This window comes from Rhipicephalus sanguineus, chromosome 9 (genome assembly GCF_013339695.2).
Source record: "Rhipicephalus sanguineus isolate Rsan-2018 chromosome 9, BIME_Rsan_1.4, whole genome shotgun sequence".
NCBI lineage: Eukaryota > Metazoa > Arthropoda > Arachnida > Ixodida > Ixodidae > Rhipicephalus > Rhipicephalus sanguineus.
In genome coordinates this window covers 53,082,804-53,143,751 of record NC_051184.2, presented here as the reverse complement: position 1 = coordinate 53,143,751, position 60,948 = coordinate 53,082,804, and the positions used below count along the sequence as shown (strand labels likewise).

General features: G+C 47.9%; 1 protein-coding gene and 1 long non-coding RNA gene across 2 annotated transcripts; one reads left to right on the top strand and one right to left on the bottom strand.

Moving 5' to 3' along the window:
• Window positions 1-711: 711 nt before the first annotated feature.
• On the bottom strand, window positions 712-40,711 carry LOC119405143 (mucin-17). The gene is made up of 19 exons (XM_049419218.1): window positions 39,782-40,711; window positions 34,302-34,350; window positions 33,272-33,326; window positions 29,510-30,013; window positions 25,916-26,230; window positions 24,730-25,077; window positions 22,063-22,332; window positions 21,081-21,320; window positions 19,567-20,424; window positions 16,046-16,273; window positions 14,648-14,866; window positions 12,736-13,815; window positions 11,031-11,279; window positions 7,113-7,232; window positions 6,683-6,762; window positions 4,676-4,824; window positions 4,485-4,579; window positions 3,206-3,308; window positions 712-2,709 (listed from the first exon to the last, which is right to left on the bottom strand). The coding sequence occupies exons 1-19, from the start codon at window positions 39,786-39,788 to the stop codon at window positions 1,919-1,921; spliced, it is 5,760 nt and encodes a 1,919-aa protein (XP_049275175.1). The 5' UTR covers window positions 39,789-40,711; the 3' UTR covers window positions 712-1,918.
• Window positions 40,712-49,411: 8,700 nt separating this feature from the next.
• Window positions 49,412-52,490, top strand: LOC125759827 (uncharacterized). The gene is made up of 4 exons (XR_007417528.1): window positions 49,412-49,654; window positions 49,721-49,792; window positions 51,873-51,937; window positions 52,307-52,490. It is a non-coding gene; the product is annotated as an uncharacterized LOC125759827 (long non-coding RNA).
• The last annotated feature ends 8,458 nt before the right edge of the window (window positions 52,491-60,948 follow it).

Below are 60,948 nucleotides of genomic sequence, written 5' to 3'. Positions count from 1 at the left end.
ATAAGAGCATTCCCGTGTTTCGTTCGCATGTGCTAAGGGCAAGCCTTATTCCTCAAAGTGGGTGGTCAGTGGCACGCTGCTATATGCTATACGACAGCGCTTCGCTCCTATGGTCAAAATGTGCACGAGCTCGTATGTTGCATTCTCATAAGAGAACTGAAAATTGCTCGAATGTGAAGCACAGACGCGCCTCAACATGCTTAACGTGCCTCAAGCTTTACGACACCAAGGAAATGCATTTACTTGAGGACTTTGCTACGTAAAGGTAAACTTTCTAATGCTGAGGCGGCATTCAGGGCACAGGAAAGCTAGGGTTTTAAAAGAGACGAGGAAAGCATTGGTCGCAAGTACAGTGCAGTGAGAACCGACAAGAACCGAGGCAAGTACGAGACCAGACAAGTACACTGCACTCTGTCCCATTCTTTCCTCTTTCATCATCGGTTCCCACTGCAGGTTCTTTAAATGGCCCCGCAAAGTGCATTGGCTAGAGTTGTCTTCGTCCAATTTCCTTGTTTGTTGGCCCATTTTCAGTACAAAGTCTAGAGGGGTCGATTGTCAGCTAGCCTGTTCCCGAAAGCTCGTGCCGACGTTGAGGCCTACAGTTCTGCACCGCCTACGCGGCGTCCAGTTTTGCTGTTCGCCTGCAGCAGCGCCGTCTTCTTCTTCTGCAGGCGCCCACCCACCACACGGTCGGGTTACAGAACACAGTCGTCGCTGTTTCACATCAAATGTATTTCGTCGTCATGTCGTTTGAGCAGCAGTAAAGTCTAGGTTTCGTTCCATTCGTCGTGGATGTGCTTGTGTATAAATATGTGCGACTGTCGTATTTACACCTATACATGAGAGACAAAAAAAAAAAAGATGTTGTTTCGCTGGCCTGCTTTCTCGTCTTTACAACACTGGCAGCAAACAAAATGGGGGACGACACACACATTGCTCGCTCTTACATGAGGCACTGAAAAAAACTCGCTCGTCTTCTTCCTTTTCCCCCCCCTAGAGTCTGCTTTTTGTCATCACTGTGTGAGGGCTCCCTTTTCACTTAAGTAGGAGATCGGAGGCTGCAAAGTCGAAAACGTAAAAGAAAAAAAAAATGAAGAGGACCTCCAAGTTGCATGTTTGGCTAGACGCGCCAAAGTTTGCATATTCGTGCCTAGTATGGAAAAAGAAAAAAAGAAGACTGCACAACAGTACAAAAACGATGGCAAAGAGAGGGGCACTGACGACTGTGTCGACTTCAGAACATATACACACAAGGCCCCCCGAGTTTTGAAAAAGCAGGTCTATAGCACAGGACAAAAAGTAAATAAAGAAAGAAAAGTTAAAAGGGACAAAAAGAAACACCGACAAAATGGGAAAGTGAAACGACTGCACAACACCATGGGCACGCAAAGATTGGGGATCGAGGGCACCGGTTGCCCGCCTATGCACAGAAGACCGGATTCACCACAAGTTTTGCAAGATGGTCGGCACACTGCCTATTCAAGGCGGAGTGGCCTGTCTTTGAGAGTCTTTTTTTTTTTCTCGGCAGATGTTGTGACATGGCGGCAGGAGTCTGAAAGGACGTGAAACTGGACCGTAAGGACAGAATGTGGAGCTGTTGCCTAGTCAGGGCTCACCACTTCCTGTAACATGCAGGTCACTGAAAAAAAAAGAAGCTATATACAACAACAACACGGAGGAACTGAGGACGGGAGTAACATGGACACGACAAAAGAAAGGCAAGGATGGGAGATGACGAAGAGGGGGGGGGGGGCAGCAAATATCACCGTAATTATTCGCCTCGGCGCGAACCACGTGCACGCATCCACACGCACACGTGCGCGTGGCTCGAAAAAAAAAACAACAAAAAACACAAAACGAGACAGTCGGCACTGGTTTCGCGAAACGTGTAGGAGTAGCGGCAACAACACTGCCGAGGTCACAACAATATGCTCCTGACGGCTTCGTCCAAAACAGAGTCCGTGGCCTGCGCGTCTCCTGTCGCGTCATCGTAGTCCATCGGCTCCGGACCACTCCGTGCCACCGCTCCTCTAGAGTCCACACTGAGGCCGTCGTCCGCACCGGCTCGCCGGAAGTCCAGGATGCTGTTGATGGCACTCTGGACTTGGTCGTGAAGCTCGACAGAATCCTTGTCCTCCTCCTCATCGTCGTCACCAAAGTAGTGAGTCCGACCCAACGGGTCCACTCCGCTGCTGTCGTCGTCCAAGCCCTCGATGCCTGACAAGTCCAGCTCGGGCGCGCGCGGCTCGGCATCTGCACTCTTAACACCACAGGTCCAGTCTGGCACCATCACGGGAGGCACGATGCCGCCGCCGTTGCCGAACTGCTGCTTGAGGTCGGCCGACGATGGGAAGCGAGCCATGGGCGGCTCAAAGTCGGCCAGGTCACGGGCAAACTCGTCCGTTTCCGGCGGAGACATGTCGAGCTCCTTGCGCATGCTCAGCACTAGGTCAACGTGCTCCGGTGTCACCGACACCCGCGGAAGAGGCAGTGGATCGACTTCCGCGGGGGCCATCACGGTCTCGTGCTCTTCTTCCTTGATTGAGCGCCTCTTCGGCGCTGGCTCCAGGTCGGACCGGTCGTCGTCGTCGAGCCAGGAGTCCGGCGGCTCCTTCTTCACCGGTCGTGGCAAGGGCAACGATGGGCTCGACTCGAATGACCACGCACCCTCTGGCATTGGCGGGAGCGTTGGCGGCTCGAGGTTCGAGTCTGGAAGTGAATGAGAATTGCGCACTGAGGCAGAGTAGAGTGCGTCAGCAGCGACGCTAACACCATACGGTAAGTATGGAAATGCCGTACAGTCATGGTCGGCACGCAGCTTTTTTATAACTCTTTAGCTGCGAAACTCTTTGCGAGCGAAATCCCAGCTTGAAATTGACTCACGAATGTTCAACATACCGTAACTTTTGTTCCAATGGGTTTAGAACGTGCATTTTTGTTGCACAGCACGCAGTTGATTCCAAATTATGGCGATATGCTGATTTACTTTGCAACTCTCTCAGTTTAGAAACTGAGAGAGTTGTACCAAAAAGGCACATGAAATATTTTGTATTTTAAAAACTACACATTGTGCTAGAAAAATAATTGCATATTTGAAACCAGCACACAAACGTGCATACAACTCGCGTCAAAAATCGATCCAGAAAAGAATTGAGAGCAGTGTGCCCCCTTAAAGGAAAGTCGAAGAAGGCAAACGACCACTTACAATGACCCTCCTCCGCTGCCCGCTTTTCGGCAACCAAGGCGTCGGTTTCATGTTCAACGAAGAGCTTTTCGACCATGATCTTTTCGGAAGTTGGATACTCTCTCTGAAACAAAGAGGTGGACAAAAAACACGTTTAGATCGGGGCCACGGCGTTCTTGACTTCACATATATATTGTAGCAATAGGGATCCCACGTGGTGGGATCTTAAGCGAATTTTCAGCACATGCAGAATGTTGTTCACTGTCTCCTCTAGCCCCAAGCAAAACCTGCGTGAGAATGCGGCATCCTTACAAAAAGCAACAGATGTGTTAAAGAAAAAAATAGTGGAAGAAGAGAGAAATAAACTTTAAAGTAGGAAGACTTGTTATACACGTGTATAACGAATTAATTTTGGCATAAATATGATGAGTAGACTAATGCTACTTAAATATTTGTTCTACAGGTCCAAGTTTTTTCTCTCTTTCTGAAAAGTTAGCACAGGTAGCACAATGTCGCCATTCGTAGCCAGAGGGAATAAAGATTTTTTTAACAGCCTCACTCAGTCTGCTGCATCAGGATTCGATTGTACATACAAAATTTTAACAAAGTTATAATCTGGGCTTTTAAGTGCAAAGACCACAATATGATTATATAAGGCTTGCCATAGAGGGTGGATTAATTTCTACAGACTAGGTTTTGTTAAAGAGCGCCTGAATGTAAAGTACAGAGGTGCCTTCACATTTCGCCCTAATCAAAATGCGGCCAACTTTACTGAGAATCGAACCCACACCCTCTTGCATGGCAGCACAAAATCTGAGCCACTGAGCTACCACGCAGGTTATAAGTAATCGAAATGCAAAGGATCGATAACGTTGTATGTTTTAAGGCAAAAGGCTTATATGGCTCATCAAATGCAACAATTGACTGCCGGTGTCGTCAACATGAGTGATGCAAAAAAGTTATCACCATGTGATGTCATCATGGCGCCACTATGACGTCACATGATGACACCATCGCATGACATCGCCACAAGGTCAAAGGTGGACCGATCGCAGAGGCAGTGCAGAACCAGGTGAGGTGCATAGAGCTCGCAATGCCTCTGATCGTGGAGGCATGCAAAACCACATTAGGTGCAGAAAGCTTTCGGAGGGAATTGGGGGGAAGTCAGTACGTTGACTGAAGAGAAAAGGATGGAGTTGTCTCAGGCGATTACATAAGGGATCCTGCGACTTCTTAGCACGCTCTCATCAGCATCGGAGAAGGTCTGAATCGTTCCAGCAAATGCTTCAGCTCAACCCACCATTCCTTCCTTCAGCATGAGGTAGTGGAACTTTTGATACAGCTTTCGACTCTCCCCCAGCAGGCGCTCCGAGACCTCGGCAAATGCCTCATCCGCTGGAAGAAAATAAGAAAAATAGATTAGAGTGTGAACAGTTAGCGGCGAAAAAGAGCCTGCCTAAAAAAAAAAAAAACAAGTCGTCGAAAACGTACTTTTGTGCAGATCCTCTTCCCTGGGTAACTCCGAGTCGTAAACGTGATACCGCAATAACCGCTCACAGGCGTCCTGCCGCGAACTGAAAGGGTTCTTCGTATCTGGGGTGACCGCGCTGTTCTGGTCTTCCATTAGTCGTTGATGAAACCTGCCACACAGAATAAAGAAAGGATTGAAAAAGGAGGGAAAAAAAAAGAAGCAATAAGTGAATTGCAAAAGTCCCTTACACCAAACTTACACCGACAATGGCAATGCATCTTTTCAGCTGGTGCAACAGGGTCGGTTATTAATGAGGCAAAATAATGCTCTCTTCATTATCAATTAACCATTTAAACAGACCTGAATACATGCTGTCAAAATACCATGTGTTTATACAATGACTTCAAGTAATGCCTAAAAATAGGGTTTCCAAAAAAGAAAATTTAAAGGGACACTAAAGGCAAATAACAATTTCTGTCAGAGTGAAAGTCCAATGCATGACAACTTCTAAAATGGCAATTATATCAACAGCAGTGCCCTACTTACCGAGAAATTAAGCTAAATGTATCACATGATGAGCGCCACGAGTGGGACATTTTCGAAGTGATCCCGATGACGTATGGAAGTCGGCCTACAATAAATCACTAGTAATCAAACTAGCAGCAGTAAAAAAAGAACCTTCCGAGCATCAAAAGACGTAATAAAATGCTGTTTGTTCGTTTCCGCTTGATTCATGAAAAAAAAAAAAAAAAAACATCCGTGGCGTTGCCATGGGGAACGGCGCGCGTGGTTCAAAGGTTCCGTTTTTGCCGAACTGTGCCTCGCCCGTCTCGGTGGTAGTTTTGCTGGTTTCCTCGCTGCTTTCGGGCTCGTGCTCGGGAGAGTCGCTGCCGAGGCTGCTATCGTAGTACGCAATGACGCCGGCACTACGAGCCCTCAGCAGCATACTGCGTTCATCGGGGCTCAAGTCGCTGAATTGGAGCCCAGTGTCGCGAGCCAATGTCTCGTTGTCAAGTTCTCCGTCCACATCCATTGCGGCAAGCTTCGATGGCTTCGATGGCCGTTGTTGCTACTGTGGGTACCGCTACTTCCGCTCTGGTGCTACTAGTGTCGGCGGCCGCGCAGTAAAAGCGGGCAACGTTGGGCACGGCAGCAGTGACGTATAAGAGTCGTATTTTCAGGAGGGAGATTTGAAGCGTGCTAACGCGATGCGGACCACTAAAAACGTGATTTTATTTCAAAATAAGCACTTCCTTGGCACAAAAGCAGCACTACGAGGTTTCTGGACTGCTATTTCAACAATCAACGTCGACTTAATATTTGCCTTTAGTGTCCCTTTAACGGAAAGTAAACTACTAGAGGTGGTGTACGTCCATGAAAGCTAATGGTGTGAATGACTAGCTCATTAATTAAAATTCAGTCATTAACTTTGTAATTAATTTACAGCAAATGTTGCAATTGATCAATTGTCGCCAACGAGTTTGCAAGGTGCGTCTACTTTTAATGAATCTTTATGGTGACAGTAGCTTTGAGGAAGTTATTTTGTGAATCTTGACTAACTGTCAATTAGTGCGATTTGAACACTTTGAAAGACGGCCACACCGGCAGTTTACTTTCGAAGAAACTTGCTTTTTTTTTTCATCGGAAACCGCATTTTTAAACACTGCTTAAGGTCTGCTTTGAAACACCTGGAATTTTGACACCGTTCCGCGTCCAGTGTTCATGCTGTTAAAAAAATCTAATGTTTGGCAAGGGCTATGGACCAGCCCAAATGAACACGGTGCTAACGCCTGTTTGATCACTGCGGTAAAATAAAAAGCATTCATTGATTATCAAATGAAAAGACTGTACTCATTGTGTCATTTGCTTAAACGAAATTTCGTACGAATAGAACTCTTTCTTCTTTGTCCTCTTGAGTTTCATTTGTTTTGTCCTTGGTAAGCTAGGCAACCTATACTGCAACAAACTGAGGGCAACGCATGCAGTTCAAGTACGCATCTGGTCCAGCATCGCAGTAACACACTTACGCATGAATCTTCTGGACACGATCAGGAACTTTAGGCTTGACAACTACCGGCTTCGGCGGCGGAGGAGGGGGAGCTGGTGGCTGCAACAGAAACGGCACAACATGTTGAATGAGTTTAATTTTTAGTTGAGTTAAAGTTTAGTTTAGTTTTGTCTACCTGCTCCAGCTACACAACAGCAGTGCTACAACTTTGCTAGTAGTAAGCTGTGATGCCTTATGCCTTATGTTATGCCTTATGTATATGAAATTAGCATCATCATTGAGCAAGATCAGCAAGGCAAGATACCAGTAGAGTATTTTAGCTGAAGCCTGCTTTGTACAATTTCATGCTTGAAATGTGTACATAAATATATCAGAAGAAAAAGAAAAAAGGTGCCATTTTTATTATCGTTGGCATTTTCACGCGGAAACGAAGTACTAGTGCTGCTCACTTGTTCGGGTGGCGGCAGGGGGGTCTTGGGAAGAATGGCAGGTTCCACTTTGCTCGGCAACAGGGGAACAGAAGACTTTGTGGAACTGCTGTTACCACTGCCAGAACTTTTGCTTGGAGGCTGAAAAATAAGATACATCTGGCTAGGAGCACGCACAACCAACAGCTTGCGCTTTAAAGTCGGCACACCTTGCACAACGATTTGGAATGGTTTCGCGTTGATAACCTACTCGTGCATGTAGACTATCTTGCGGACGGGTTTTGGTGCCGCCATACTGGGCTGTTTTAACCTTGCCGTTTTGTAGCTTTAACAAATAAACTAACAGTGCTACGGTTGACGTATACGCATGATAACGATTGGGTTGGTGCCATCGACGTTTCTTGACTTTATCAACCGACGTCGCGAAACGTAAAAAGAAGAAAACGTTCGTTTAACAGATCAAGGTGGCAGCGCCCACATGTCTTACGTAATATGGTCTATACTAGACGCCTGAAGCTAACAGTCTGCAAGGAGACAAGGAAGAAATCTTACATGTAATCTCCAATGATAACCTTTACAAGAACAAGCATGTGTAACTGCTGGTTCGTGAGGAATCTCTATAAACACTCACTCTTCTGTGTTAATTCTTCCCAACCACTTCCTCCACATGCTGAAATTTTAAGGGGGTATGATAGGGTAAACGTGTCGTCTTTGTTTGAGCCTTATATCTAAGCAACTGTCCCATATTTTATTGTAAAATCTTGCCTGCTGATTAAGAATGCTTTTGGCCATCGCACAGTGTATTTTTCTTCCTGTAGCCTTTCCTTTTTCTTTCATTTTTTATTTGAGAACCAAATTTTAGCCTGGGGTATAAAATTTGATGCAGATTTTCTTGGAAACAGAAAACAGCACGACCGTGAATTTTCACACACTAATTCCAAATCATACTGGCTTTAATCCCTATTTTTATCTCATCAGAAAAAAAAAAATATTGCCCTCATTTATGGATATGAGCTCGCATGGCTCTCTCAAAGAGGTGAAGGATGGCACGATGATTTTTTGGACAGAGCTTAAATATGTCTCAAGGTGGGACATGGCACTCGAAAGCAGTTTTTTTATTTCTTGATCGATTCCAGCTCGAACTTGACTCACTCGCAAATGTTCAACATACCACAACTTTTGTTCAAATGGGTTTAGAACATCCATGTTTGTGGCACTGCACACAGTTCCGATTGCAGATTATTGTGATATGCTGATTTACTTTGTAACGCACTCAGTTTAGAAATAATCTTGCTCCCCAAAAGGCACATGAAATATTTAGCATTTTAAAAACTACACATCATACTAGGAAAGTAATTGCATATTTGAAATCGGCACACAAATATACACAAAAGTCGCCAAGTTTCATCAAAATCGATCAAGAAATAACGAAAAATTTTGAAGAGCAGTGTGTCCCCCCTTAAGGGGGGAGGTGGCGATCGAAAAAAACTTTTTTGTTTGTTAACCTAGAGTAATGAAATTTGGCAGGCATACTGAAGAGTACCTCGAATAGCTATATATAAAGTTTCATTGTGATATCTCGAGTAGTTTTCAAATTACACTATGTTACATGATCTGATGACATAGTCTGCTGGTGAAAAGCCTAGCATTGTAACAAAACATGCCAGGAAGGTCCAAGTGGTTTTGATCATTACTCAAAAGAGCTCTACACAGGATGACATTATTAAAAATTGTCTATTGCTTTTAGTTTTTTTACAAATAACATCCCCATCAGCTTCATGTATTGCATCAGAACTTCTCATCCACTAATTATCACTTACAAAAAAAACTAGGCCCTAAGCAAGGTAAAGAATAATGTCATCCTGTCAACAAGACTTCAAGGATTGAAAAAGAAAAAAAACGGAATCAAAATCTGTGTAGTAGTTGCCAAGATATCTGCTCCACAAGCTGAGCAAGATGTCAAAAAAACAGTATTGAGAAAACGGCGTTTAAAGTTTGGCCTTCTCTAAAACACCTAAAGATTGTGATCTTTGGTTTTTTTTTGTGATGTTTCAATTCTTGGACATGTGGCCTTTCTGCAGTGTGCCTTTGTTCTTTTTTCATAACCTTCTTTTTTTTTATTAAAAAAAAAACAGTATGGATTTCAAACCAAGTTCTCTGTATGAAGGAGTGGTGTGACAGACATGACAGAAAAGAAAATATTGCAATATAATAAGGCCATATACTGAAATAATTACACATATTTTTTTGTATTTATGCTGTCATTAGCATAATTAAGTCTTGCTTATTGATTACAATTAATCATAGAATAATTTTTATAAAGAGAAAGGTTTGTTGTGACAGAAAATGGCTCACACCATGATAGCCGATGCCTTCGTTCCAAATAGCAAACAGTTATGGCCAAGACATTAGTGGCACAGGGATTTTTGAGCAGTTTATTCAATGACGCGAGTCGGGCAGATAAAAATTCGTCCCCCTGCTTCCTACACGGTCTTTTGCCACTCTCGCGTATGAAACGTATTATCATTCGGCCGACCGCGGCAACGCTAGTCTACGAGGCTTTCATTGTTTCAGAACATCCATAAACGCCTGCAGCGATACCAAGCACGTCTCCAAGCACGTCTAAATTACATCACTAGTGCTTATTGATAGCACTCTGACCGCGAAGTGCTCGGCCGCGGGGTCCGTGGAGCCGGCGCGTGATGCGCTTGGTGACGGCGTTCGGTGGCGATGCGCGAATGCAAAGCTACGATGACGAAAAATCTGCGCGCACTATACTTTGTATCCCATTTTCGGGTGCCGACGCGCGAAATTGCTACCGCTGCTCCGAGCAGCCCGTGGCCGTGGGGTCTGACGATCGAGCTTGGCTGTCGAGTTCACTGCCGATGCGTAAAATGCCCATCCGCGGTTCCGAAGTGCCGGCGAGCGATGTGCTTCTTCGCTTGCGAAGAAGCACATAGCCGCGAGCACGCTAGCGCGTTGTAGTTGCCCGCAAAGTTCGAGGTTCGTCTCGCCAAACGGCGCCGTGAGCGGAGTTAGGCCTAGTGACGACTCCGAGCAGTAGGTGCGCAGGCCGCGGTGCCCGTTGCTTCATAGTGCGTAATGCGTGGTCGTGAGTACAAAGAGTCGTCCCGCGATCGCCTTCGTCACGATGTCAGAAGTGCTGATAAACAGAACATCTAACCGCGAATCCGACGCTGAAGTCAACGCTAGAGTCGGTCCGAGACGCACGTTTGCGATGTTCGCTAGGAGCGCGGCGCACCATCGTAATCAGATCGAACTTCCTCTTGCAGCTCCAAACTAAAGCGTAATTATATTTTAAGTGATCGTCGAGCCGTGAACACAGAACTATTGCGAACGTGTCACGAAGTAGCGCGATTCTCGACAGCCGTGAACTCGCGACGCGCAGACGACGATCTCCCGGAGCGAGCATCGGACCAATGGCGAGGCGAGCTGGGGCAACATGGCGGACGCGGCCAATCGGAGGCCTCGGAACGACTCTCAAGTGTTTGCTTTTTGTGCGCTTCTTTCTGAATGGAGGAGCCCGCTGAAGCGGGGAATTTGAACACGGAGAAATGCCCTTTCCGACAAGCCCAAAAAGTTGGTTCGCGGTCGCGTCATCGCGGAGCTACAATTTTTTGAAAATCGCTGTTTTTTTGCAATTTCCACAATAATTTGCGCCACCTCGGAGGGCAAAACAAAGTTTTCGAAGCACTTCTGGGTGGTTTTCAGTTTAGATATTTTGGAATCAGATAGAAAAAGGGTTCCAGAAACTGAAAATTTGATTTTCAGAAAATCGATTTTTTTGCCATTTTTCGCAATACGAAAGCCGCGTCCCCCCTTAAACCCACTGTAGCACCACGTTTCTTTGCACCACATTTCAACGAAAGCGAGACAGTGTAGTAGCAACACTGGTGTAGGAATGGCTGATGCACGTACCGGCTTGTTCACAACGGAGGGCACCTGCACCAGGATCTGCTTGGTCGTGCTGGGCGGTGCGATGATGTGGTTGGTTGGGTGCTGCAGCCGCACCAGCTTCGCCTGGGGCGGCGATCGCTGGTTCACCGGCGACATGCTGCTCCCCACCGGCGACGGCTGGTGGTGGTGGTGGTGATGTTGATGTAGATGGTGGTGGTGCACGCCGTGGTGCAGCAGCGGCATGAGCTTGGCCGAGGCCGGGTTAGGAACCTGCAATGTCGAAGCCGCCGGCACTGCCAACTGAGCCGGGCCGTTTTTCTTTGGGGGGGGGGGGGCACAAACTTCTACAGTAACATGCCGACACAGGCATACACTTAGCACCGTGCGTCGTCTTCACCCTTTTGACATTGCTACACAGGCGCCTTGTGCTGCACATAAACGATGTTCTTGGAACACGAACAAAACAGTCTGTGCATTGCATGCAACAAAAAGCAATCTTTTGACTTTCGTGGAGACTCTACAGCCGGGTACAACAGAAAGGCAGTGGCACGCCTGCACCAATGAGTGCACATTCACTGAACATTCCTCTCCCTTTCTCATTTTTTTCTCCCTTTCTTGTCGATTCACTCTGCACACGTGTTACAGTACGTGCAAATGTGTATCACCTTTACTTTGCCTTCTAACACTTTGGAGAGGCGTAACATTCACCCTTAGCGTGCAAAAACATCAGTGTGCTACGGCGGCTTTGCCAAAGAACAAACCAATGCCCGTAAAAGTGGCAGCTTGCACAGCTTCGGAAGACTAATATTCTGCCAACAACTAAAAGGAGAATGCTTGCATTTTGTCAGTCACCTAGTACTAATGCAAGGTTTAATGAGATAAAGAAAATGTGATAGCACCACATATGTTGAATTTTCCAATCGCCAGTAGGCACCATTAAACTATACTTTGAAGTTAACTCAGTATTCTCTTTCATTTTTTTGTTTTCACACGTCTCGGACTTCAATTAGCACTATATACTATTGCAGGCCAACTTCGCCTGGTCTTCGGACTGCAGCATACTTAGGTAAGAAAAATTATGTGGTATTACGTGTGAAACTGATCGAATTATGAGGCACACCAAAATGGGGGGGGGGGGTCTCTAGATTAATTTTGTACCATGAGCAGCTGTACATCATGCACGTGAGGATTTCTGCGATTTCACCCCCATCTAAACATGGCCATTGTGGCCAAGATTGGACCTGCAACCTCAACCTTAATAGCATAATGCCGTAGACTACTGCAGCAGATGATGTGCTTTGGTCAAGTAAGCAAATACAGGTCTTCTTTATAAACAAACAGCCTAAGTGTAAGTGGCCTGTGAAATGGACCTGTCCATTATGAACTGTTCGTAACTTGTGGACTGCTCCAGTTTCCTAGCCCCTCTAGGCACTCTTTGTTGTGGCCTTCGAGCCTACACAGCTATATCTGACAAAATATTGCAAGCCACTCACCTTGGAAGACATTGTAAATTACGCGCTTGCAGTGAGGTGCATGCAAAAAACGTGCGATCCCGTCATAGCGCTTCCTTCAAGGTGCATGACCATTTCATAACAACTTGAAGAAATGACACAAGAAGCAATTCTTGCACATGCTTTGTTAATGCAAAAAAAAGAAAAGAGCAGGTATGCTGCAACAAAAAGCAACCATCGCCGTTTCTGTGCTTCAGACCAGAACGAAAACTTACACGTAGATGGGAAGAAGCCCCAGGGTGAGAGGCCATTGATGGCACTGCCATGTCGGTTGTGCTTGGCGCAGTAAGTGAAGCCGTCGACATTACTGGTGCACTGGACACTAGAGATGGATACGTCACCGAAGGCGCAGTCGATGTCATAGGTGTTGTCGACATCAGTGGTGCCGATGACACTGCTGGTGCTATCGACACCAGTGGTGCAGATGACATCAGTGGTGCGCACGATGTCAATGGTGATGGACTTGACATTAGTGCCGCTGTCGACACCAACAGCATACCAGATGTGTGCGGTGCACTAGACACCGATAGTGCAGTCGACATTGGCGGAACGCTTGAAATTAATGCTGACGTGGATGCTGGAGGTAAGCATGACACCAATGGTTTGCTTGACACCAGAGGCGCAGTAGGGACTGACGGAGCGCATGACACCACTATCGCTTTCGACATCACAGGTGTCATGTGTGCTGATAGAACGCAAGACGACACCACCGGCATGTGTGACATCAGAGGAGCAGTATAATGTGACGATGGGGCGCACGACACCACCAGAGTGTCTGACACCATAGACGGAGTAGTAGGTGCCGATGAAACGCATGATACCACCGGCATGCTTGCCAGGGGTGCAGTAGGTGTCGGCGGAATGCGTGGCATCGCTGGCATGTTTGACGGCAGAGGTGCAACAGGTGCCGATGGTGCGCAAGACACCACTGGCATATTTGGCACCAGAGACGGTGCAGTCGACGCCGGCGGTACGCTCGACACTAATGGTGCATTAGGTGCCACGGGCAAGCTGGGCACCAGAGGGGCACTTGACACGGGTGTCATGCTTGATGATGCCAATGTTGAAGTTGACAACAGCGACCCGCTAGATGCCAGGGGCGCAGCAGAGACCAGTGGCGCGTTCGACACAAGTGATGCAGATGACACGGAGACCACACTTGGCGACGACAGCATCGGAGCGGCCGATGCCAGCGGCACGCTCAACGCTGACGAGCAAGGAGCGGAGGAACAGGTAGAGGAGGCACAAGCAGCGCTCGTGGTGGTCGGCGCAGCGGCTATTATTCGCACTGGTCCCTGCAGCAACCAGCGAGCCAGCAAAGGGGTGGGGCAGAGAGGAAGAGGGAGGGGGCAGAGAGCAAAAGAAGCGAGAGCCAAAGGTTAGAAGCAGCCAATGGCTTCCCCTGCCAGGTGGCGGCAATGAATGCCCAGAAGGCAGGGGTCACCACTGTTGAACAGTAGCAGTAGCAGCAGCAGCAGCAGTTATTCGCTTAGTAACAGAGACCGCCAGCGAAAAAAGCTCCAAGCTTTGATTTCTGAGCAATTGGACACAGGTATGCAGCACTTGAAAGAGGTTCGAGGCCACAATTATGTTGCATCATTGTACATCCTTGCCTCTGTGCAAGAGGGTAGTACCAAAATGGCACCAATTTCACCATTATATATAAGTATTCTTGCACTGCCATTACTATGGCCAATTGTGTACTTGGTCGATGTCTTATATAACAGTTGAGTGAAAAAAAGAAGTTTGATCTCCGTCCTACTACTACCAGCTTCCAGCAAAGCGAGCCTAAGACTGGCTACATTGGCGCAATTAGCTCGCTATGGTGAGCACCGCTATAAACATTGGCACACCTGAACACTCCAGCGAGACATTGTTGCTGCTCCAAAATTTTAGTCAACTACACACTGTTCAGCATTTGCTGAGGAGGCACGGGGTTAAACAGTAACAAGACAAAACTACAAGCTTCTGAACTGCCAAGGACAAAAAAAAAAGGATGTACTGACAACTATCAATGCCTTCCTTCAGTCCAGAGGCTTTCATGCGAAACAAGTGACTCACACAGATGACATGCAACCTACGCAAAGCCCTTCACTCAGCAATGACAAAGATTTTAAAAATGCTTACGGGATGGGAGGTGACTGCCTTTTGCGTGGAGATTATGGACGCTGCATTCCCGGCGTGGAGAATGGAAGCCTTGGGCTTGACATCGGCGTGGTTGACTTTATGGTGCGTGGTCCGGCTGGTAGTCCTCGTTGTCGTGGTAACGGCGATTGTGGGCACTTGGACCGTGGTGACAGCAGATGGCTTTGCCGTTATTATGGTGGCCGCAGCAGGCATCGGGTGCTGCTCGGCGGAAAGAGAATTGCAAATGTCAGCGTAGGGAAGGACGCCAAGCTATGCATTTGTGCGAATGGGAAATCGTGGAGGCAACTGTGCCGCACTTGTGTGAGAGATGCACAACATGCATATACCACGTACTACCAAAGGAAGCACTGCCTGAACTTTGTGCGAGATGGCCAACGTTGGGCAACACTTACCACTATTTAGCGGACATCAGTGCAAAACATCACTGTGCCGCGCCTCTTGCATAGCATGTGTAGCAAAGCTCGAATCATGAGCCACACAGAGAATGTACTCCGGCTCTTGGCTAGGCTGGTCATAGCAGCCACTCTGCTTGCTTTTGGTCCTCCACGAATAAATGTAGGGACAACAGCAGTCATCTTCACGTCTCATTACAGCTGTGACCTATAGCAGCCTACTGCTGTGAAGTTTCCGCGATCACTACCGCCAGTTCGACAGTTCTGGCCGGGCCAAAACGGTGAGTTTCTGCAGCTCGACACCATCCCGGAGATTAATGGCGTCATGGTGATGGCACTTAAGCATGCCATTTCGCTTGACGTCCTGGCCAAACTGCATCGCCCCTCTACCATGCCGTCGTCTAGCTTACGTCCCTACGATGACCTGTGCACTACTGTGGTGGTCCACTGCAGGGAACCCTCACATATTTGCCACACACTTTTCATTTGGATTTATTATCTCTGCAAGGGTAGTAGTAATATGCAACGTCATTGCTGCTGCTATGTATCAATCACCTGCTGCCCCTGCACCGCGAGCCTCTTGCATAGTTCGTGTAGTGTGGCTCAAATCACGATCCACGCACAGAACACACGCTGACTCTTGGTTGGGCTGGCTGCTGCAGCCCGGCCAAGAACGAGAGTGTGTTCATAATTCCATAACAAATCCACTTGCTTTTGGTCTTCTCGCAACATATGTAGGGATGACGGCACTGCTTGTTGGCCGCTGTTATGACTCGCTACTTCAGCCATAAAAAGCAGACATTGAGGTGCCAGTAGCATGTGGGTAAATACACTACTAGGCAAGGTTACTTCCAACCAACCCCGTTCACCATTCAAAAGACGCGGGGAGGGGTGGAGCGGGTTCAAGGTTGGGGTTGGGGTGTGGTGGGGTCGGGTTGAGGTGTAGTGGGAGGGTGCTGTGCTGTCGCATGTAAAAGCGGCTCACCGAAACGACGGTTGGCTTGACTTCGTGCCGTTGCATGCAGTGTGCGTGTGATGTGGGCACTGCGGTAATTAATGCGAGGTTGCGGGCTTGCGAGCTCCGTAGTGGCTTGGACGAATCCCGCAGCTTCTCCTCGATGGCGAGCATTTGATGGAGCAGGAGCTTCTGCTGCATTGTGGGCTTCTTCAGGGAGTTTAGGTAGGTGATCTGTGACTGCAGCTGCTCGTAGAGCTAGAAAAGCCACCAGCAACACCACACCACGTGAGAAATGGTGGTGCGGCATGAACACACTCTCCAACAAGAGCACTTAATGTTCATACAGGAAAAAAACGCCGGATGCAACTGCAGCCATTATCGCTGGGCTGTAGTCTCACATTGAAGAAATTTTCTTCTTTTTTCTTTTTTTTTTTTACAGAGGAGCTGAATAAGCTTTTTCTTCTGCCTTTTTGTGACCAGAAAACCAAGCTGCGCCTAGTGCATGCAACATAATGACGTTGCCAGCGTGTGCTCTCTTCGTCCTCTTCACCTTAGGATTGACTATGAATAAGGACAGTTTGCTCTTGGCAACGTACATTCAAGAAATGAGGATAGTTGTATAATTTTTCTGTATCGCCTAGTAATTTGGTGAATAATATAGCCTGTGGCCAGCACACCCACTGAGGTTCCTTCTGAAGAAAACAAAAGAGAAGCGCAGAACAAATAGAAAAGAAACAGGGGACATTTTGATTAAACATCAAAATTCTTTGCCTGGTGATGTTTGTGAGTTGGCATTATGTGATGTTTTTTGTCTGTAGTCGATAAATCGTATTCCAACTTCTACAATAGCCCATGAAGAGCTGAGGTGTGTAAAAATAATGTAAATAAACTAAGGGAGTGTCTAGTGTTACGTCTAGATGTAACGGTACGAGCCGTTGCAGTTACGTCTGGACGTAAGAATAACGAGTCTTAAAAGTTACGTCCAGCGTGGCAATACAAATACAGCCCGTTAGACCCACCGAACCGATTGGCCTCAGTGGCACAGCGGCTAGCGTGTCGTGCTCGGAACTGCGAGGACGTTGGTTCGAACCTCGCTGCTGGTGCAATTTTTTTTCTTTTAAACTTTTTTTTTTTGTCTCAGGTGTTGCTGAAGTCTGTTGCCAGAGAAGCGCGACGCGGCTCTTGGGTTACGTGCGCCTCCGCCTGCCCCGAAGGGGCAGGCGCGCGGGCTAAACAGCGCGTGGCCGCGACAGCGGCCAGTAGCGCGTGACCGTGACCCTGTTAACCGGCCATTGAGCGTTAGCGAAATGGCCGCACTCGCGAAGCGAGGGCGAAGCCACGATTAGGTTGCCGCGCCCGAAGGGCGCAGAGGGCCTTCACTGAGCAACAGGAAATAATGTACTCACGTTTGTGGAAAGCCACATGACTAGAGTCCCTAGATTTTCCCTGCTCTTCAACAGGGAAGAATCTAGGGACTTTAGTCTGGACGTAACGATAGCGGTGACTACAGTTACGTCTGGACGTAACCCTAGCAACAGCCATAAACTAAAAGGGACACTTACTCAGTTTAGGCCGATATTCTTTTTAAACTACTTATGTTAATTCCCTAGCAAGAGTAGCCAGATTACTAGGGAAGAAAATGAAGGCCAGGTAGATCCATCTTTTTAATTCTACGCAGGGGCGCTGGTACGCCAGCGTGCCGTCCCACATTTCAAAAGCGCCTCGTCCAATTTCGGTCATTGGGTCCCCGGAAAAGTTTGAACTTGCAAAGTTTTGTCTGCAGCATTTAAAATACAGCAGTAAAAATTTCAATTCGGGGGTTCTACTTGCCAAAACCAGGATATGATTATGACATGCGTAGTGAGGGAAATTTTGACCATTTAGGGTTCTTTAAAATGCACCTAAACCTAACTGCATGGGTGTCTTCACGTTTTGCATCATCGAAATGTGGCTGCCCATTGGCCGGATATTGAACCCGCATTCTCAAGGGTTGTAGGTGTTTTGCTGTTGTAGGTATGATGGCTAAGCTTCCACAGTCAGTAGAATACAGTACGCTCAACCTCTGCTGATAACGATTTAAGCAGACACCTTAATTAAGCAGGCTCTTTTCAAAGCTACAATTAGGGAGCAAAGCCGTGTTAATGAAAACTAAAAGTTGTCAGCATCCATCTTTGAATTTTTTTTTGTGATTTTTGCAGTTTACCAATACTCTTGTATCACAATACAAATCAGCTTTTGCTGTCATATTTTCAGTCCTTTTCTACATTTTAGAAAGGTAATTTCCTAATACAACTCAATTTATATTTTCTTTGTGATGTTCCTTCTAAGACACTAGCAGTGCAAGGTTAATCTAGTAAGTGGGAGCACCTATACTCTAGCTTAAATTAGGAGAAAGGCAAGAATTTGTGGCATCCCATGTTACGCACACAGCTGGTCCTTACAAGCATAACAGGATGGGTATGGAAAAACAAGGAAGCGCTGCAGAGGACAGCAAATAGTTATAGACAACCGTCCTAGTGAAGCATAACAAAATGTCAGCTAACACAGGACACAGTGAATATTCGAGATTTCCCAAGAGCGTCCTCTTTTTTTTGCAATGTATGTGTTTAGGGAGTCACAAATGATATTGAAAAGTACCCCTAACCTTCATATGGCACACCAAGAAAAAAATATCTCAAATAACCTCAGTAAGGCCTGGAGGAGTTCCTGGAAACTTTTGTACAAACTAAGAAACTTCCCTAGAATCTAAAGAAGTATACTGATGGAATCTGTGCTGGCAACATCAAAATAAAAGTTGCTAAATTTAGGCAGTTTTCAGCCACTTTGTTGTAAACAATGCATTTTCCAAGCCTCACCGATTTTGTTCTTTAAGCAACATAGATCGCAGTAAATATTCCCAGTGAAAAAATTCCCAGAAGGAACTTTGGTAACTTCAAAAAGCCCAACTCACATTTTATGTCAGCGGGAACTACGTATACACAGCTGCGGTTGTCACTAGTTCTAACATATTGAAAAGCACATTAGCAAGCCACGTGGGTGCTTCAACCTCGACATCAGACACTGTGAGCACATAAGGGTCTTCCCTTCTCTTGATGGCCTGCCACTACAAGAGCTATTTTAAAGCTTACTGTTACGACACAGATATCTTGGAACAACTGAAACATAAAGCAGATTTTAGAATATGTTATCATCATGACTCGGCACCTTTGCACCAAGAATGTGGCATTTTGGGTTGAGACTTGGTGGCTTTGTTTTTTAAAAAAAAATTATTACTAGGACTAGTTTGCATGCACGCATTAAGTAGGTGCGCGTTGCCCGTGGCTGCATCCAAACTAAACTAATTAAATAAGTGCCACGTCCGAACTGAAAATGTCACCAATGCACTAATCGACAAAAGTGGTTGCGGATGACCAAGTTTCAGAACTGTTCTCCACGGCAAAAGGACAAGCAGCCAGCACAGCACGGCAAGCAAAGCGACATGCATCTGATACGAGACAAAAACATTTTTCGCGTAAAGGCCAGCAAGGCATGATCTAGGTTTTCCCCACCTGTTGGTTTTGAGAGTTCATGGGTGCCGTACATTTCCCACTCCCGTGCGCCGTGGCACTACTGTTCGACGTCGTCACAACCACTGTGGGCGTCACGGTCACGGACGTCACGGTGGGGCACGTGGCCATAGTCACCACCGTGTGCGCCATGGAAGTCGGCACTGCCGTTGCTGTCCTACCCACCACTGCCTGCGACGATGCCATCACCGCTGTAGTCGTGGTCGTCGGCACCACGGCACTGGGCGCCGAGCTCACCACGGCGTGACACGTGTGGTGCACGGCGTGCTGATGGTGGTGATGCTGCTGCTGTTGCCCTAGGGACGGCGACGGGCTGACCACGATGTGGTTGATGCGCGCATTGTTCGCACCGTGGCACAGCATGTTGGCTACCGCCGTGCCGTGCAGGGTCACAAAAGACTGGGGCTGCCCGAGCTGCTGCGCCGGCACCAGTCCATTGTTGACGGTGTGCAGAGTGAGCTGGTGAGGGTGCGTGGTGGCGGTCATCATGGATGGTGTCACCACCGAGGGTGCAACGAGCGATGGCGACGCCACCACGGTCGGCGTGCTGACGGAGACTCGCGGCGCGGTCAGGGAGGCCAGGTCAGGCACGCTGACGGGCGGCGCTGCGGAGAGACGCTCCAGGAGGGCCGAGTGGGTCCGCGAGAGAGCAGTCGCACCGGGCGCGCTCGTCGGCGTGGGTGTGACCGTCGTGGCCACCAGTCCCGGGGAGGGTGCCGGCGCAGGCATGGAGGACAGGGTGCTGCCTGGAGGGTGCACTAAGACGCTGCCATCGTGCGCCAGCGAAAGCTGTATGCGGGGAGACACTGCCGCAGTCTGCGGGGCCTTGCTCACCATGACCTGCAAGGGATCATCAGCAGCAAGATCACTTCTCAGCCACTGAAGTTCCCAAAGCGACTCATCACTAAAGAGCCTAGAGTTACAGTAACCTTTCATTCATGCTATGCTACTGTTATTACCAGCACTTTTAGAAAAGAGGAGGATGAAACGGGAAGCTGTTACACAAGCCCTGCTGACCTGATGCCATAACCAGTAGGCCATGCACATTGGGACATTTAGCAGAAAATAAACATTTGAAATGCTTCACAATGTTGATACTTCTGTTAGACATGCTCTGACCAGTGCGAAATAGTAAATCTAAAGGCTGTCACTGCTGGCTGAACTATGAGCTCACTTAGGGCCAAAATAAAATGGAAGGCCTAGTGGTGAAAAGGTTTGAATGACTGCCTACGGAGGGGACATATGTACTTGATGCCATCTAATGGATTTAACGCAGTACAGCCGAACCCCTTCACAAGAGACACGGATGTCAACACCAGTGGGCCTACATTGAAATAGGGGTTGATCAGAAAATGAGAACGTTGTAGCCTGCTTATAAGAGACACCTCATTATAAGGGACCAGAACTGCTCCCTGGTATGATCTCTTATGAATGGGTTCAACTGTATTTGTTCTCGCATCAATCATGCCGCACAGTTACACCAACATAGTACTGACCTGCACGCTCTCCGTGACTGGTGCGGGAGCAATGGGAACCTCGACTGATATGGTGTTTTCTTGATTGGACGTAGGGGAGGGCGGAGGCGTAGAGTCCGGCACGATTCCATGCTCCTTCAGCAACGCGGCCAGGTTTAGGGAGGGCACTTTCGTGGGCTTCTCCGCAGCTGGTGGCGCCGTTGTAGTAGGCGCCTGTGGCTGGTGGTGTATCGTCGCCGACGTCATGGGCGCCGAGACAGACTGCGACAAGCAAGGGAAAAAAAGAAAAAGATGGTTACAGGTGGCTCTTTAGACACCCATCTGGCTCGGCAGAGCAATGCAAAAGCGGTGTAGCGGTCCAATGAAGCACTCTTCATCAGCGTTCACTTTTGTGGTGGTGGGAGACCATATAGGATGACCAGTCCGGCGTTAAAGCCACAGCTTCACAATATTGCGAAAAAAAAAAAATTAAAAATCAGGAGCCCTTGCTCCATCAGAAAAAATGAGATCAAGCGAACCTTGGCATGTGCATGCCCGACGTACGACTATCTTTATTTCTATCGCATTGCGCAATGCTCCCTCCCGACTGTTTCCTTCCTCCACGCTGGGAATTGGACAGTCATCCACATGTCTAGCTGTGCAACGCTTCAGTTACTACAGGTCACAATGAAATGTGGCAACCTGAAACGACAAGTCACCTCGATAACTTCGACAACAGATCAAATTGCTGTATCAGAAACAGTTGATCGCCGACAAGCCCATGATCGAGAGAGCATCAATTATTGTAAAATGGCGCATATATAAATATGCATGTGACCGGCGCACCTTCGAGAACCGTACTTCCTTGCACTCGCGTGCATTGGGTATTTTTGCAGGCACACCCACAACACCGACGACAAATGTGAGGCAATACGAGCTTCGCTTGAAAGAAGTGTGGCCCTCAATCGACTCTACGCGGTACCAGAAGGTAACAACGCGAAGTTGAGGCGAAGTGAGGGCTCACCACGGGGAGATGTTGCGGCGGCGCTGGATGCAGCACCGTCGTGGTGGTCATGACGGGATGGTGGGTGACGATGTTGGCAGTGGGCGCAGAGGACACCATACTGCCGCCCGTCGAGATGAGGGGCGCCGACAGGGTGCCATGATGGTGGTGGTGGTGGTGATGGTGGTGGTCCTGCGCCAGTATCTGCGGCTGGGTGAACGTTGGTATCTGCACCAGGGACTGGTGCTGGTCTGTCTGGAACGCACCCAGCGTGGGCTGGGCCAGCATGGTCTGCACGCAACACGTACACCGTTTCACACATCAGGTGCAACGCTGCCGAAGCTACGCAAGAAGTTTGATCGGCAAAACTGTCGCCGGGAGTGTATTTTGTTGTGTCGTTGTCCTACAGTCGAACACGGATATATCAAAGGGGATTGCGAATTAGTTCGATATATGCAAAATTCGATATAAAAAAATACAGGCCATGAGACCTTACCAGTGGCGAACGATCACCTACAATCGGCGTATTCAAGAATGACAACTAATTCCACACACACGATGCAACAGAATGTTTTATTTGCACAAGAAAAAAAAAATAAAGGTTATCTTGGCCTGCTTCTTTGGCTTCGAAATGAAGTTGAAGACGCTGGCCTCGATCTTATCGAGGCTGTCCAGGTGCGGCAGCCCGGTTCACTCCATGTCGCCGCAAAATCGGCGAATCGAGCCGAACGCTGCCGCCACATCAGCGGTGGAGTACGCGCGTGTAGCCGCCGCCTCGTCCAGACAACCTTCGTCGCCACTTGAGCTGTCGGCCTGGGCATCTTGGGTCCCTGCGATCACAGCTACAATGTCCTCGTCAGCGAGGTTCTCAACAGCCTGAACATTGCAGTCCGCTTCCTCAAAATCGTCCGCAGACACTTCGGGTGGAACGGCAGCCGGGAAGAGGGACGACAACTCGTGAAATGCGTCGTCTATGCACTTGTCGTCGCAGTCTTCACTGGTTTCCGCAAGTTCCGCCATCACGAAGCCTGCCTTCCGGAAGCAGTTGGCCACAGTGTCCGTGTTCACGTCTTGCCAGGCGCCTGTCACCATTTGAATGGCACCAAGCAGGTCAACCTTCAGCCCACCTTGAAGGACTTGATGATGCCCTGGTCGAGTAGTTGCAGCTTCGCTGTCGTGTTGGCCAGCAGAAACTTCAGCTCGATGATCTTGAGCTTGCAGAGGAGCACGCACACAAAAGAGGAATGCGGTGGTATGCAACAACTCACGGAAGTGAACTCCACCAACAAAGCGCTCGCGATCAGTCACGATCAGTCATGGCTAACCGGGCGCCTGGGCTACGTGCGAGGGCAGCAGCGATGTACGAAAGGCGCGAGCTGTGGTTTGCTGAGCAAATACGAAAGGGGCGGACTGTGGTTGGCTGATCAAAACTCACAGAACAGTAACTAAAAAAAAAAAAAAAGCGAAAGGAGGAGGCCGCCGGGTCGTTCGCTCCTGAAAAGCCGTTCCACAAGTTGGAAAACGCGCCCAGCAGGAGTACAGTCCGAGCCCTCTTGCCCTCACATTTTTCGAGCGTTTCGGGTGTCGGTTGAGGCGCGGTGCCGCGAAGGTCGTGGGGCTCAGCGAGTGCCGAAGCGCCCCTTCCAGCTCGTGCGGCGTTTGATATATCCGATGGCGGGTAAAAATACGGTTCGATATAGACGTGCGAATTTCTATACTTTTACAAAGGATTTTCAAGGGGATAATTTAGGAGTTCGATATAGCCGAAAATTCGATATATCCGTGTTCGACTGTATTTACACTGCAACGACGCCAACAGTAGGCTGATCATCTGTGCAAAATGCAGTCTGCATCTTGTCGTGCTCCCAGCCTCCCGTCGGCCAATTCTCTTGTCACACAGAAAGCGCGTGCAGCGACACTGACCAAACTTGCGCGAAAAAATTGAAGCAGGGGACCACCTGCTCCGCTCGTTTCCTCATTTCAGCCGTCCTCCCTCCTCTATCGCTGTCCCTCTCAGCGTAATCAGCGCCACCCCCTGCTGCGTCGCAAAGCGTGGTGCGGATAAACAAAGCAGAAGCGAAACAAGGACATCAGAGGGGTGCGCAAGGTGCCCATTGTCAAATGTCCGAGGGCCTCGAGGGGGCCTTTGTTATCTCCCCCAGGATCTCCCCTTCGAGCTTCGAAGCATCGCACATATCGTTTGGGCAAGGGATGTTTTCGCTTGGCCACCAATGTCCCGAAGACTTCTTGACGACACATCAGCCGATGCGTTTTGCTGGTGTTTTTGGTCTGCCATCATGTTGCACTACAACGCCATGCTGTCTTATGAAGCGTCGTCGTCAGTCTAGTGTAACCACAAGGTCCAGCGACATCATCGGCCGACCGTCTGCCTCGTGTCGCTCTAGTGTAAACGCACCTTAATGCGCAAAACACCTTCATGCATTACTGATCCTAAGAAAGAAATAAAAATGGCATTCCAAGCATTAAAAACGTTGAAGTATTTGTTGTGAACACATTTACTGTGAAATGTCTCGCTAGCCTATACAGTGCTGCATCAGATGTTTAAAATGGAGTAGAGGACCTTATCGCAGTGCACTTTACATGGACCATTGCAGAAATGGCGATTTTTCGCTTGGGAGAGTCTTCAATCGTTCTTGTAATAACAACAAAAAAGGCAAACGCTCTCACCTGCGCGGGCAGCATGGCCTGTAGCTGTTGCAGTGTCAGGGGCTGTCCCGGGACTATGGCAAATGAGGGGGGCGACATCATGCGCGGCGGCGCCAGAAAGATGTTGGGCCTTGGCCCCAGATTCTGCGGGATGACCAGCGTCGGGGTGCCAGGTGGTCCTGGATGTCCCCCATGGGGCTTGGACCCTGCCTGGGGTCCCAGGGTCAGGCCCGTGGCATGGGGTGGCCGCAGGGCCAGCTGGACCCCCTGTATCTGCCCCAGAGAGCCCTGGATCTGCCCCAGCGCTCCCTGGATCAGAATCGGGCTGTGGCCCAGGCCCGGAATGTACTGGTTCAGCAGGAAAGTGCCCTGCGTAAGGAGGTGGTGGTGGAAAACCAATCACTGAGGCTGCAGCAATAGCCAAAGGAAGCTGTGTCAGTAAATTTTCGATATTCCTGGATTACCCATTCACTGGATTCATCAGCACGTGGTGTTATGCCTTAGTTTTTTTTTTTTAAGGTTTACTTTCATCTTTCGCCTTTTGTTTTTTTGGGAGGTTTCTAGCATAAGCATGCTGTTCTTATCTCGTGTGCAGGCTATATATTTGTGTGTTGTTGTAATAAATTTCAGTTGGATGTCTGCACTTGTCCTCGTCTTTTCTGTGTTGTTATGTCGACTTTTGCGCTGAGCAGCTTTAAGTGTGGAAAACAAACGTTTGTCCCGATAGCCTCTATTCGCAAGAAGGTGGGCAGGCCTTCAAAGGACCCTGGAACAATCTTGACGATTGCGTACAAACCCAATGACCCTTCAGCAAAAGTCGTTCCAATCATTATCATCATTATCAGACCGATTTAAAAGCACACTGTGCAAAGTGTGTGATTATGAGGTTTTAAATACATGCATCGCTAAAGACTGCAGCGGCACCTGTATTTCGTACATGGCATGTTTTGCAACATCGCATGCAAATGATCCGGCTTCTTAGCATTTAGTATCGTTCTTAGCATCCTAGATCATTCATAGCATTTGTATTTGCATGACAGTAAGGTCACCCCTTGCTTTACAATCGTGGTCACATTACATGCGAATGAATGCAGTAATAGGTTTATACAACACTAAATGGGCCTTTAGGTCAGGTTTGTAACGGCGCATATGCTTCAATGATCGTTGCATCTACAGAATCTACAGAAAGTAGCACGCAGCCACGAACCTGCGCAGGTCCGGCCTGAAACATGCCCGGCTGTGCTGCCGCAGGGTTTCCAATAAGCAGCGGACTCCCCGTGTTGAGCCCCATCGCGGCTCCGCGCTGCACCGTTGTCACAGGCTGCGGTGCCGGTACGGGCGCGGGCTGCGGTGTGGCCTTGTGCTGGGCCGCCCGGGGAGACTGGGACCGGGTGGTCGCGGTCGCTGCGGGCGTCGTCATGTTCGCGCTGCCGCTCGACAGCTTGGGCAGGATCTGCGGCTGCTTCGGCTGGATGAGACGAGGGGCACCAGAGGTGCGAGGGCTGGGGCTAGCCGAAACCACCTAGGTCGGGACAGAGGTTGGCAGATTAACCTTCTCGAAGGCTGGATTTTCACTTTTTTTTTTCCGATTTGCAGTTAGACATGCTAGTGTGAGAGCTAAGAACATCCAAAATCACTGGCCTAGTGAGATTTGTAGACTAGACTTCAGAAGACTGACACGGGGCTACTAGCACTAAACATTGTCTTTGCATGTTTTTGCGCTAAACAAACTAGGACTTGGCAAGTGAACTTGTCTTTCATTTTAAGGCAGTCTCTGCAAGACATTCTGTATTGCAGAGGTGGCCATTTCAATTTAAGCGCCTGAATGGATACGGCCTCACTAGTTTTTATAAGCTGTTCACCCTTATTGGAAGCATATTCACATTATGCTCGCAGTACCAATGCAACTGCCCAATAGCTTTATTGCATCTTACTTTGAACTGTTCTTACGTTGATTTATTTCACAGTGCTGACTGAACATATTGCTTTACATATGGTGCTTTGACTCGAGTATGCTACATTTATTTTTAACGTATCGCTCCTCGTCCTCTATGCCAAACTTGGGCTGTGCAAGGCATCTTAAATAAATAAAACATCACCATTTCGAGCATCATCATTTCGTTTTATTTATCTCTTTGTTCACTCCCCCTCTGGCTATGTGACCTGCGCGAAGGCTACTATACTTGCATACAGCTCAAGAAAAAAGCGGCTTTCTGCTATCAAGAGACCTCCCTCCAGCCAATGGCACCGCAGCCTCTATGTGACACACTTTGTGACACGCTGCTTTGTGGACCCCTCCCGTGAACACGACGCGAAGATGGTCCGCCGCGGGGTCACGATGACACGGTGACGCCATTGGCTGGAGGTGGGTTCTTTGACACTGAAAAGCCGCTTTTTCCTTGGCTTGTACCAGAGTACAATAACAAAGTGGGGGGGTTTTAGGTCCCAAAACCACGATACAATTATGAGAGACGCCGTAGTGGATGGCTCCGGAAATTTCGACCACTTGGGGTTCTTTAACTCTCTGAGGGTCGATTTTTTTTTCGCGAAATGCGTCCCAGTAATGTGTATTTTTTGATTGCTGAACAGATCTATTTAAGAAAAAAAATTGTCTAAAATTTTTGGGGGTGACTGTAAAGCGACAAAAAAAAAAAACTTTTGTGTTGTTACATGCACATGGTTCTTTATGAGCAGCAGCAAGATAAATTATAAAGAAAAACCTATACGACTGTTAAAATATTATGCGTTGCAACGAACATCTGTGTAGTTCATGGACATACAAAAATAAGTGCACGAAGTGGCGTCAAGTGGAAACACATGGGGAGAAAAGCCACTTTTTATACAGTCAGCATCGTCTCGCTGCGCATGCGTTACAGATGTCGCTCACTCATCAACATCTGAATCTTAACACATATGTAATGCCTCGTATGACGGCCCGACATTTACTGAATCAGATTCTAATTCGCCGGTTGAGCGCTGATTCGGAGGAATCGCCTCTAGACTGACTTCTGCAGCCGAACGCACTGAAGAAAATTGTGTAGTTGTGAGCGCGCCCGGAAAGCAAAAACGAGCCTGAAACCTATAATGATCATTCATCTTATTGCCAAGGAAACGGAAGTGGTTTCTGCGAGTCCCCGAAACAGGAAACGCAACCACAGCCGCATCGTTTGTGTCAGTCGGCACCTGCATGGAAACAGGCGTAACCGCTTACCGGGGAGCAATAAACGAGATAGTAACAAATCCGTCACCTTCTAGGACATTCTAAACCAGAAAGCCATCAGTTTTGCGGGCGCAACAAGCGGGAACCGGCTGAAGAACGAAACAGAAACTAGCCGGCGCACCACTGAAGTAAAGCATAAAGAAAATAGACGGAGATATTGGCACAAGAAAAAAATTCAAAGTATTCCCACAGTGTGGCAGCACATGCCAAGCAAGAGAAACGATAGAAAAAGGCGCGCTTTAAACATACAGGCAATGATGTACGTGTAGGGTGCCTGTTCAGTGATGCCGTACATGTATGGTGTAAACCCTTAAAGGGTTAACGTGCACCTAAATTTAAGCAGACGGGCCTCGCACTTCGCCTCCATTGAAATTTATTTATTTTTATTTCATAATACCCCTAAAGGTCCCCGAAGGGGTACTACATAGGGGAACAGACACATGAATCCCAGTATGTACGTTTATACAATGCAAGCAGAGATTGTACAAAATAACGAAAGTGAGCTGAATACACAAAACAACAACAAAAAAGAAAAATGAAATTTAATGAGAAACAGAAAATTGACTAATGTAAACATAAGATAAGGGCACCAACAAATACAGTATGCAATGAAAAAAACTAAAACGAAGTCATGATCGTAAGATACAGAAGTTTGCAATTAACACATAAATTAATACGAATCAAGCGTGTACAATGTTCGTAAAAATCATTAACAAATGATCACAATAAGAAAATTAAACACTGATGTACATATGAAGAAGCCTAAAAAGAGTACGCGTGGTGGATATCTACTCGGAAATGTTGAGTAAAAGTTTATGAAATGTTGTGAAATCGGCTTGAGTGGCAGGCTATTCCATGCAACTCCTGTTCGGGGAATGAAGGAATTAGCATAATGAGCTGAGCGACAAGTTGTACGTTTTATCTTGGACATGTGGTCTGTGCGTGGAAAGACAGCTGTTGGTGTTTTCGAAGATGCGGTGAAGGTACTGGTGATGACAGAGTTTGTGGAGAAGCGAAAGGCGGCCGAGGAGAAGTTGTGGAGAAGCAAAATGCGTCCAGGATTCGATCCCGCGACCTTCGGGTCAGCAGTTGAGCATCATAACCACTAGACCACAGTGGTAGGCCGTGAAATCTACTACTTCCTCTTTTTTCGTACTACTACTACTACTACTACTACTACTACTACTACTACTACTACTACTACTACTACTGCTACTGCTACTACTACTACTACTACTACTACTACTACTACTACTACTACTACTACTACTACACTCAAACCTCATTATAACAATTATGTGACTAACAGCGCAAAAAAGGACAAGGGACCAGGAAGAAACACAGACGAACGCTGTTATAAACGTTTATTTGTAGCACTGTAGCTATGACAGGACTAGTCTTCATTTACTTCATTATAACCGATAATTCGTTCTATCCGTGTTCATTATATCGAGGGTTGAGTACTACTACTACTACTACTACTGCACAGGGTAGACTAAGACAGCTTTGCTGTAATAACGTGGCACAGTTGCATAAAGGTGCCGAGCCAGAGCCCCCATGAAATGTAAAGGAGCACAGCACCTGTGCAATGCCGGGTCTCGATGCGGGCGCCTGCTGCGGCGCCACGGGCAGAGGGGCAACGGTGGCGGTTGCCTTGGTGGTTGCCGGCGTTGACACCGACGATGAGGGCAGGCCCTGGCTCCGCGAAGGCACGGGGCTTGGTGAGGACCACGAGACGGAGACGGGGACGGGGGCTGGGAGCGGGGACGCCGAGTGCGGTCGGCTGCTGGCCGGGGAGGAGCGAGTGGAATGTGGCGAGGCACCCGGCAGGCCATTGCTGGCACCAGTGGCAGGTGGCGGAGCGGCAGGGGGCACCGTAGAGGAGCTGACCAGCAGCTGCGGTGAGGAGGAGGCCGAGACGTCCGAGCCAGTGGCGGTGGTCGCGGAGACGGCGAGGGCCACGGGTTTGTCAGTGCCCGAGCAGCCGTAGCCCATGGATTCCGACAACTCGCAGCGGGCCGGCAGGCAGCTGGTGGTGCTGCTCACTTCGTCCCGGCCGAGCAGGACATCGAGCGAGCTCAACTCCTGGGCCAGCCACACAATGCTTTGTGAGGCACTCAGTTGCGAGTGTTCAAGCGAATAACGTTTACGTATGTTCCCGTGTGTGTATGTATGTGGCGTGTACATATACACATGCAAAATTTAAGAATTTCTGGGGCTACGCCAATGGTGGCTCGGATGGAGTACACTGTTGGCTACGCCAATGGTGTAAAAGGTCGTCCGCATTCAGTTCAAGATGGTATAACTTCACCGTTTCTTTTTCTTTACAGGCAAAAAGTGCCTCATGATGATGGGAAAAAATGAAGCAAAAAAAGTTTTCTGAATGATCCTTAATTGAACTCACGAACACTGATGAGGCGTTTTTCGTGAAACTGGCAGTACCTTGTACATAAGAGTCAAAATCTTAGCAAATCACTTTTGGCATTGTAACCCACGCAGACGAGCAAATTTAGTGACGCGTTGAGCAGGTGCCACTTTTGGCAGTCTGCAGCTACATGGGAAAGGAAAGCATCATAGACATTTGGAATTGTACATAATACACTGGTTGGCAACATCACACCTGCACTGTAGTTTGAAATCACAAAGATGTCATTTTACAATTAGTCCTTATCAAGCATTGAATAATTTGTTAGAAAGTTATTTTTCAAGGCCTGCTATGAACAAGGTCACATATTCTTCCAATTTTTTCACGACAGTTATGAAAATTACCTGGCAATCTATGATGGCATAGGTTTCAGGCACAACAAAAAGAAAATGGTTTCAAGCTTGCCAAAGTTATGCAACAAGTCCATACTTTAAATGATATATAGAGTGTAATGCAGGCTCGTTGGTGCATACTGAACTTCTGAAAAACAGTGCTAAGCAGTCCATAGACCTGCTCAAGAAAGAGCATGAGTATCTTGATCACTGAATAATCTTTGCGCATGTGCTGTTAAGAGTGCTTTCTTCATATTATTTCGGTTCTTGTTTTTCTGAGGCCATATATTTTGCTACGGCGAAATAAAATTCATCGTTAGTCAACACGTGGTCTTGTCACTTCTTTCTATGCCCCGTCTTGACGCTGTTTTTCAGAAGTACATACTTTAACGACTGCCACCAGAAGCCTGTGAACGGCTGGGGTGCACCATCAAATCTGACTGAATCACATTTCACAGTGTTCAAACCAGCCAGCCAGACTAGCGTGCAAGAACTTGCAAAAGATAGCATCAGGCACTCACAGATTGCTGCGGACTAAGCTGAATGAAGCTTTCGCATAACAACTATGGGCACTAATCTCCCACAATTCACAATGAGTGGCAAGAAAATTCGCCAAACTTTCCATAATCGAAAAATTCCGTGAAAATTCCAGGTTCTCCCAATGATAGATGTCCTGTTGAGGCTACACGCTTCGACGTGGCGAAGTAAAATTCTATGCGTGTGCTCAGTGACAAGTGCACTCTACAGCGAACGTCGGTAAACATTTTCATCCGGCATATAACCAAAAATGCCAACGGCGAAGTGCAGGTGCTCGAAGCAACGCGAAATTATCTTGCCTGACAAGGGTATATCTAAAAAATGAAGCGACAGGTAGTCTACACCAAGGAAGTTTAAAAAAAGACTTCTGGAGGGGAGGTCCCCTATACACACCCACGTGAGCGGGTGAGGCCTGCGAAACAAGTTGGCAGCCATTTTGCTCCAGGCGAGGGAGCGCACCTTGAGCGCGGGTGGCGTAATTGTGAGCGTCCGTGGGGGCATTTCAGCATGAGAATGGGACAGTTATCACTTATTTCACCCATTTTTTTTTTTTTTTTTGTCCTACAAGATTGAAAAAGGCAGCCTCTTAAGCCATGATACATGGGCTGAAACGTGTCTGATGACACGTAGAATTTGATTGCGGCATTCCCAAAATGAAGCAGATGGTGGAGCCAATAAATGGTACATAAAATTTTATTCAGCCCTGGCTTTCATACAATTTCAAAAGAAAAAAGAAGCATAATATTGTTTATACCGTGAATAAAAAAAAAGCAACAAATCCCACAAGAACTTCACAACGCATCATAATGCAGACAATCATGAAACTAACCATATGAAGCACGCGCCCTTGAAACATAAAGACGGTAAAAGAAAAGATACAAAAGCAGACCAGTTGACCAGACTACTGCAGCTCTTGTTTTTGCATAATGCAGACAATCACGAAACTAACCGCATGAAACACACGCCCTTAAAAAGCAAACAGAGCAAAAGAAAAGAAACGAAAGTAGACTAAGTGACGAGCTTGCTGCAGCTATTAGTTAAGCTCGTTTATAAATTTTTAAAATTTGGCAGATCCCGCGCCTTGTGGGAATCGGCTTCATGCGGAGCAGTCAGCAAGTATTTCTATGTTGCATTTTATGGCTTTGAGCCAAGCGTTACGAGGTGGATCGACGTGTTTTTGTAAGCGTAGTAGCTGTGTGCACATCGTGGGCTTACCAGGCACATCGACAACACTGGCTTTTAAAGGTTAACTTATGGTGTGACGTAACGTCAGCCCCCACGTTATAGTAAATGCATCAGTATTATCGAAACCAAGTGCACTTTATGGCGCAATCATGTGAATATCATATGTAACTTTCAATAGCGTATTCCTCCGGGGTTGATCAATGCTTGAATATAGCTTGCTGAGTCATAGGAATACAAATGTAATGTTCATTAATGTAATGTTTAATGCTAACTGTGAAACGAGTGTGTGGTTTAAAGCTTCCCACCCATTACAAATTGCTCAGCCATAACTCTTCATCGTCATCACCCACAGGCAGCATCAACAAAGTTCACATGATGCCCTACAGATGTGTAGCGAGTACTTCGCTTATCCGCAAAAGACGAATAACGGCACAGTGAATGCTTCCCTACTTCACAAAAATTATGATTTGTGGCGTAGTGGGTACCTTGCAAGTGCACTTTATTAGTTTCCCATAAACATTTTAGAACGGGCTCTAGAAAGGCCGCTGTTCCAGCTTTCGCTGTGACTGTGCTGCACGCTCCGTGCAAGCCCGGCATTTATGTACAGCTTGGCAATTTTCGACAAATAGTAAATGTGGTTGTCGAATGGATCACAGTCCAACAAAAGAGACATCCACAACACTCGCTTGTCGCCAGAGCAGTGGAAAAATTTGCCATCTGTGGAACTTCCACGCGGGCTCCCACATGCTCCCACGCAATCACCCACATGCTTTCTGCCTGGAGCAATATGGCGGTCTTCGTGTGCCGGCAGCGCGCCGCCTCCACTCCAGAAGTTTTTTTTTAACCTCCTTGGTTTATACTCACCTTCGAAACCTCCTCGTTCTTGTCTTCAAGAAACGACTGCAGCAGCAGGGGGTCGCTGAAGAAAGAGAAAGAAAGAATTGCCAGCATGAGCGACAAACCTTAGTGCCACTAAAAAACGTTAGTTACTTGGTTAAGGTATATATGTATACCTCATGTGTAGCGGGCAACACTGTGAAAGATACGCAAGATGAGTGGTCATATGAAGTTTCAAATGTACGCATTAGTGCAGCCATTTCTGACTTGCAAGGCTAAGGAAAGTTCCACACAATCTGTGAACATAATTTAACGCGCACTTTCATACAGCTCTATTATGCAGTGTACTACATTTTGGAAATAAGCACAAGCAACGCACTACGACTGCTGGTCCTAGAAAGGCGGCACTTTGCTAGTTTGCCAGTAAATAGGTTGATGTCTGCAAGACTTACCGCTACATAGAGCTAGACGAGACATGCATCTCTCTTATATAACACTATTATTCAATCACAGACGCAAGCAATGCGAAAAGCCTCTCTTGTTTGTGTAAATTTTCGCTGGCATGTGCTAGAGTACTTCAACAATTTCATTTGAGCTGCAGAATTGTGCTTTCACATCAGTGAAGCCTGGAGCACTTACTACATTTACAGCATTCGTGTTTATGCTAATGCCTTTTCGTTTCCTTTTTGAGGACTCCATCTATCCGCGTGTACGAGTGTCACCCGGACAAGTCTACACAGTTCGGCCACTGCGAACCTCTTTTGCTGCATCCAAGATGGAATGCTAGACTTGTACTCCAAATAAGTTTTCTCTTTCGGGTGCTTTGATTCGAAAGTACAGCGACACCAGCGTGAAATCCAAGCAGCTGCCAACGCTACAGAATCTTGCACACACCCAGCGCAGGCATACTCTCTCGGTGGCAGACAAGTGGTTAACGCAGTACCTCAGGTTCGCAGTAAAATATTAGTGTACTGAAGCGTTTTAAATGTCCTTGTGATGGTACAGGGCATTAGCTTTGTGGAATTGAATGTTTGGCTTAAGGACAGCGTGTACTCACTTTATAACGTCAAGCAGACATCGGCCCCCATCATCCATTGCAAAGGTCCCTGGAAGAAAAACAACCCCGTCAGAGGATCCGAAACGAGCACAGCACGAGACTCGGCAAAACTAGTGTTAGTTTGGCATGACACAGGCAAAAGAAAAAGAGTACAGCACTGGTAACTAGCGTGGTTAGTGGGGTAGACAGTCGCATCTGCGAGGAGGAGAAAGGGAAAGCAAGGCACACGCAATAGCCGTTCGCCGGGGAACGTGGCGACGGGCGAGAGAACGAAAAAGAAAAAAGTATGTCGGAGAAGATAATTCAACAACGAGAGCGTATCACCTGGGTTGAACATTCCGAAAACATGGAATAGGCCATGCAGAACTCTGATTTGCTACTGAGGGCAGATTGGTTGTGGGCCTGGTGTGGGAAGGGGAGAAAAAAAACAACAAAGGTGGACGAGGGGGAAAAAACAAAACGTGAACACGCCTTGTATGCGACACAAAACAAACAACACACACACACAAAAACGCGACGACAATGTGCTTTGACATAACCCAGTATTTGGCTCCTAAAGCGTCGGTGATAAACACTTGGCATAAGTAAGCACAAAACGGACCAACTTTACCCGCAGAAATGACTCGTCAGTGGGGAGGCAGGGGCGCTGGTTTTTGTAACGTTTGAAGAGTGCCGTGACAATAGTGGTCGGAATTGGCGCAAAAAATATTTTGTCACAGCCGAGTCCTATGTGTTAACATGGCGTTCAAGGAAGTTTAACTGGATGTGAAAAATATGGCCACTCCCAGATGAATGGGCCGCCGCAATTTCCATGGATTCTTTTTAGAGAGGCCCGACAGAAAAACAAGTTGTAGTTGGTGAGATGGTGGCTTCAGTAGTGTTCTCAGCTAAAAAAAGTTTGAAACAATATTGCAACAGCTTATGTTCCATTTTATACTCTGCAGTCAATGCTCAAGAACCAAAGAGAATCTGCAGTTTTGCTAATCATAAGCATGATACAATTATGAGAAATGCCGTAGTGTGGGACTCCGGATTAATTTTGACCAGCTAGGGTTCTTTAACGCGCACCTAAATCCAAGTACACATGTGTTTTTGCTTTTCGCACACATCGAAGCGCGACTGCCGTGGCCAGGAACCAAACCCACGTCCTCAACCTGACTAGCATGGCACTGTAGCCGATAAGCTACCATGGCAGGAGCAGAAGCCACGCAAGCTGTATGGTTATACAAAAGTCTCACTCGAGACATTTCAAATTGCAGTTTTTTTATATGTGCAGCATTCATCATGGAACAATCACTTCACATATATTTAAACATGACGTGTGCTGTTACACTTCCTGTAAGTGGGCCATTATATTTTGGCCGCGAGCACAAGCAGTGCGCTATGGTCGTTGATTTCAGAAGCTTTTCATTCTTCTCTGTTATGCCCTTTCACCTAACAACTGTGTTAAATATTATGAAGTGAATGTACAAGTCAGTGTTTTCTAGACCTTTCTTTCCAACAGGCCTGAGCGAGGGCTAACCAATATGTACGCCGAAGTTCACTGGCTCACGAAACCAATGCACCAAGCTGTTGTGGTGAACTGGGATGAGAAATCGAGGGGACCCATCTCACTTATACATTTTTCATATGTAATGAACAACTTTTTTTTGTCGTGAATGCAAATAGCCCATAATCTGCGCAGCCTTCATGCCGTTTTCTGTTGCGTGCGTACATAGCTGAGCACAGATAAATCGAAGCGCCAGGCATGTACTTGGTAGCGGCAGGAATGCAACACGGCAGTGGTCTTCGTGGAAGACACTACAGCTGTAGGGTAGTCAACACCACTGGCTTAGACAGGGGAAGCCAGGTGAAGTTGGTCTATTTTGTGGCTCGAGCATTAATTCAACCCAACACAAGACATCAAGGACTAAAATGGCCAAAACAGTACGACACAATCACAAATTAAGGCTTCGGGAACTCATGAAATACAACAAGTTTATATGTATGTGCAGTGCTCACGGATTGAAACGCGGCTTCGAAGTGTTTAGTACAACGACTGGCATGCGCAATTGCTCAAGCTAACTGCATCATGTCGCTACAAATCTGGCTGCTTAAGGTAATGCTGGCACTGTGTCAAGTCGAAATTATGCCAATATGACATGAACTGAAGATGGTGGAAAGTATGTGGGTCACTTAGCCCTAAACTGTCATGTTTCAATCCCTGAGCACCATACATCTTCGCTACGGCAGTCCCACTTGAACTCCTGTGCTTACGGTTACAAATGCATGTCGTTCCCAGTGTCAATGATACAGCCCTCAAAGCAACAGCCCCGCAACACTTCAGACTTGGCTAACGAGAAGAAACAGGATTGACATGTTCAACAGCTTTCTAGATACATGAACTCTTACTGCTACACTCCCTTGCACAATTCAAACAAGTTACTGTTACATCGTGCTCCATCAGCATAATTACTAACATCAGGCAATACAGCTCAAAACTGAATGGTGGTGCCACTGATGTATGAGCAAAAGCACCAGTGCTAACCCTAGTGCCTCGCCTAGCTTTGGCATCGCTCCAACCATTAAGGAAAAGATGCGTAATGCGCTGTCATGTACAGTGTGCCCGATACCAAGATAGCTGTGACATGCTATCAGGTCTCAGTTTCGACAGTTTCACTTGAACTTGTGTTCCCCTCGATTAAACACAAATGTGCTGTGAACCAGCTGATCGCAAACCCGTGCTAGCTCAACTTGCTAACACTGCTTAGTTTGGAAAGCTTTATACAAATAAGCCGTATGCCATGCCTAATCTTTGTGACCGAGAAACGTAGCAGTGTTCCAAGTTGAGCATGATTTCACGGCACTAAAATCGGCAATGCAAACGCCTCTTTTTTACATCAAGCACAGACGTTATCTACATTGAAATGCCACCGTTCCACATGTGTGTGGTTGATTGCTTTACTCCATATGCGAGCATTGTTTATGTTTTTTCGCACACAATCTCAACCCAGATATGTTGTAGACACTTTGTAAGCTGGTGTTTGTAATGCAGAAGCAAGTTGAGCCGAGCGTTTTTTTGTGTTGGTGCTGCATTGCCGACAAAACAATGGCGGTTTGTTACGTCATGGTAGATTGATGAGATGCCGCCACTTGCCAGGGGGAAGGCAAGGCAGCACAATAAATGCCAAACATTAAAGATCCAGCTGATACTTTGTATTTCATGCATGTATAACCGATGATACCTCTTTAAAGGGCGTGCCTCATCCACAAAGTGGTTACTTATGCAGTTGCGTGAATAGCTGTTTATCTATTCACAGTAGTAGTGCTGACTTGCCACTTTCCACATGTGTGTAGTTTGCACGGCTGATTGCTACAAACACACACACCGCTACATTCGCAGATGCAACGAACGGGAGTCGACGCTAGCATTGATGCACGGAATCTCTCAGTGCCTATATCCAGTGCACCTATATCACGGATTTCAGAACAATCGCGCCTACCCGGCCAAGCTTATAGCGGCAACACACGAACGCGTTCTCTAAGCACGTGCAGTCTTCGGTTTTGACGACGCGGGTTTCACTGTGACGTGCGACTCTCTCCCTCAAAAAAGAAAGCGGCAGTGCAAACACACAGACACAAAACGCGCACGCGCGCCTATATAAGCCACGCAGGCCCCGTTCAAACTCGCGTGGCGCGCGGACGCGCAAAGCAGCTGATCGCGAAGCCATGCTAGCCCGCGGAGGGGGAGACGCCGTGAATTTCTGTTGGTGAGATCGAAGGCGATCGGGTGATCAGCTGCGTTTGGGGGACGGGAAACTACAGTAACAAGGGGCACATCGATGCCTCCTACCCAGGTGGTGCGGAAGGCAACGAAAAGCCCGCTCTTTTTTTTGTGTGTCTATAACGGAGCCGTGTGTCTCCACGAGAGAGACCACGGCGGCCGGGTGAACAAGGGGTGGGGAAGACACCGCGATTTATTTTCGGGGGCTGCCGGCGGGCATGATGTAAGAAGGGGGGGTTTCACACGCGCGCGCGCACACACACAACACACTGGAGTGGGAAGGAGTAGTAAGACCACGCAAGCCTGGCGAGAGGATGCAATCGCTTTTACCTCCGTTGGTTGAGACTGGGGCGCGCTACACACAGCCAACAGTAGCGACTCGGGCCATCCGAGATTGCCACGGCGTCCCCACACTGAGCCAAGCAACCGACTCTTCTCTTCCTTCGTTGTTTCTTTCGACGATCTCCGGTGCGTCGCTTCGCTGGCTCTGGATCGGGCACGTTCTAACTACTCCGGAGACACCACTTTGACGGAGAACGGCGAGCCGTAGCGCCAACGAGCGCCACTTGCCCCCCAGCCCGTGGAGTCCTCGGTCGTCGAGTTGGCCGCCATGTTTGTTATGCTACGCATCTGCTGCTGCCGCCGTTGGCCATTGCGTCCGTCTGCGAACCAAACGAGGTCGCAGCGGCGGGTTGGTAGAAAGAAGGGGGGGAAGATGAAAAAAAATTGGCAAAAAAATGGAGAAAAAATGCGGGAAGGCAGGGTGGGGGAAGGCAAGAGGAAGAACACGGAATTGATTGCAAATTAGCGCGAGTGAAAAGCAAACCCCGAGGCGTTTATTTCGAAGCTGTTTTAATGCCCGTGTTTGTCGACGGACCTGCGGCAGCCCCGTGCGAGACGAAGCCGAGCGATGTGTGCGGATACTACGCGTTCTTTTTATTTTTTTTTCGAGGCGTGTGAGGGGGAAAGAGGAACTCGGTGGTTGGTATCATATGTTAGCGGGAAAACCGTGCGCAAGCAGGGTTCATTGATGGATTAGGCCGAGCTACCGTTCTCTGCGAGAGTTTCACGGTTCAACGGCCTTTAAAAGCGCACGCAGTCTCGAAAACACAAAAGAAAAGACGCACAGGCGTTGCGCCTCGCGTCGTACGAAGGCACAAGAACAAACGGTAGTAGCTGGCGCGAGCACGTGAATGAATCGGCGATAAAACTCCGAGCGTAGTACGAGGCGGCCGAAACCTCGACGCCCGAAATGAGTCGTTTCAGCGCCACTGGCGTGCCCTTGACAACGAGGCCTGATCGCCATTGCCGAGTGGCTTCCGTGCACGGGAGCCCGAGTGACAGCGGGTCCCGTCGGGCCTGGCCGCTATTTGAGCCGCGACGACCAGCCGTGGGAGGTGCGTTAGGACATAAGGGCAGGCACCGAGGGCTGTTGAGTTTGATTCGGCCCGTGACCCACAGTGCGGGCTTTCTTTTTTTTTCTCCATCAAACCCCCCTCCTTCTCTCCGCCGCTATTCGAGGAAAACGCCACGGGATGGTCGTTCGGGGGGGCCAGGGGATATCTGGCGCGAACTCGTTGCCGGCCGCGCTGTCGTGGCCTCGGCACGCTAGGATCGCGAGACAACTCTTCTAAACCGAGCCTCAGCTAGTTCGGGTACGCGATGTTTTCCCCCCCGAAAATTTTATCAGCAAAATAATATTCAGAAACACACTCACCCGTCATGTAACATGCCAATATCCGACCGTGCTCTCATTGGCTGGCGCGGAGAAAGCTTCACCCTGTGGTGAAGCTTTGACGGCGCCCGGTTGGTCGGAAGGGCGCGTGACGTCAGCGCAGCATTTGCGTAACGTGGGCTCCCGGGGGGCACCCTTCGCGACGGGGCTGGGTGAAAGCGTTAAAAGGACCTTTTTTTTCTAAGCTCTGTTGGAGCCAATTAAACGCTTCCTCAAATTGAACTCGACACAATTTGCCTCCAAAATGATGCGCGGAGAAATTATTTTTGCACCCGGTGCCGTCTCGGGTTTTTGAGGCGCTCCCGCTGCAAGCGAAAATCCATGACGTCACTCGTTTCTGCGCTTCTCTTTCCTGCCGTGGAATCAGATGGCGACGCGAACGAGGCGTGTGTGGAAGGTTCCTCCCGATTGCGCCGGTGCCGAGCGTCTTCGAAAGCTTTTACAACTGCCGCAGCCGCTTCTCGGAGGGCAAGCTATCCAACGGGCCCCTTTTTTGGCACAGGATTTCGTCGCCACGTCTGCGTCATCCCGATCCATTGCGTCGATGACCGCCGGCGGCCATTTGTATGTTTGTTTTGTTGCTTCTCGTCCGTTGCCGCAGCCTCTTCGTCGTCTTGCGGTGCTAGTCGTCACGCAGGGCTCTCCCGACGCGCGATATTCCAGGTACCGTGGTTCCATTCTCGTCAGCTGAGACGTAGCCTCGATTTTCACACTTGGTAGTGCTGGACTCGAACCGATGTGGGCGGGGTTGCGGTTTTGTCGCACCTGACGTTGCTCGGCGTATGCAGCGGCAAAAACCTGTGTGTCCGCGCACGGCAGTATCGAAACACCAACGGCAAAGCCGTGAGCTCCGCTCGGGTTTATGTCGGAGTCTTTTCGTTTAACATTTTTCGCTTCTCTCCGGAGCCTTTTCATTCTTCCTCTCGGAATCTTCCCTCCCTCGCGTCTAGCCCTTCTTTCCCATCGTGAAGCAATCAAGCAAACAAGCAAGCAAGGCCCGGTCCCAAAAAACCTTGGCTCCGCCTCGCGCTAGACAGTGCGCCAGCCCCCTTCTCGGTGGGAAGGGCAAAACCTTCTCTCCCCCGTCGTCTTTTTCTGCTGCCCTGCCCTCCCTCGCCATCACTGCTCGTTTTCTTCCTCTCCCAGCGCACTACTACCACACCGACGAAACACACAAACACCGGCAGGAAGACGCTAACGTTGCTTTTAGATCCGCGACCGCCAAGCATTGTCCGCGCTTTTTTTTCACCCTCCCCCTCCTCGTCGTGTGGCACTTGATGGCATTTTCCCTTTCCTCGTATGTCATCACTCTTCCGCAGCCTCCCTCTCTCCTTTCTCTAAAAGGACTTTCACCCTCCCAAGCCGTAGTAGCAGTGCTTCCTCCGCTGTGCCGCCACAACATACGATACACACAGCGGGCGTGCACCGGGTGTTGTGTAAGCGCGTGTGCGCCCTTTCTTTGATCACATCGGGAATAGAGTGATACCCGCGTGCTCCTGCTACTCGTGTTCTGAAAGACCGAGATGGAAGCACTGACCCCATGGTACTGTTCACTCGAACGGCATTGAGATACCCAGAAAGATGAACTTGTTTCGTTGTCACTAGAGCTCGCGGTTACGGTGCCACGCGCCTGCCAACATTCACGATTGTACTACACCGTCCAGAACTTCAGTCTTCAACTGACACCGCTCCACCCTTCCCGCCTACACTTGTGTGGCTGGTCTACACATGGCGCAAGACGTGCCGCGAGACCTCGGCTGCCGCTGCCCCCTTTCTTGAACGGCACGCACTGCCGCATTCATGCACCCATCGTGAATGATTTATTTCACGAAACAGTATGTATGCGCCGTATAACAAGCCCCACGGTGACTTTTGGTTGTGGCACCTTATTCAGCGTATCTTTACGGTAGCACGAGGTCGCTATTTCCGTTCCCTGTCGCATTCTAAGCGCAGAAAAATTTCAGGTGGCCGAAATTAATGTGCAAACAAACTCCCTGCGGTATCCTCACACATTTGGGTTTCAGTAAAGCAGTCACCTGGCTACGTTTGGAGGTCCGGTCTTATATAGAGTAAGCGTCAGCTTGTGCCATAGCTAAACATGCCTTCTGAACTTTCGACAGAAAGCTTGTAGTAGTCATCAGCATGTTTCATGTCACCAGTCATACCTGCACGGCGTCCCTGGGACACCCTCGCATACGTCCAGCAAACAAACAACCAAGAGAAGTATCCCTTTGTTTTGTTTTTCTTGACATCACTTGGGTGGCCGCTGCACACGCGCAGTCGCTCCGGTGAGGCGTGGTTGGCTTTTGTTTTGTATTCATGCGGGCCGTTCCTTTCAATAAACTTTAGTTGTGAGTCAGCGCTCGTGTTGTCGCCTTCTTCGTACTTTGTCCTCGTCCCTTTAGCGCTGTGAACTATCAGAAATGTACCATGCCAACGCTGCCGATCTTTTCGTAACGTTTATGGAAGTATATAGACGCATTATACGATTTGATCAACGTTAGTCTGTATGGGCTGTCACCCTGCCCCCACTCGGAAATATTGAGGAGACGTCAATTAACCACTAAGCTTCACCGCAATGCAGGCACGTAGGCAAGGGGGGGGGGGCCGGCCCCCCCCCCCCCCCGAAATTCGTCCAGCCTTTTATATTCCCGGGCAACTTTTTTTTCTTTTTACCATGAAAAGACTTTCTTTCGAATAATTAGGCCTTGGGCCTTGAGCCTTGGGCCAGTAGATAAAAGCAATCGAAAGAAACGCTCCTAGACTAACTTTCTGGCTACGTGCCTGCCGCAATGCACATCTTGTATGTTCCGGTGAAGCCAGCTAGTGACACAATTTCGTGTGAGCAGCCTGATTGATGACTGCTGGTCTTTTCTCCTTGTTTGCATTAGAGCAGCATTTCCCATTTACCCACTGATGAGAACATGCGCTAGAAAGTTAGTCTTACTATACTGCACTGCTCCAAGTGATCCCAAACTCCCGTTTTGTCTGCTCCAAAACACGATATTTTCAGCTCCAAACCTGCCCCGAAACACAGCTCCTTCTGCTCCAAAGCAGCTTTTTTTTTTTTCTTGCTCCAAATAGTATACTACCACCACTGCATAGGCTTTCACCGTGTCCACGGCTCTCACTACCAGCTGGCCCGGGTTATTCTTTACAGCCCCCAGCCATGTGGTCAAGGGTAGCCCTGCATGGGCTTCACATAAGTGGCAAAGTGGAGCGAACGGATGCGAGACCTGAACACCCGTCGGCCATCGACCACATCGTACAGGGGATTATTTGCCGGCCGTGAAATGTCCATGGTCAACAGAAAACTGTCGTCATCAACGGGTATGTGCCACAGAAATTGGGCAAATCCCACTACCCACCACTGGTCCACTAAAAATGCGAAGGAGGCTACAGTTAGCCCAACCGGGAATGGCTGCGAAGCGACGGCGGCGAGCAGTGTTGTACTACACGTTCCTCTAAAACAGGAACGAAATCCCGTTCCTTCTCAATCTTGAAGCCAGTTCCCGTTCCAAGTTCCTTTAATGCATAGGGAACTCGTTCCAGTTACATTTCGAAAATTGGAACGTGTCATTATATTAATGTTACGTTTGAATTTTTAATCAAAATATAGTGCCGGATCAACCTGAGGCGAAATAAAGGGAGCAGTTTAAAGCTCACATCCAGCTATATATATATATATATATATATATATATATATATATTATACGAACTTGTCGCCACCGGCAGCAGGTTATACGTAGATAAAAGCAATCGAAAGAAACGCTCCTAGACTAACTTTCTTAAGAGACCACCGGCCTAGTCCCTAGATTCTTAAAATCTAGGGACTTTACACCGGCCATACTATAGGTATGTCTAACTGCAACTTTCGTGCTCGTCTATTACATTACAAGTGCAACGCATGGGGGCACTTTCCACGTCAGTCTTCAAATGCGTAGTCAGAATACTGCACTTCAGATAGAAATTTCAACACATGCACCAGTATAAGTAAGTTTTTTGCACTGGAAACCGCATCGAACGGAACAATACATAGGGGTTAGTGAATGCTGGTTCAGTATTGCAGTGAGAGTAGAAAATAATGTCTAGGATACATATTCGCAACTTACGCACTCAGCAGGAGTTGTATCTCGATGTTGATATCCGACAGACGAACCTGTTTTCTCGTCAGCACTTCGTTGGTGATGTTGAAGAGCCGTTCCATCAGCGCGTGAGGGTATTGCCGTGTTGTACACAAACAGGAACAAAGTCAACCGAGGTCGTAGAAGCGAGGGCAGGCTCAGCGGTTGCAACAAGAATGAAGCGCTAGATCTATGCGTATACCGTTTATTCCACGAAAGACATTATCGGCGCGGCGGCTGTCGAACTGAGCTATATAATAAAAATTCTACACCGATAACCACGGAGATAACTTTCATGTGTCGAAGGGATGCCTGCCCAAACGGAAACAGGCATCACTGCGTTTCGGTCCTCTTCCCCGCCATTCACTCAACCGGGTGTCAAAAGACAGATTTGTCGATAGCTGCTGGCGGCACGCACGAGATACTAAAGGGACTATGGGAGCCAGCCGCTAAAGACCACGCGACGAGAAAGACAGGAACTGGGCCGAAGTTTCGCAGTCGGCGAGCGCGCGAACATAAAACCTATAAAATGTCGGAAGCGTACGCGCTGCACACGGCAAGGCGCTCACGGGGTAGAACCAAAGTGTAACTTCGCCGCCATTACGCTGGGGCCCAAGACCATTCGTGCGCAGCGGGAGCTCACCGCGCGGGATTACGGTGGTTTAGCACGTCGGTGCTTCGCTCACTTTCTGCGGCCTCTAGCGTTGTGATTGGTTCCTCTGTCCCATGCATGCAGGGGGAGGAGGGGGGGGGGGGGGGGGCAGATTGACTGGAAATAGATAGAAGCAACAAGACCACGTGCTGACTAACAACGAGTTGCATTTCGCCGTACCGGAATATATACTCTCAGAAAAACAAGAACAAAAACGATATGAAGAAAGCACTCTTAACGGCACATGCGCAAAGATTATTGAATGATCAAGATACTCATGCTCTTTCTTGAGCAGGTCTATGGACGTCTTAGCGCTGTTTTTCAGAAGTTCAGTATGTACCAACAATCCCGCATTAACACACTATATCATTTAAAGTATGACCTAGTTGAATAACTTTGGCAAGCTTGAAACCATTTTTTTTTTTTGTGCCTGAAACCTCTGCCATCACGGATTGCCAGCAAATTTTCATAACTGCCGTGAAAAAAATTGGAAGAATTTGTGACCTTGCTCCATAGCAGGCCTTGAAAAATAACTCAAATAAATTATTCAATGCTTGATAAGGACTAATTGTAAAATGATATCTTTGTGATTTCAAAGTACAATGCAGGTGTGATGTTGCCAACATTGCTCAAGATAACCAATGTATTATGTACAATTCCAAATGTCTGTGATGCTTTCCTTTCCCATGTAGCTGCATGCTGCCAAAAGTGGCACCTGCTCAACGTCTCGCTAAACGTGTTCGTCTGCGTTGGTTACAATGCCAAAAGTGATTTGCTAAGATTTTGACCTTTATGTGCAGGGTACTGCAAGTTTCACGAAAAACGCCTCATTATAGTGTTCGTGAGTTCAATTAAGGATAATCCAAAAAACTTTTTTTTTGCTTCATTTCTTCCCATCATCATGAGACACATTTTGCCTGCAAAGGAAAAGGAATGGTGAAGTTCTACCATCTTGAAATACTAATGAGGCGTTCTCCCTGAATGCGGACAATCCCTTACAACATTGGCATAGCCAGCGGTGTACTCTATCAGAGCCACCATTGGTGTAGCCCCAGAAATTTTTAAATGTTGCATATGTATATGTACATGACACATACAAAAACACACGGGAACATGCGTAAGAGTTCCTAGTTTGAACATTCGCAACAGCGTGCCTCACAAAGCATTGCGTGGCCGGTACAGGAGTTGAGCTCGCTCGATGTCCTGCTCGGCCGGGACGAAGTGAGCAGCACCACCCCTTGTGAGGGCACCGCGAAGAAATAGCGCGCCCGGGGGCGTAGCCAAGGGGGGGGGGGGGTGTTGGGGGGTTCAAACCCCCCCCCGAAATATTTCAGTTTTGCTTGCGTATATATACACGCACACATACAAACGCACACACGAACATACATAAAGTATGGTTGAACCCCCCCCCCGAAAAAAATTTCTGGCTACGCCCCTGAGCGCGCCATTTTTTTACAGCGAAAGCTGTTATGAGATCATTTCACCGGCCGTTTTTGGCGCCGTAGTTGTCCGCCGCCGCCGCCGGTGTCAACCAGTATCGCTCGAAATAAGAAAAAATTGCAGGATGGAACGAGGTTCGAACGTGGGCCCTCTGCGTGGGAGCCCAGTATTCAACCTCTGAGCCATGCCGGTGCTTGAAACTGCTTTGCAAAAAGGTCCTATACAGGCTTCATGTCGGGAAGGAACCACATTAGCATATGCAATGTAGCGTAGTAGAGGAGTAAAATAAGCACCAAGCGTCGCACAACGCGAATTCTGTAACCAGGCGTCACACAATGCGAATTGCGCAACGAGTAGGTTGTTGAATGCTTCCAACCCATTACAAAGGACCCTGCCATAATTCTTCATCGTCATCAGGCACAGCATCAACAAAGTGCGCATATTGCCTTACATGGGTTGAGCAGGTACCAACGCTCTCCGTAGAATGACGAAAAATGGCAGAGTGCCTGCTGCCATACTTCTCAAAAATTACAATGATTTATAGCGTAGTGGGTTCCTCGCAAGTGCACTTGTATTGGTTGCCAAGGAAGCCTATAAGCGCATGATCCACTTCCTCTGCGTCTCAGTAAAATTACAATGATTTATAGCGTAGTGGGTTCCTCGCAAGGGCACTTGTATTGGTTGCCAAGGAAGCCCATAAGCGCATGATCCATTTCCTCGGGGTCTCAGTAAAGTTCTTCGCCCCCCCCCCGTCTCTTTCCCACGTCAACGTATGTTATACAGCATGACGGGAGAGGGAAATAGCGAGCGGGCGGCACCCAATGCAAATTACATAACTGGTGGGCCGTTTAAATATTCCAACCCATTACAAAGGGCTGAGCCATAATTCTTCGTCGTCATCAGTAGTCACGTGAACAAAGATCACATAATGCCTTACAGAGGTATAGCTGGTGCCTCGCTTCTCCGCAGAATGAAGAATAATGGCTTAGTAGGTGCTTCCAAACTTCACAAAAATTGTGATTTATGGCGTAGTGGATACCTTTCTAGTGTACTTGTATTGTAGCCCCAAGAGAGCTTAACGGGCTCTAGAAACGCCGCTCTTCCAGCTTTCGCTGTGACTGTGCTGCGGTTTTAGCGCAGGCCTGGCGTTTTTTTCTTTACCTCGGTGACTTTTCTGTTCGGCTAACGCGAAAGTAGCTTTGTTTGTTTGTTTGTGTGTGTGTGTGTGTGTGTGTGTGTGTGTGTGTGTGTGTGTGTGTACATGACACATACAAAAACACACGGGAACATACGTAAGAGTTGCTAGTTTGAACATTCGCAACAGCGTGCCTCACAAAGCATTGCGTGCCCTTATGAAAATGAGTCTTGAGTGTCTAATGTCGACTAAGTGCGCTCCTAATGAGTCACTAGACAGACATTAGACATGCAAAGCCTAATGTCGTTTAACATTAAGTGTACATCAGAGAGTCAAATGACCATGTGCACTTTAATTTCTGGTGACTGAAGTGTTCAGACTTTCAGTTGCCGTTCCTAATGTCAAAACGCGCATCACAACAAAGAAGTTAAATAGCCTTAATCGCCTCCGTAAAATCAGTTTATCACAATAGACAAGTTCGTCTTTCAGAGACTACACGCAACAGGGGCGTAGCCAGAAATATTTTTCGGGGGGGTTCAACCATACTTTATGTATGTTCGTGCGTGCGTTTGTATGTGTGCATGTATATATACGCAAGCAAAACTGAAAAATTTCGGGGGGGGGGTTTGAACCCCCCCAACCCCCCCCCCCTTGGCTACGCCCCTGACACGCAATAAACAATTTGTGTTGCAATGTACACAAATATCGTGTTTCAGTAGAATGCGTAAATATTTTACATATATCGCCCATGCACCGGCGATCGAAGAATTGCGGACGACCGCAGCAAGGTTCATTATATTACCTGCCGTATATATAGAAGTAAGCATTTCCTTATTTTTAAAAGGCATGAGTCGATCACGTATGCAAATATGAACAGATATGATCAAGTGACACTGCGAACACTCGCTCAGGGGCCCGTGTTGCCCATTTGTCCAGTAGAAATTAACGGAGGAGAGTGGGGATTACCCGCACGGCGTCGTGAAGGATTTTGGGGGGCGGAGAAGAATTGGAACTGTGGACAATGGGTGACGTACAGAAAAAAAAGTTCGTTATTGTTGTGATAAAAATTAGGGACTGTTCTTATGCATGATGCACTTACATATATGTCCAAAACAGAATGTTGTTGGTTGCAAAGATACGCGGACAAGCGTTTTTCCCAACCTCAAACTACTGTCTCTATCTCTCCTCGCTGTTGCAACGCTGGTCAGAAGCAGCCGACAAGCAAAGTTCGATTTGGCCCAACGTCGCGTACATCCTTCTCCCGCCCCGCCCCCTCGTAATGTCGTCTGCACGCGACTCTCTTCTGTTCTCCACGGCGTCAACTCCTCTCTCCCTTCACTCCTTCCTTGTCCCATTCACCTCCTCTGTGTGCAACGTTGGGTGTCGCCTATATCACATCCTACCCATTTCCTCCTCCCATCATAATCCCTACCTCTTTCTATCCACGGGAGAGGGCAATAACTTGAAACAAAAAGCATTTCTTTTAAGTAAGGACTCAGAGATGACCGTCGTCTGGGATGCGAGTTTGAAAACTGCCCATTTCTAACTTCTTTCATTTCCCCCAAACAAAATGTAGAGTTGTATAACAAAATCGAACAGCCATAACACATTCCCAACATGCACACATGGGTGTCAAAATAGCCATAAGTACACTTTTTTTTATGTACAGTGAAACGACACTACTGCCACTTATGGAGTTATCTTAGTGTAAGCAAGCAGTTGCAACACTTGGCAATGAAGGGAAGGCTAGAGAGCCGAACTACGCGTGTGCTACCGTTGAAGATTATAGTCCCACAATTGCGTTGTGTTTTCTGCGTGAAAATAAAAACAACAACATTGCTTTATTTTCTACGGAGCGCTGTTTGAAGAGAGGGTCAGCGCGCACCAAGGAGATATTTATATTTGTTTTGATTTATGCAGCGTCATTTCGCGTTTTTGCACTTGTGAAAACGTCCCACCTTCTACGTGCACCTCACAGTCAAAATAGCGCCTTCGTCTTCAAGTGAGCGCTCGTCACCCTCCAGCTTTCCCGACGACTCGCCGAGGGAGCTTCTGACGAATTTCACTAGCAAATGGCTGTATAAGCCTGCGGTGGCCGCTCGAATAATGAAATGGCCGTCACAGGAGGTACGGAAGGTTCACAAATCAAAACTAAATTCGAAACGCGCGCCGAACCGGACTATTTCGCGGAGCAATACATGTGCAGTAGCTCCGCCCCCATAGCCTTCCCTTGTCCTTGGGGGCGCTTTAGTTGTTTGACGGGTGCGCGCGGTTTGTGTGTGTGCCATGCTGTGTTCTACAATGCTTCGTTACCTCGTTTATCGTTTATGCACGTTGGTTACGTGATTCAATATCAAGTGTACCTTCCAAGACGATCTAGGTCCTAGTCTCGTGACTGGCGAGTGCGGACGTACAGTAGCCTTTTACAAGACTGTCGCCGAGTGGAGTGTACGGTACATTGTGGACTGTAAAGCTGAAGAGTGCACAGTGGATGCCTGATTTTGGTAAGTTCTAGAATATTTCTGAATTACACAGCTAGGTTACTTCATTACATGACGTCTTTTACGCAGGAACCGAGTGTGATCGTCTTGGCGGTGTGTTCACTCTGCGGGGATGATGGTCAGAGGAAGGATGATAGACAGGTATGTTTTACGCTATGCTCAATGCTTTCTGTGCACTTTATACGGTTGTATGAAGCATTCACCATGTGCGTTCACTACCTACAACTGCAACGGGTGGATGAAGGCGCGTTGCTTTGCGCGATACTCCGCTCGCTTCTGTAACGCAAGCGTTTCTTGTCATGGCGCTCTTCTTCCTTGGCTGTTGTTCCATTATTCCAAGAATGCCTGTCGCTCGGCCCACCCGCTTCCCGCTTGCTGGCGTGGGAGGGTGGAGGGGGCACACAAAAGCGCCGCTGCCGCTTCTCTACCCGAAGGCTGGGTGACCTTGGGGACGTCTGCGCGATGTATGTGTCGCAGGGAGGGCCGCACTCGCGTTTTCCTTTTGGGCGTAAGGGACCGGAGGGGGGGGGGGGGGGGAGGGGAGGACTGCAGTACTTGAGAGCATGGCCCTTTCCCCTAGACTTGACGGGGCCGCGACCGAGAGGAGAAAGTGGCCCGTTCTTGGATTCTGCCGCTCAGAAGCGATCGCAAACCGAAGGAAGAATAATTTGCAAGATTTTTTGTAGCCCAGTTGTGATTCTGTAAATAAACTTCTTAGCGTCGTCGAAAGTTATTGAAATCGACTACAGCTGTATACTGCACGAGATCATCGCCTGAAGCTACTTGTGCGATGGCTTATCACTTCGGAAATAGAACTGCTTTAAACATAACGTTCATCGCCTAGCCTTCTCATGATGCAGGTACAAATGAAGTAACTGTTCAGGAAACTCAGTAATAATTGGCATGTAGTACGCGGGGAGGAAGATATAAAAACACGCTGCGGTGCTCTGCAGTGGCGTGTGTTTGTGGCTTTCTCCGCGACTACTGCACCGCGCTTGTTTTTGTTAGAAGTTAGTTGCACTATGGTTAGGATTTTAATCTGACTGTGCAAGGTCGTTGCTACGAGAAACGAAGAAGGATTGATTGTTGGGCGAGTTGGTAATTCATGATGAATGCAAATCGAACGAACTTGCGTTGGGTGAACCCACTTGAAGATAATACAAGTCAGTGAATTACGTTATATTCTGGTACTAACACCATGTGTACATTAATTTGAAGTAGCACAACATGTTTATAATTACCAATTCTAGACAAATATGCTAGTTAGTTGCGTTTGGCAAGGTGCCTTTTGTTGCAATATTTGTGTTTGAGAAAAATGATGTGAAATATTTTTCTCGTCGTTATATTGTTTCCTGAAGCATACTGGTTTATATTAACAGAAGTTGTTGTAATGGTTAAGCAGCACTGTTCCAAGAGCTTTTTATCCACTGTGCTGGGGTGGCAAAAGCACACCTCAATTATGTGCTTATCTAAAGTTCATGTTTCTTTTGTGAGCTTTTCTTAAGGCAGCATGAAACTGAAAAAGCGCTCTTATTTGCAGGTTGTGCGACTGAGACGTAGCATTCATTGTGAGAGTGCTACTTTAATTTTATGAAGTAAATATTAGGGGAAACAAATCTAAATTCTCATATGTAACTATGTGTGCAGAAGTTTACAGAAGGCTGACAAAAGTGGTTAACGGTTTTTTTTTATGGCTTGCAGCACTACAAATTCAAACTGATATTCCAGGCATTGATTGGCTTTGACACGACTAGAATTACTTTCCTAAACGGCTCAAATTCATCATATAATACAATATGTAAAGCTCGGCATTATGGAGTGTGCACATGGGCCACACATACTCTTATTTTATCAATTTATGCATTTTATATTGTGTAGCAAAGCTGATGTAATTTTTGTCATTTAAATGACCTATATGGTAATCTGCGTTCTCCAACCACATAGTGTTTACTAAGTACATAAGTTTCTGAAAGTTCGGCTTGCAATGGCACCATTACAGTTGTCTGCCATGAGCCGTTGCTCAGGTTATACCTGTTCTTATAGCGCAATCTGAGTCCGTCATTCAAGGCCCTTGCTGGTATATAAACATAGACTTGCCTGAATACATTGTATGTATTGTGTGTGAGCTGTAAGGTCTGTGTGGTGCGCCAACTCATGAATGTTTTCTGGTATCCTTTACATATGTACCCGGTGATCTCACCTGTTCGTGGAACTGAAGCAGACGACAGCTTGCAGAAGAAGATGGGAGCGTTCTACCTGTGAGCCTGGTCGAGTTTATATTTTATGGTAGGCATTTGTTTCAATCTTTACAAAAAGCTTGGACATGTTGCGCCTGCTCATGAACTTATTGCACCTTTTTTGAGGGAATTCTAAGATCAAAGAAACAAGACTCAGACGTAACTCCATTAATGTATACTTGATGCTGGACTTGACCTTCTGTGTTGTTTTCCTGTTTTCTAACAGGATTTGCTGAAAGTTTCGATTGGAAATGCGATATAAGATGCAGTTTTGACTAACTCTAACTTCACAAAAGTGTTTTTTTGTCAACTATCTGCACGGGGCCTTGGCAGTACATCTAAGTGTTCTAAGGTGCACGATGTGTTGGATAAAGTTTTCTTTGCAACTCTTATATATTTACTGCGATCTTTCGTGCAGGATACACATGCATGGATACACCATACATGGATTCCCTACAAGGACCCTGCGCATCAAAAGCAATCTGTCATCAATGTTAAGTAGACAGATTAAATGAAACGAAGATATGACAGGTGTACACCATATTTTTCTTTCATTTAACCTCTGCATGTTTCCCAGTCAATAAATTTTTTTATCCATTTTCTTTTGTTGAGAAATGTCTTTGTACAGCACAAGTGTTGTAGAAGGTGCATACATGCACTTTCGTATGATGCTTGGCTGCATGTGTATCAACCAGCAAACACATTGTCAGGCACAACTAATATGTGATTCCGTACTATCATCCGGACATATCATCAATCTTATCATGCACTGTAATAGTTCTGTTTCAGGAATGTTATGAATGTTATTGGCCACGAAGCACAAGCTTGGCCGAGGGTCATTGCAAACAGGATGTTTCATACTCACCAGAAAGTCACTCATAAGGACACATTAGAATGACGGTGGCCAATATGTTTTTGTATGACATTATGAGTACATTAAAACAATTCTGAAGAAATACATTAGAGAATCAAATGAGTGTTGATGTCAACGGTCGTTTCATGCTCACTAGACTATCACATGTTAATACGCATCAGACTATCACATGTTAATCCGCATCAGACTATCACATGTTAATACGCATCAGAATGATCGGCCAATATGTTTTTGAATGGCATTTCAAATACATTACAAAATTCTGAAGGGACACATTAGAGCGTCAAATGACTGAAATGTCAGAAGTCATTAGACTTTCTTTTTGAACTCATCTCACATTTTCATAAGGGTGGCCGGTACAGTACAGGCCGGCACAGGCGCCTCGGCTACGGTAAGTCGGCTCCTCCGCTTTTCCCTATGCCGACAAGGTCACGGGGACGCGTAGCAGAACCGCCCGAATACATAGTTTTCACGGACGTCACAACTGGGGCTTGTGGGATAGGTGGCCGCCATGATGGTGAACTGCTAGCGCGGTGTTATCGTTGGGTGCGTGTGCAGGTCCGATATTTTCGCGTTGTGCGGGTTCAGTAACAGCGCGGCGTCGCAATGCCGATGTGTGCGATGACTGGCTGCAGTGCGAGAAGCACGTCTGCCGCACAGAAAATGGACCTGGAGCCAAGAACCGGGCTCTACCGATTGCCGAAAGTGATAACTCGGCAATGCGACCGCACGAAAGTGTTTCATCTCAGGTAAGCAAAACAGGATGAAGCGAAAACTTCAAAAAATTAACGCCACCGCTTACAATCGCCTGCAACCCAGCCGTCGCTGTGTGTGCAGCGGTTTAAACCTCGCAGAAGCTCTCCGGGTCGCGTTCGAGCCCGTTCCGGATCTTCTGCTGCTTAACGGGCACCTTCGACTGCGATCCGCGCGTACTGCAATCTAGTTAAAATGTCACTGTCTGCACCAAACTGCTGAGTTTAACATGCTCGATGCGTGTTGTTTGTACCGTGCATTGAAAATGCCGTTCACATCGGGCTAATGATCGCGAGTGCCTTCTGTAATTTTGCGCTGTTCGTAACATCTTGTAACGAGACCGTTTCGCGCGGATGTCGCAATTTCACATGCAACAGCGCGCCAGGTTTTCACTGTTGATGTTTTGTAATTTGCAGGACAGCCAGCGAGTCTAATGGACAACACAAACCCGGATTGGGTGCCGAGCCAACACTTGGGATACAGCAACTGCACAGCACCGGGCGTTAACTCTACTTCTCGGTACAAGCGCGCCAAAAATCGGCTGGCAAAAAAAAAAAAGAAAAGAAAGGTGGCCACAGCCGCGAACGCAGCTAACATTCAGCCGGCAGAGGTTGACCATCCTTCGCCTGAAATGGTCGATGCAGACGATCACTTCAGTGAAGAGGCGCCTGCTGAATTACTTTACCTCGCTCAACACGATGACGCGCTTGGAGGGCAGCCGCTTTGCTGTCACGCCGCTCACACGGCCACTGGTGAAGTAGTTGTGAGCCTCAAGTGACATGTAAGCTTTCATTTCGGTGAGCGATACGTGGTTCGTCCACAGCACCAAATAGTTCACGATGTCGGCATGCGTCGTAACCGGTAGCAGCTCCACGTCCGTCGTCGTGTCAGTACCGGCGCACAACGTGTAGGGGTCAACTCCATCGCACATGCTGAATCTTCGCTTCATAACGTGCACGCATCGGACCCACCAGCTCGGCAAAATATGACGGGCAGAATTCCTTCCGCCTGACAGGCGCCATCATTCAAACACTCGATAGCTCGCAAGTAGCAAAATCAATGACTACCACGCCGACAGACTGCAGGAAGACAGCGATGAACACTCGTGCGCACGCTTGGGCATGCTCGCGCGCGTTTGTCGCTGTTCTCCAACATGGCGGACACCGCCAGCAGACGACGGTGTGACGTCACATGAAAACTATGTATACGCAGCGACACACACGCACGCGCACACACACATACACACAAACAAAGCTACATTCGCGTTAACCGAACAGAAAAGTCACCGAGGTAAAAAAAAAAAAATGGCGCGCTATTTCTTCGCGGTGCCCTCACAATGGGGTTCGAACATTCTCGAATGTCAAGTGAAAATTCTACAAGGTGTGTCTACACTCCCGAAAGGCCCTTAATTGCTGTCAGACTAGCTCAAAGAAAAATTCTAAAGAATCAGCTGCTTCTCCTGCACGTGGTCGGTCTCGGCATCGGTCGCGCTCCCGGCGGGCGCCTTTCCCGTTCCCTAGTGTCACACACTTCGCTGAGTGAGGGAGTGTGATTTTCGTGCCGGACCGTACCCACATCCGCAGCAGGTCTCCAAGGTGAACAGCCTCTAGTCAATAGACCAATGTAGGTAAGGGAAGTCGGCGATACGGATCCGTAACCTTGGGAAAAGGATTGGCTCTGAGGGCTGAGCCCGTCGGGCTGGGGTCCAGAAGCAGGAACAGCACTGCACCGTCAAAGGCGTGCGCGGAAGGGTAAAAGAAGAAAAATAAAGGTATGAGTGGAAAAAAAAAACGTGAGAGGGGGGGGGGGGGCGCAGGAGAACGGTTCGACTAGGCCGGCATCCTCGAGAAAAGCGCGTAGGGCCGCAAGGGCTAGGGGGGGCAGCCCCCCCCCCCTCTGGTCACCTTGGAGAGGGGTGGGGCGCAAAATCTGTACCAGTGTGCACCGTCGCCGATCAGCCCTTGCGGCCCTACGCGCTTTTCTCGAGGATGCCGGCCTAGTCGAACCGTTCTCCTGCGCCCCCCCCCCCCTTCTCACGTTTTTTTTTTCCACTCATACCTTTATTTTTCTTCTTTTACCATACTCTTCTCAATCTCAGTGTCCCTTCATTCCCCAGTCCCCCGTGAGTGTATCGGTTGAGGTGTCCTCACTTGAGAGACAGTTATCGTGCACTCCACACCCAATTTTCATTTAAATTTCCTTCTTCCTTTTAAGAATCCCCCCCCCCCCCCCCCATACATTGACCTCCCTAGTCACCTAAGAGAGGGGGGGGGGGCACAAAATCTGCCTCGTACATTGACATAGTAGGGGGCGGGGGCGCTGCGATGAACCCCCCCCCCTGATGGAGAACCCTGCGCACGCCTATGCTCGAAGTGGTTCATTTCGAATTTTTAATGGCCGATCGACCCGTGCGGGGTTGCACGTGTAGTGATGTTGGGGTTGACTGACGGACTCATTGAGTAGACGCAGACATTTGATAAGGAACAAACAAGGGCAACGGCAAGAGATACACGGTGAACTAAGAGGAAACAAAAATACGCGCGAAAAAAAGCAACTACAAAGCGAGCTATGTACTAAATGAACAACTACAAGTACAAATAGAGGCGACGAAGGTTGTTAATAAAATAATTACAGACATGACGGATACTCAAGCAAATACGAAGAAAAATTATGAGAAAGGTGCTGCTCCCTCTTCGGAGCTTCTATACGACGCAGCGCACACGAAAGGCCGAACTATATTCAGCATTTCTGACGGCGTTTTCCCGGCGATTCGTTCCTCGGCCAAAACGTCCACCTCAGGAAGGTCCAGACATCACCGGCGTCAGCGTCGAAAGCAGTTCGATGGACGCAGAACCAATCAGCGTGCGGCTGGCAGCGACTTCCTCTCCGTAACGGCGTCGTCGCAAACGTTGGTCGTCGCTGCTGCCAAAATGGCTGCCGCCCGCCCCGGATCTAATAAGTCGTCGCCGTGCACTGTGTGGCCCTTAAGTTCTCAACTGATGCTTGTATTTGACTTAGCTTGTTCCCTAGAAGCTTCGACAGCAAAGCGCTCGTGATATCATCGAGCACTTTCAGAGAGCCGTACTCAAGTTCATATGTAGAGGTTTGGCAGGAATGAGTGCATTGGCCGAATACGTGGCCCCAAAGATGTGCGACAACTTCAAGCTCAGAGGCCATATATTACGAGTTTGTCGTTCTTTTAATGCCAATAGCTGGCGCTACAAGTCAATTAAAAAAAAAAAGACCTTTCGGCGGCACTGTGACTCGTTTTTTGCACCACAAAACTGCAAATGAGACACAAAAGCTATAATCAGGACTATATCTTGTTGGTACATTGACGGAAACTGTACACTGCTTTACGAGGTGTCAGGTTCATTCCCTCTGGTCACAATGCGACGCTGAGCTGACCTTAAAGCTCCTCATATGGCATGGAGGATATCCTCCATCTCATATGGTTTGCCACCCTCCCTGGTGGCATTGATGCCACGACGCCGAGGGACGCAGCGTCAGAAATCGCCGGCAAAAGCGCTGTACATGTTTCGGCCTTTAATGACCCGCTCACGCTAGCGGCACGGCAGCTCGCCGTTTGCCGCTCTCAGGCTGCCGTGCGCAAACGCTTTCGTTCGCGCACGTAAGCCGTTCTTTGCCGTTGCGCAGTTCGCGTTGTGTGACGCCTGGTTATTATTTTACTCTTCTACCACACTACATTACGTATGTTAATGTGGTTCCTTCCCGCCATGAAGCGTGTATATAGGGTCTTTTTGCAAAGCAGTTTCGAGCATCGGCATGGCTCTGAGGTAGAATATTGGGCTCCCACGCAGAGGGCGTAGGTTCGAACCTCGTTCCATCCCGCATATTTTTTTCCTTAAACACGAAAGTGTTTTATGCCGGGGTCCACCTAGACTTTCATGACGTATTTCATCACGGAAATACGTAAGCAAAATGAACGTCATCAGATTTCAAAGAAAAAAGAACTGTAACAAAACGTTCCGTTGGCAGGAGTCGAACCCACGACCTATAGGTCCGCGACGATGGCTGGCGGGCGTTTAGCCCACTGAGCTACCGCCAAGCTTTTTTTTATTTCATGATATTTATTACAAATGTGCGTAGTTAGCATACATATCGAGCAAAATACTCAAGGCGGCCTCTACCAGCGTACAAGCGTTACACACAGAAGTCCTAAAAGGGTATTAAAGCTATACATTTCATGAAGAGTGGATACCAGTCCGATTGAAACTGTAATTGTTGATAAAAGTCTTTTAACTGAAGAGCCATTTGAATGAAATGCAATCGCGATGATACCATGGGTTCCGCATGCCTGTCTAACATGCGAGTTTTCAATAAACTGTGCATACCCATTAGTAATAGCATGTCAACAGGCACAGGGCTTTTGGGTGGCACGAGATAACGTATGCTATACGAATTTAAATCGAGTTCTTTTTTAAAATCCCTTTGTAGAACGTCCCAAAAGTGTATGGCGTCTTTACAGCTGATGAAGCAATGTTCTATAGTTTCCGGAACTTCACAGAGGCGACAATTAACTGAAGATACAAAGATGCCTTTGCTGCTTAACCTGGTCTTCATAGGCAGCGTCTGTGTATGCACTTTGTAGAAGAACGTCTTGGATGTTGGTGAAATAGGCATTTTCTTCACACGCACAAGCACCTCGTGTCCAGGCAATCCAACATATATATATATAGTGAGCGGTACAAAGGTGCAGGAAGCAACATATATAATATGGCATTATATAGATCTTTGCGTGAACTAGAGAATAAATTGTCATTAGAGAATCTCACTGTCAAAAACCGCACTGATTAATACACTTCACGCATGAATCCTTGCAATTAGGGAGGAGAGGCACAATTAGCAGCAACCACTAAACTTGGTAAAACATCGACGAGATTCACTTGTAAAAATGTTCGAAGCAGCGGATGATCGCAGTCCCGAAAATAGAAAAAACGGGACACCAATTGTCTAATAAAGAGATGCACCAACCGAAGACCACCTGCACAAACTGGTCTAAAAACATTGTCACGCCTCATCGGCTCGTAACTTGATGACCAAATAAAGGTAGCAAGGATTCGGTGAAACTTCTGAATGTAAACCCTGGAACAACGTAGTATTTGCAGCACGGAGAATAATTTTGAGAGGTTATGGGGAATAAACGTCTGGGCGTAACGCTTTAGGCTGGGTACACGTTCTTTCCAATAATGTGCGCTTGACTTATATGCATCCAATGGAACGCCAAGGTATTTCGGTGGCACACAAACAAGACCATGCAATACCCTTCGAAATCGGTTGGTTTATAAGCCCACGGGCCAAACCACAGTCCTAAGCTTTTAACAAAGTTCATTCGTGCACCAGAAATGGTTCCGAATTCCCGAATAGTGGACACCACTGTTTTTATACTGGATATGTCTGTACTAAAGAACGCCAGGTCATCCGCATACGCTAATACTTTCACCTCATTTCCATAAGCGCTGAAACCATGAACATTGCAAGAACGAATCACGCTTAAGCACAGTGGTTCCAAATGGAGGGCAAGAAGCAGTGGCGACAACGGACAGCCTTGTTTCACAGAAGAGTGTATCGACACAGGTTTTGACAGGTGGCCATTAACAATCAAACGAGTTGAACAATCACTGTAGCATAGTTGTATACCTTTGAACATAGTGGAACCCATATTAGTATGGTCTAGAAGAGAAAATAGAAAGGAATGACGAACCCGATCAAACGCCTTCGCTAAATCTACTTGTAATATTGCCAGTTGGTCATACGAGTGGGAAGAATGTTCCAATACTGTGCGGGCGATGTGTAGCGTTCATCTAGGCTCCGTTATGTGTTTGGCGGTAGCTCAGAAAGGTCGTTCAATACTGATTACCGCCAAACACATAACGGAGCCTATGAACGCGCCTTTTATCTTTCACACTTTCATGCCACAGTGCTCTTGGATGGATGCTATGAGCGTCCCCTTTATAACGGGGTGGTGACATGTGTGCCACCAGGCTCGGAAAAAAAAAAAAAAAAACTTCGCTGCCTCCGCAATTAGCTCCGGCAACGCACCGTTGCTTGACCGTCCAATGCGGCGCGATAAGTGTAATTTCGTCAACGCTTTCCCAATCTAGCTCATAGCATCCATCCATATGGAAAAATAGCTCTCCGACACTTGTCTGGCTGTCGCACCTCGTTGCCCGCTCGCCATGTGAGAATTAACGGCCAGGCTACAGGGAAGACACGACGCTCGTCGCGTTCCTCTTCGCGTTTCACGACGCTTTGAAGGAGTGCATATCGAGTATCAGTGTTTATATGCGCTTGTTGATGCCATCTTTGCGCGGAATTCACCATACGCGGTGTCCAGGTATATCTTGACAACTTCAGCTACCGCAAGGGTTAAATCATGATCATGGGTGTTAGTCCTCAGTACGGAGATGTGCCAATACGCGCCAACGTGGGTGCGGTCCACATCAAGCGTGGACCATCAAACAACAATTGACATTGTACAAGCTCTCATATATACCAATGCGCTATAAACAATCAACTACTTCTATGACTACACGTTTCACTTTCGTGTTATACAAATTCCGGAGGGACCAGCCATGTTTTTTTTTTTTTCTTATTTCGCGCGATAGCGGCGGCGTCCGCAGCAGCAGCGGCGGCGGACAACGGCGCCGAAAACGGCCCTTGTTGTGATCTCATAACAGCTTTCGCTGTAAAACGGCGCCTAATCGAGACGAATATATTGCTGTCGAAGCTTAAGGACATGAATCTAACGCAAATGGAAACATCAGTTCGGAGCTGACAAGCTACAGAGCGCACAGCGGCCACTTGATAGATTCGAGGTGGACGACATCTGCGTTTCAAGTGCGGCCATGTTTTTCGGATGCGCGATTGCCTTGCCGCCAAAGTTCGCCGTTGCACGTTGGTCAGCTCTCGCGCGGGCGGCGACGTCAAAATGGCTGACTGGGCTAGTCGGTGATTCATTCTGCTTGCTTGAAATACGAGCGCGTAACGTAGACAAGGACTTAATAACACACGGACAAGCGCATAACACACGGACGGCCGATGTTCTACGGCACCGCGCTGTTGCGGCAGGCTTGCCGCTAAGCGCAAGTTAAAGCGGGTTCTAATAAAGAAAACGGTAACAAAAACATCACGATGAGAAGTGCCGTACTGACCATTTCAGCTCGTGGTGCCGCTGGTGATGTCGCCGCTGCCGTAGGCGACGAGCGTGCCCGTCTCGTCCGAGTGCCCTGTGTGGCCCGGCGAGGCATCCTCCACAACACCACCGGCTGCGAGTACAACCGTCGTTCCTCTGCCATTGCGATTCCGGCACTGTTCACCGTCCATGTGGACGCGAGCCTGCCTGGGTGAATCGCGCGTCGCTAGTTGCCTTTTCCTTTCTTTTTCTTCCCCGCTCCGATTTTCTCTTACCC

What these genes read in the sequence shown, in the direction of transcription:
- LOC119405143 (XM_049419218.1), bottom strand. An exon ending in CAGTCACGGAGAGCGTGCAG is followed by an intron (nt 20,425 to 21,080) that starts GTCAGTACTATG and finishes GATCCCTTGCAG; the next exon opens with GTCATGGTGAGCAAGGCCCC. An exon ending in CCTCCGTTGTGAACAAGCCG is followed by an intron (nt 7,233 to 11,030) that starts GTACGTGCATCA and finishes CTTATTTTTCAG; the next exon opens with CCTCCAAGCAAAAGTTCTGG.